Source organism: Telopea speciosissima, chromosome 9, assembly GCF_018873765.1.
Source record: "Telopea speciosissima isolate NSW1024214 ecotype Mountain lineage chromosome 9, Tspe_v1, whole genome shotgun sequence".
Taxonomy (NCBI): Eukaryota; Viridiplantae; Streptophyta; class Magnoliopsida; order Proteales; family Proteaceae; genus Telopea; species Telopea speciosissima.
In genome coordinates, this window is record NC_057924.1 from 14308047 (window position 1) to 14371088 (window position 63042).

At 38.4% G+C, this 63042-nt stretch overlaps 2 protein-coding genes, 6 non-coding genes and 1 pseudogene across 9 annotated transcripts; 8 read left to right on the forward strand and 1 right to left on the reverse strand.

Moving 5' to 3' along the window:
* Positions 1–5916: 5916 nt before the first annotated feature.
* On the forward strand, positions 5917–27271 carry LOC122639687 (probable serine/threonine-protein kinase At1g54610). The gene is made up of 8 exons (XM_043832581.1): positions 5917–6447; positions 7230–7514; positions 7675–7992; positions 10551–10778; positions 15852–15952; positions 19780–19894; positions 24783–25256; positions 26706–27271. The coding sequence occupies exons 1-8, from the start codon at positions 6037–6039 to the stop codon at positions 26916–26918; spliced, it is 2145 nt and encodes a 714-aa protein (XP_043688516.1). The 5' UTR covers positions 5917–6036; the 3' UTR covers positions 26919–27271.
* Positions 27272–31348: 4077 nt separating this feature from the next.
* Positions 31349–32199, reverse strand: LOC122639689 (annotated as a pseudogene).
* Positions 32200–32839: 640 nt separating this feature from the next.
* Positions 32840–35070, forward strand: LOC122639688 (L-type lectin-domain containing receptor kinase VII.1-like). Of its 2 annotated transcripts, XM_043832583.1 has the most exons (2): positions 33236–33378; positions 33417–35070. In XM_043832583.1, exons 1-2 carry the CDS (start codon positions 33237–33239, stop codon positions 34937–34939), a joined length of 1665 nt encoding a protein of 554 aa, XP_043688518.1. In that variant the 5' UTR covers position 33236; the 3' UTR covers positions 34940–35070. The 2 variants fall into 2 exon arrangements, with proteins under 2 accessions (XP_043688517.1, XP_043688518.1); XM_043832582.1 differs by having other exon boundaries at positions 32840–35070.
* A 726-nt stretch (positions 35071–35796) lies between these two features.
* Positions 35797–35867, forward strand: TRNAG-GCC. Its single transcript has one exon. It is a non-coding gene; the product is annotated as a tRNA-Gly (tRNA).
* A 6-nt stretch (positions 35868–35873) lies between these two features.
* Positions 35874–35946, forward strand: TRNAF-GAA. The gene has a single exon. It is a non-coding gene; the product is annotated as a tRNA-Phe (tRNA).
* Positions 35947–41423: 5477 nt separating this feature from the next.
* On the forward strand, positions 41424–41494 carry TRNAG-GCC. Its single transcript has one exon. It is a non-coding gene; the product is annotated as a tRNA-Gly (tRNA).
* A 6-nt stretch (positions 41495–41500) lies between these two features.
* TRNAF-GAA lies at positions 41501–41573 on the forward strand. The gene has a single exon. It is a non-coding gene; the product is annotated as a tRNA-Phe (tRNA).
* A 9274-nt stretch (positions 41574–50847) lies between these two features.
* Positions 50848–50918, forward strand: TRNAG-GCC. The gene has a single exon. It is a non-coding gene; the product is annotated as a tRNA-Gly (tRNA).
* A 6-nt stretch (positions 50919–50924) lies between these two features.
* On the forward strand, positions 50925–50997 carry TRNAF-GAA. Its single transcript has one exon. It is a non-coding gene; the product is annotated as a tRNA-Phe (tRNA).
* Positions 50998–63042: the final 12045 nt, after the last annotated feature.

Consider the following 63042-nt stretch of genomic DNA (forward strand, 5'->3'; position numbering starts at 1 on the left):
TTAACATAATATACAATCTAATAGTGTTTCCCCCACCCCTCTCTCTCTCTCTCTTTCTTGGGTGATTAACACTCAAATAGTTGCTATAGGATCAAGTTTCCCTCCACTCATAGAGGACAGTTCACCCACCATCCTAGGATTCACAAACCCCTCCTAGGATTTTAGTATGTTCCAAAATACCATCCCAATACCTTTACTGTCCTCTCCCACCCCGTGGTGAATGGGACCCTATTCACCTGGGGAGAGAAACTAGGCCCTTTATTTTATGACTAGGAGAGGATTTCTAAGAGGCAGCTTGGCTCCTGCGTTAGCGTGGATGCCAATGGAAGTGCTGTGGAAGCATCAATAACGGTGGAATTTTCACATTTCATAGGGATAAAATGGTCATTTCACCCTCCCATTATGTTTGGACGCAAGGGTCATATTGCCTTTCAAGGTTCTTTTTCTCTTTACAATTATACTCTTTTTTTATTTTTCTTGTATTAGACGGACCTTTTTAGGAGGGGACCATTATCACCTCCAATTCTGACACATGCCAATTCCCTCCAATTCCTCACATGGGAGTTCCCAAGGCAATGGGTAAGTGGTCATTTCACTCCCATGTGAGGAATTGGTGGGAATTGGGAACTTCCATGTGAGGAATTGGAGGGCATTGACAGGTGTCAGAATTAGAGAAGATAAAAATTCTTTTAGGAGGCTTGCACTCAATAACATTACGTAAAAGCCTTACTAATTATTTTTTGAATTGAAATTTAAAACCTATTTTAATGTAAAATTAAGAATAGAAAAAAGGTTATACAAAAGTGATTACATTTTCACACGTCTACCAAACGTGACACATAGAAGTAATGTCAAACCTATCATTAGCTTCACAAAGAAAAAAACAAAACGAGAGGAGATAAAGGTATTCAAACCACGTCGTTGCCTTGCAACATTATCAAATTCATGCTTTGAAATAAAGAAACTATAATTTGAATCAAACTTATCCTAATTTAAATATCTGATTAAATACAAAAATAAGGGTAAATTACACGTCACCCTCTAGTTTACAAATAAACCTTAGATCATCCCTTGGGTTTTGAAAAAACTCAAATCACCCCCTAGTTTAGACCCCAATATGATAACTTCGTCCTTACCGTTAGTTTTATGCTGTTAAGTGATGATGTCAACCAGCTAAATAAATTTAAATCCTTAAACTACCCTTGACCAATGTTGAAGATGAAGGAAGGGTAGTATTGTAAATTTAATTCTAATGTTTTAGTATAAGAGTAAAATAGTCCTTTCACACCAATAACTAACGACAGACTAACACCGTTACTGTAGAGGGGGTAATTTAAGTTTTTTCAAAAACTAGGGGCGATCTAAATTTTGTTTGAAAATCAGAGGGTGACGTGTAATTTACCCCAAAAAAATTAACCCACCATTCTAATTAACCAAAAATTAAACTGAAAATTAATAACCTTCTTTTAACAATAATGAATTAGGTGTGGGTTTTAAGACACTTGATTAGTGGTTAATGTGGTGGGACAAAACTAGCTGTTGGCTTCATGGGTCCCCCCCCCCTCTCCCTTTCCATTATGAGAGATCTTCATTGAGAAAGAACCATATATAATTATATATCTATCATAATGCATGATTTTTATGTGGATAACTGTTTCACTGTTTGTGCAGTTATAGGAACTATGAAGGGATGCAATAAACTGGTTATGTTGGATTACTGGTTTTGCATAAAATTAGGGCATTGCAGTGATGTATGGAAGGTAAGAGTACTGTTGGTTTGATTGTGTAGAACAATAAATGGACAATAAATGGGTGATGAGTCCTCTTCATGGTTTTAAATATCGGTATTGGTATTAGTATTGATCTCGGTTGATATCAATATCAATATGAATCGGTCAATATTGGATGATTTTGGTTTTTACTTTCTTATAAAAGAAAATGTTTTTAGACGATTTATCCTTACCATGGATCGTTATGCCAATACGGTATCAGTGAAGTATCAGTATCGGCCTCAACGATATACTGATACAACAGATCTAGTATCAATAATAAAAACCATGTTCCTACAACAAGTACTCTCCCAATTTACGTAAGGATGTTAATTTAGATACGGGTGTCAAAGTTGGGACCGAACTAGATAAACCGGTTCAACTCAATCCAATTTCTTATTGGGCTAGTTTCAGTTTGGGGGATTACGATTCAAAACCGAATCGAACTAAACCAAAACCGACTCAAAACTTTGACTGAAATCGAAACCAAACCAATCTATCCCGATAAAAAACCAATAACAGCATGGAACCCATTAAAAAACATAATTGTTCTATAGTTTTTATATAAATATGTATGGTAAACCAAACCAATACAAGAAACCGATGTAAACCCAAAACCAAATTGAGCCGAAAACCGAACTTTCTTATTGGTTTGGTTTCGATTTCACCATTCCCACACCAAAATTGACCTGAACTGACCGATTGACACCCCTACTTTAGAATCAAAAACTGAAACTGACCGTTTAAAATGAATCGAACCAAACCAAATCAAATCGATTTGATTTGGGTTTCAAAATATGGAAACTAGCTTCTTATTCAGTTTCGATTTTACACATATTATATCTTGAACTGAACCAAAACCGAACGAATTGACACCCTGAAATTTATGAGGTTAGGTATTTCAATATCTATGACTAATTAACTTAACCATGTGAGAGACTCAAATCTTTTCATGACAAAAGTAAGGACTTGAATGAATCAGCTGCCAACTATTTTGCCATTAAAAGTAAGTGTACTATCTTACAGTTTGTATTGCCAACCCACCCACCCTTTTTTCCTTATGTGTGTGGCACAAGATTTTTTTTTTTTTAGGGTAATGTGTGACAGAAGAATCACAAGACATATTAGAGTGGGCCGGAAATTCTATTATTGCTTAAAGTTGGTTTGGGTATCTTTCTTTCATGGGTCAAAACTGAAAAGGGGTAAAAAGGGTTGCAGTTGATTCTACACATTAGTAAGCAATCCAATGTTTAAGCTTTATGGCATCACTAACGGAATTAGTCAATTGGGTGGGCTGTTTTAAGAATATTAATTAGATTAAAGAGAGCCTTTGCATTCAGAGTGGAAATTTCGCCTTTTCATGGAGACGCGACAATCATTTCTCTTGTCCTCGTGTCTTGGCGGAGGGGTGGCGCACTGCATGCAACCATGTAACATTCTTTCTTATTTTTTTATTTATTTATTTAAAAGTAGGGAGAATATTTTCTGTGCTGATGGCGCAGGCTGCGCCCAAACACATGGGGGTGGGTGAAATGACATATGTCTGAGCGCAGGCTGCGCTGCGGCACAGAGAACATCAACCCTTTAAAGTATTGCAGATTAGAGGTGAATTTCATTGTTTTCTTTTGTTTTACTTACCAAAAAAGAATAAACAAAGTGATCAAAAGGTTTAAGAACTAAGTGCATTCATAAGTCATAACCGTTTCAAAATAGAGGTTTGAGAATCGGTATAATTGGAATCAAGTCGGACAATTCCGATTTGAATCAGCAAAAATCAACCAATTCCAATCGAATTTAAACCTTGATTATAACTCAAATAGATATTTTCAGGCAAAGCGATTGTATAGTATATATAAGGTGAGATTTGATACTTGGAGAATATGAGTGAGCTCATTAATTATAGTTTTGATCTCCCTTAATGAATTTTGTTAAAAAACATCTGACTTGGTACACTAGTTTATGTTTAAGATATAAGACTACAAATAAAAATCTAATACGTATAAATATTGATAAAACTAAGAAAAAAGAACGTCCCTTGATTCCATGGCCCCTGTGCACAAACATAGATGCACGCAAAATTACCGTTCCACTTTCCATGAAATAAAAAATTCTATCCATATTGATGCCCCTACGCGTGTTCTCATTGACCCCCACGTTGGTGCGGATCAGGATCGTCTCCAGGGAGCCTAGCACCCAGGGCATGCCCAGGGGGCATCCAGTGGCTGAGCTGTGCCGCACACATCTCGATGCACACCTAGGGATGTGTGCAGCACAACCCAACGGCTAGCAACACCCTGAGCATGTTGGGCTCCCTGGAGATGAGCTAAATTCCGTTGGTGCCGGGGTTGTGCAACCAGGCATCAATCTATTTCCCAACAAATTATTAGGTGAGGGTCTCCCATGTTGCTAGCGTGGGAAAATCTTTCATGTCACACCAATTGTGATTTAGGAATCTGTTTGTTTATAAGGATCATGTTTGGTTAAAGAATAGAGAGAATGTCAATGTGAGAATCACATGGTCAGAAAATGAAAGGGCATAGGGAAGCATCTCTAGTTCTCCACACTATTGGCACAATGATTTTTTCCTAAAATTAAGTTTGGATATATAATAATTCAATGGTTGGATTGGTCACACATAAGTCAATCGATAATTGGTCTCATAAAGTCTCAACAAGATGATCCATGCTCTTTATTTTTCTATTATGTTTATTCATTATTGTTCATTATTTCATATATAAAAAATATAATATTGATGGATCACTACTTTTATGATTTTATCCAAATAAATATCTAAAGAATAGGATATATATAATAATAATAATCAAAATGAGGGAAATAATTTACTTTTGAAGTTACTAGTTAAAGACTAAAGTTGTATTTGATATGCATTATCTTTCTACCATTTGAGAATGCGAAATCGATTTAGAAATTTGCATTCTAAGGCAGTGTTTGGTATGTATTATTGGATTGCATTCTAAGTCGATTTTGCATTCTCGGATGATAAAAATAGTTGTTTTTATCGTTAGAGAATGCTAGTCAACATAGAGTACATATCAAACGCAGCATAAGAATACAACTGTTTTAATCACCAAGAGAATGCCAAATCAACCTAGAATATATTACAAAAATTCATATCAAACATTATCACCGGTATGCATTATCTTTTTATCATCTAAGAATGTGAAATCGACCTAGGCAGTGTTTGGTATGCATTATGGATTGTATTCTAAGTCGAATTCGTATTTTTGGATGATAAAAATAGTTATTTTTATCGTTCAAAAATGCGAAATCAACATAAAATACATATCAAACATAACATAAGAATACAACTGTTTTAATCACCGGGAATACGAAATCGACCTAGAATGTATCACAAAAATACATACCAAACACCGGATCTAGGGGGAAAAAGAAAAAAAAAAGAGAATATATTCTTGTACCTAACCCCTCTAACGGTAACAAATGAGGAGTTAGATAAGGCACATATGTTCCTTACAGGAGACCAAAAGACACTAAGCAGAATCAGAAAAAAAAAAAAGATTTGTAAAAATGGAAAATCAAGTAGTAAATCATGACTCAGACAACTTTCCTCTTCAACGATTCTACTGATTCGAGTTAAAAGCAAGGAGAGAGAGAGAGAGAGAGAGAGAGAGAGAGAGAGAGACATGGATAGGGGTTCTTCGCTTGTCTCATGATTCATGATTGAGAGAGACTGATAAAATATATACGTGTAGAGAGTAGCGGAGATAGAAGGAATTCTTTTGTTTCTTCTTTATTTGGTAAAATTCCTTGTTTAATTTAACAATGCCCTAGATTCATGGCTAAGAATAAGTTCAACTGCAGCATAACCTAGCCCTAGATCAGTCGCTAGGGTTTCAGCTGATTCTTATCACATTTATGCTCAACTGCTTCAAGGTAATCTGTATTGTCTCTGAAAAATTTGCAGTTTTTTTTCGGCTTCGACTTCTGGGGTTGAAAAGTAAGTGAAAAGTTTCAGGCTCTTCTTGGAGATTTTTTTTTTTAAGAAAAAAAAATTTGTTGACTTCTCTGTGTAAGAGTATTTCGGTTCATTCATGGTGTAGAGGCGGTTGAAGTTGAAAAAGCCTGTAAATTTTATACTGGGTTTTCATATTTTTCGCTGCTTCATCTCCTTTTGTTTTGGATTTTGATGGAAGTCGAAGAAGAGGACTTTACAGAAACCCAAGCTTCTGGTAGTGGTGATCTTTCTTTGTGAAGGAGGGTTGTTTTGGGGGTAAGTTGGTGCATCATGGGCTGCCTTTGTTTTAAGTCGTCTGCCATCGAAGATAGCAGAGAAAGTCCAAGAGACAGGTTGTCGAGTAAATCGTCGACCGATTTGTTGCGTGTGCCACGGGCGGCTTCTTCAAGGAGAGAGGAAATATTCCGTGCGAAAGATAGACCGGATGGGAGAGATGGGAGAGTTGTGTTGGTTGAGAAGCAAGGGAATGGGTCGATTCGGTTGCACAGTGAGAATTTCGAGAGGAAGAGAGAGAAGACTGAATATGGGGTCACTCAACATCCTACAATGGGCAGCATTCCGAAGGCTACAGAAGGTGAGCAGGTTGCTGCTGGTTGGCCGGCCTGGCTTGCGGCAGTTGCTGGAGAAGCTATCAAGGGATGGGTACCACGCCGTGCAGATTCTTTTGAGAAACTGGATAAAGTATGCTCCTTAATTCATTTAGTAGTCACTTGAATTTCTTCATATCATGGGTATTTTTTTCAACGAATCGGTGATTTGATCTCAACTTTGATAAATCCAAGTTTTGAAAGCATAGTATTTGTAATCTATTTTGGAAATTTTACAGTTAGTGGGTCAATTGTGGAAACGTGCACTGTCATGTGCATCCATCCTACTGACCATGCCAGTCACAGTATGGCTTATTCTTTTGACATTCTGCAATCCCTCTTATATGATGACAAATTGTTTCTCTGGACCAGTACATTTACTCATGATGAACAATGTCCTATAGTTGCCATGGTGATGAAGTCAAAGTGGGCATTTCCTGTTGACTTCAGCTGTTGAGTTCACAAATTCAATGGCCCAGTGCTAGTTCAGGGGAGTGGAAGTCAAACTGAATTTCATGTCCAATATAGATCATTGCATTAGTTGGAGTTGAAACTGTTAGTTTACATAGTGTCCAGGAAACAGATAAATGCCTATTGCTTGCTTGTTTGTACAGTCTGCTTTTCCATTTTTTTTTTGCTCCGAGTAGTTTGGAGCCATAACTGTTAATTTTTCTCCTTTAGATGTTTAAGAAAGATGATGTCCTATCATTAATAAGGGATTAGGTTCTTGCTTTCTGTTCCTCCAAGTGGTGAATATAGTTATTGTTACCCCACCCTCCTCATTTTGCTTTCACTTTCACCTATTGCTTTCATTGTTTGTGGGATTTCCTTTTTGAAGGCTTTCGTTCTTCTTCTAATGGTTTGTCATTTTTGCAGATTGGTCAAGGAACTTACAGTAATGTATACCGGGCTCGGGATCTTGATCAGGGAAAGATTGTTGCTTTGAAGAAAGTACGATTTGATAACCTGGAGCCCGAAAGTGTTCGGTTTATGGCAAGGGAAATTCATATTCTGCGTAGGCTTGATCATCCAAATATTATTAAGCTGGAAGGATTGGTTACTTCACGGATGTCTTGCAGCTTGTACCTTGTTTTTGAATATATGGAGCATGATCTTGCTGGTCTTGCTTCATACCCAGGGCTTAAGTTCACAGAACAACAGGTACTCATTGTTTAGTTCTGACTTATCCTCCTGTTTTCCAATGCTATGAGGTAACCAAATTGTCATTGCCTCCAGCTTTTATGCTTATTCTTTACATACTGACTCACTAATCAAACCTGTGGGAGCAACAAGCATTATGGATTTAATTTGTTTTTGGCAGGTTAAATGTTACATGCAGCAACTTCTACGTGGACTTGATCATTGTCACAGTCGTGGTATTCTACATCGTGACATAAAGGGTTCAAATCTCCTAATTGACAATGCCGGCATCTTGAAGATTGCGGACTTTGGCTTGGCAAGTTTCTTTGATCCTCATCAAACTCAGCCATTAACAAGCCGTGTTATTACGCTTTGGTATCGACCGCCAGAACTTTTACTTGGTGCTAGTCACTATGGAGTTGCTGTAGATTTGTGGAGTACTGGATGCATACTTGCAGAATTATATGCTGGAAAGCCCATCATGCCTGGAAGAACTGAGGTTAGTCTCTGTGCTTCACCAAACACCTAGGAATCTAGGATTAGTTCACTTTAATGCATTTTATTCATTGCAGCAGGCAAAATGCAATGTCCAGTTCTTTCTCCTCCTAGTTTGTAGTGTCTGATTTTATGGTTGTAGTGCCAGATTCCTGATCACCGTGAACTATAGTCTTGGGAGAGGTTTTGAGCTGCTTATGGGAAATAAGTTAGAATACATAAATATCTCCATTATTTGGATATTCTTTTGCTCTTGTACAACTTACCTCACAAGCCAAATGAAATGAAAGCAAGGGACTTGGTTAAGCCCTTGTCGTGAGGTCAACATAAAATGATCCATGGATTATAGTTCCTAATTTGATTTTCTACAATACAAAGTTGCTTTGTATACCATACTCTTTGATGTAGGATGGGTATATAGAGATACAAACCTACGGATATTGGGTGCAGCAACAACAGGCCAAATAGTAATCAAAGTAGGAATGTTGGATAAAATCAGTATTCATGGGTTTAGAAATGCAAGAAACCATTCAAACCTTCCCTATGAATAGCTAACATTTTCCTAAACTCAAAAAATTTTCATGGTCAACTAGATTCAATATAAATAAAATAAGCTATCACTCAGTTAAATCGATAGGTATTCCAAAAAAATGTCATCTTCCCTGTTGGAACTCTCATTTCCAGATAAACAACTAACATAAGAATTTCAGAATTTGCATGAAATATGTCCTTTCAGCCTAAAATTTTTAGGGTGTGGCAATGGTCTGATAGAACTGCGTTCCACTTGTTCTCAGTCCAAATGGATAACCTTAGTAGGTCTTAAAGGCCCCAGGTTCTGACTAAATTTCTGGGCCCAAACCTTGTGCAATTGTCATCTGTTAAGGCTCCTCTAACAGAAGGTGGGAAAAAAAAAACTCAAAAGAAAGGATGGTGTTGTATTGATTCAGATTTCCCATCCCGTTATTCAAACAGAGAAAGAAAATGATTAGATAGGAATTCAGAGCTATGGGTTCTGCTTGTAGAAGTAACTGAAATCAACAAAACTGAAAGTAGATGTAGCATCACCTAAAAAGTTTAAAACCAAACTAGAAAATTCACGCTTTATTTCCATTAAGTAACCGAAGTTCAGGACTTAAAACACCAACACAACACTACCTCTAACTCAAAAGAAGGTTAAAAAAACCCCTACCTCTAGGCTTCAACTCTCTAGTACGAAACGCCAGGACTTTCTACTATACCTAAATCGACATATGATAAAACAAAGTTGCTTCCAACATTTGAATTAGTAAACCTAGACTAGTAAGAAAATTGATTCATGATCGACCCCACATGACTAAAGACCACTCTCTCCTAATGGATGTAACCCATAAAATTTAGAAATTACGGATAATTCATCTTAGTACTCCCGAATAGAGAAAGAATAAAATGTCCGGAACTCTTAGTTTAAAATCTGATCAGTTGACTTGAAAGAGTTGAATAAAATTCTCCGGCCCCACTATGCAACCAAATTATTAATGTATAAAATAAGTAAAAAAAAATTACTAATCAGCCCTAAATTTTATCCCCACACTTCACATGAACAATACCCAGGTGCTTACTCAATCTACTTCAGCCACTTCTTTGGTGGAAAGATAATTTCTTCTGAATAAACTTACCACTAGGTAGGACATTCCTTCCATGCTTTTGTGGTGTCACATGTGGGGTTATAATGGTTAATCCTCTGCATCACTCATTACTAGGTCTGTGTAGATTTAGAAATATAGATAAGCTTTCTACTCCAGGTATTTTTTTCTGATATACGCAGGTAATCTTGGCTTTTGCTGTGAAACGATGGGTTGCAATTTATAAATAATAGTTTCATTGCACTACTTTTACTCATTTCTTATCTTAACGCAAACCTAGATGCCAAAAATGCTTAGAATTTCTCTTCCTTATATCTCACTTTTTCTGGCAGACATATTGGTAATGACTTGACTGGAAGTGGGGAAGCTGAATGCACAAAGATTAGTGTGTGTGATAAGATTGTGGTGTTTCACAGCTTAATAATCTAGGTCTACTTATTCAAATGTTGGAAGCAACTTTGTTTTATCATATGTCCAATTTAGGTAGTTATGGTGTTACTCATCCATATGGATGCAGTGGCTGCAGGCTAGATTTTAAATTTTTTTTTTTTTTGGGGGGTGGGGGTTGGTTGTGTTTCTGCTGGCTAGTATGACAGTTTCAGGCTGTTCACCTGTTTGGAATATGAATAGGAAGATCTGTTATTCTTTGCTTGCCCATAAGCTTTGCTAGCAAGATCTGCTATTCTTTATGTTGGGGGTGATGCTGCAACCGGTATCCCATAACATCTACATGTTTTTGTATGCATCTTGTAAGCTTCCTATATCCAGTGCCACATAACATCAGTTTTGCACACTATCTGTAAGTAGGGAGGCTGTATATTTGTGAGGTCGGCAGGCTGTCTATATATGTTTGATTGTTTGCTGTTGTATTAGTTAATTTCCTATTTCCAACTGGATCTTAACCACTGATGTTTATTGATTCCGATCTTATATGTCATAGGTGGAGCAGCTGCATAAAATTTTCAAGCTTTGTGGTTCTCCGTCTGAGGAGTATTGGAGAAAATCAAAACTACCACATGCAACCATTTTCAAACCCCAACAACCATATAGAAGATGTGTTGCAGAATTGTTCAAGGATTTCCCTGCACCAGCATTAGGGCTTATGGAAACTTTGCTTTCTATAGATCCTGTAGATCGTGGAACTGCAGCTTCTGCTCTGAAGAGTGAGGTATGCAATTTCTATTGGGAAAAAGATTCTATGGAGGGTATGATGAAGTTGAAGTATGAATGTGAATCAATAAATGGCCCTTTCTTTTGTCCCCCCCCCTCTCTCTTTCTTCTGGCTGAACATTATGAATGACATTTGTTTTAATGAGATTGCGCTATTGTCGTCTCCCCTGAAGTGTTCTGAATTTGGTTGGAATGCTGGAATTTCTTTTGTGAGCTTTTATGTCTGACCTGTAAGCCCTTTCAAATTTGTCATGCTTTAAGCTTATTTGCACCATGTTTTGACTTATTAACTAATAAACCTACTTTAATTGGATCTAGCTGGCTCTCATGAGGGCAACAACAACTTATACTTTTACTTCTCTTTATTGGTCATTTGACTTTGACATCTACTTCCGTTGCCCCCAAAATGTTTTATTGTGTTGTTTGCATAGTAGTCAAGGTGCCACCTAGGTTTCTGCTGCGTAGGGAATGAGGCGATTGGTTATCTTGAGTCTCAACTCTCAAGGTGTCAAACCAGGCCCAGGGGGAAAAAAGCGATGAAGAACAAGCAATAGAAGTCAAGCTTATTAGTTCTCCTGGATTTTCTCCCGTCAATTTCATGTCTGTCTGGATCTCTCTCAGTGGTGATGAAATTGAGAGGCTTAACCTGGTGAACTGATAAAGTGACTTGCTTTGTAAGGATAATGAGACTAGTACCCACTAAGATCAGAAACAAACCTAAGTGGATAGCTAGATTGCTGGAAGTTAGACTCATTCATATTGCAAAGAGATGTATCAAACACTTTCCCTCAACCCCCACCTCCACAGAAGGAAAAAGGGGAAATAAAAAAAGCCACTGGGAAGGGTGAAACAAGAATTTTGGAGATGGATGATTCAATAGGTTTTGGGAAGCATATATTTTGTGATGACAGAAACTATTTACCTTTTGAGGAGGCTCATGGAAAGATGTAGAGCTAGCAAGAAGGATCTCCATTTGGTCTTTATTGACCTGGAAAAAGCCTATGACAAAGTCCCTAGAGACTTAATTTGGCAAGTCCTTGTGAAGAGAGGGCTGTCCTATAAATATATAGATGTTATTAAAGATATGTATGAGGGCGTGGTGACTAATGTGAGATCTGTCAGAGGCCAGGGCAAAGAATTCTCAATTACGATTGGATTACATCAGGGATCAGCCCTAAGCCCTTATCTGTTTGCGCTTATCATGGATTAATTAACCAAGAGCATCCAAGATGAGGTCCCGTGGTGTATGCTCTTTGCAGATGATATCGTTTTGGTGGATGAGACAAAAGCAGGGATAAATGATAAGTTAGAGTTGTGGAGATCAACCCTGGAAACATGAGGCTTCAAGATTAGTAGATCAAAGACGGAGTATATGAGGTGTAACTTTAGTCACACTACGATGGAAAATGACATGGTGAAAATTCTGGAGAGAGAGAGATTGCAAAGTGACTATTTTAAATATCTGGGGTCAATCGTAAATAAGGAAGGTGACATAGATGATGATGTTTCACTGAGAATTAAAGTGGGATGGTTGAAGTGGAGAAGCGCGACCGGAGTACTGTGTGATTGACGTATTCCTTTAAAGCGTAAAGGAAAGTTCTATAGGACTGCTATTCGACCGGCTATGGTGTATGGGGCAGAGTGTTGGGCAATTAAAAAGTGTCACATAGAGAAGCTATGTGTAGCAGAGATGAGGCTGTTAAGATGGATGTGCAAAAAAACTAGGAAGGATAAAGCAAGGAATGATCGTATAAGAGCTGATTTGGGAGTTGCTCCGATCAATGACAAGCTTCGAGAATGTCGTTTGAGATGGTATGGCCATGTTCAACGGCGGTTTGAGGATGCCTCAGTGCGGAGGAGTGATCTGATCCAGATTGAAGGAGCTAGAAGAGCTAGGGGTAGGCCAAAAATGGCCATAGGAGAGGTTGTGAGGAATGCCATGAGTCTAGGCCTTGTACCAAGTATGACTTCGGATAGAGCCTATTGGAGCAAGGATCCATGTTGCCGACCCGATTTAGCTGATATTTTCCTGACTTCTTGGGCTGTTCCTCTTTCGCCATACTTTCTTTTCTTTTCTTCTCTCATTTCGCTCTTTTCTAACAACTCTCTTTTGAAAAGGATCCATGTAGCCGACCCCATTCAATTGGGATAAGGCTGAGTTTGTTGTTGTTGTATATTTTGTGACGACATTTTCAGCAATCTTGTGATACCTCTTTTTTGGGATGGGTTGGGGACCAGAGTGATCACTGGCTGAGGGACAGCCCAAGCCTTTCTGGCTATTTTGCTTTTTTTGCTGTGTGGTCATTTGATTTTAAGTCTCTGTTTGTTGGGTGGATGGGGAATTCCCTAGATATGGCCCATCTTAGCTTTATGGCTTATAATGTAACAGGCTTCCCCCCTTTTTTTCTTCCTGTTTTTCAATTGTCCATGTTCTTCAAATTAGAATTGACAATTTCAAAGTTTTATTTTGAATTGTGGCAATGGAACGTACGGACAATGAAAAACAGCCTATGTGATGCAGATAAGTCACCTAAAGGGCGATTTTATTGAAAATTAGCTTTGGGTTGGGTTATGTAGGTGTTGGGCTTTTGATCCCATGGGTTTACTTTGTAATTGGCTAATTTAATGAGCCTAAAATATGGGTCGAGAGTAATAAAACGGGATTTACTTCATTAGTTTAGTTAGAGTCCTGTTTTGAGTCTATTTCCTTTATTATTTCACTTTCCAAGTCAATTTTGGTTACTTTATTAGTTAAGAATTGTGTCAGGCCTTTCCTTTTTAGTGTCCATGGTTCAAGGTCTCGGTTTTGGACTTGATTTCTGCTAGGCAGAAAACGAGTTGGTGCATTTTTATTGGTTGAACTCGTTGCTTGGTTTCTGTGGGTTTTTTACCTAGTTAGGTGATGAAACTTGGTATACAAACTATTTTGAGCCATTTAAACACAATGACACTATCAGATTTTGAAAAATCAAAGTCCAAATAGGAGTTTGATTTCAGACCCTAGGTTGGTAGGCTACAACGAACATGGTCTCTAATAGGCCCTATTTTGTTGGAAGTCTATAGCTTTTCCCACTAAGATGACCGAGACCTATAGAAATCTCGATTGGTCTTGGTCGAGATAAGGGCCTTTTATAACTGGGTTTGGTCTGGTTCGATCGAATCGAGATCTCGACCGTGACACGAAATCTCGGTCGAGTTGATGTCTTTTTTTTTTTTTTAATTTATTTGTATAAGGTCTCGTCTCGGACCTTCAAAAAACCGAGATATTTCTGAGATCTCGGCGAGACCTCATTCCCTGTTAGTGTCTAAGTCTATTTTCTAGTCTTCTATATAAGTTTGTAAGGGAGGCCAACATTGACAGAAATTTGAATGAATAGAAAAGTTGCTTATGCAATGTTGAAATCCTGTGTGCATAGTTGTCACGGCGTGTAGGCGACCCTAGGCGCTGGAGAGGGTAAAAAAGCAAGGCGACACCATGTAGGCGGCCAAGGCACCCAAGGTAACCAAGGTGCTTGGATGCCTAGGCGTTGCCTTGACAACTATGGTTGTGTGACCGATGTATTCTTTTAAAGTTTGAAAGAAAATTTTATAAGACAGTTATATGACTGGCTGTGATGTATGGTGCAGAAAGTTGGGCTGTTAAGAAGCGTCATATAGATAAACTAAGTGTCGCGGAGTTGAGGATGTTAAGATGGATGTGTGGTAAAACCTTGAAGGATAAAGTAAGGAATGACCATATTAGAGCTGATTTGGGAGTAGCTCCAATTCAGGGCAAGCTACGAGAAAGTCGATTGAGGTGGCACGGCCATGTTCAACGGAGGCTGTTGGATGCCCCAGTACGGAGAAGTCATTTAATTCAGATTGAGGGAGAGCTAAAAGAGTCAGGGACAGGCCTAAATTAACCCTAGGAGAAGTGGTGAGGAAAGGCATGCTTAGCCTAGGCCTTATATCAAGTATGGCGTCGAATAGAGCTGATTGGAGGGCAAGGATCTATGTAGCCGACCCCATTTAGTTGGGATAAGGCTGTTGTTGTTGTGCAGAAAATTGGAATGTAAAAGAAACCTGGACAAACTAACCTGGTTGATTGATTGATGTGTGTGCTGTGTATGTGTAGCAGAACTGGAAATCAGAAATATATTCATTGGAGAAGAGAAGGGGAGCTCTAGAAATCCAAATGGATTGTTAGGAATTTCATCCTCAATCTGTTAACCTGCATGGATTGAACTGTTGCTTCAGTTTGTCTATATTCTACAAACTTCAATTTCATCCAATGTGGGCACTGCATGGTGGAACCATTGCTCAACTAGGACTGATCCATAATAACAAAAAGAAGAAAACAAAGTGTAAAAGCTTGGGACAGACCTGCCTAAGGGGTAGACAGGGTGCTGTGACTGCTGTCAAGCTCTTCTCTTGGCCTTTTAGGTCCACGGCCTGTGTGGTCTGTGGGAGCCACTGAGCTCACCTATATTGACTTGTAGTTCGAATAATGGGTCTATGACTCTTAGAACTCACTGCCAATATATTAAAATTTGTAGCCTACTGCTTCGTTGAAGGTCCAAAGATGAGTTTCGAGGAATCATCTACAATTACTTGGCCTTGGACTTTGGATGTTAAGAAGAGATCAAATGCCTAGAAAAAGGATTTTTGGTGTAATAGGAATGTGTACTAATGTACTGCAGTTTTGAGTGTTGTACCATGGTTTGATCATGTTTGTGTCGAAATCCTTTCCATTTGATTGGCTAAACATTGCATATTTGACCTGATTCTTTTGCTGATAGGTGTGTAACTATGAAGCATGATGATACTTGTACACTTCCATATTTAGAAACTGCTTGTTGAAATATTTTAAGGGGATCACTGTCCTATTTATTAATCCAATGCATGATCGTAAGCTATTTACTCAAGTTACTGTATAGGACTTCTTACTTTATGTTCAACCATCTCTCATTGCATTGAAGTTGTTTTTATATTCACTTATTTTTTGTATGGTAACATTAACTTATTGATTTTTCTATGTATGTGGATGATTTTGTCATAACTGCGTAGACTTATTTATGTATTTTTTGGTCAGTTTTTTACTATGAAACCTCTTGCTTGTGATCCATCAAGCTTACCCAAGTATCCTCCAAGCAAGGAGTTTGATGCAAAAATAAGGGATGAAGAAGCTAGAAGGTGCATATTCTAGTCTACTTTCTGTTTACACTTTACATTCTGGTGCATGTTATGATGAACTTCCAGTTACACAATTTACTAATTTGCTGTTGAAATCCAAATTTATTATCATCCTAGTGATTAACTTGTGTGTGTGTGTGTGTGTAGATGCATATTCTAGTTTGCTTTCTGTTATACTTTACATTGTTATAATGAACTACCAGTTACACAATTTACTAATTTGCTGTTGAAATCCAAATTTAGAGAATAGAAATGGGCTTTATTTTATTGGAAACAAGCTATGGGTTGGGTTATGTATGTGTTGGGCCTTTGATCATAGCTGGTTGTATGACTGTCCTATGAAAATTTCCTTCAAGTTTCGTAGTTAGTTTATGTTACCTAATTAGTTACGGGGGATTGGGTTAGGCCTTTCCTTGTAAGTGTTTAAGTCTGTTTTTGAGTCTTCTATACTATAAAATTTTCCTTTAAGTTTCGTAGTCAGTTTATGTTACCTAATTAGTTAGGGGGATTGGGTTTGGCCTTTCCTTTTAAGTGGTTTAGTCTGTTTTTGAGTCTTCTATAAAAGTTTGTAAAGGGGTCCAGCATTGTACACGAAGTGTATGCTCTTCCTTGTGCGTGATCAAGGTTCGGCTTGTGTTTGATACAACCAAACACCTTGCGATGAGAAGCCCTGCTGTCCTTACCCTTACGCTTTCTGTTTCTTCTTCTTAAGGTACTGTTTCAGCTTCTGCTATTCTGACCATTAAAGTTCTATGCAGTTTCTAATCCTGTCATCAGTAGGATTATTGCTTTGGACGAGAGTTATATACCTGATCTCAATTCTGATTGCAGAACTTTTCATGCGATACTGTTACCTTTCATATTTTGTTTTCAGACCTAGCAAATTCTGTTGGCTGATTAATGGAGTTCTACTTCAAGTAGGATTACTTCTTGGCCTTGAATACTGAAATCAGTAGTCACTCTCTAATGATCTGTTTCATCTGGTTTTTTCAGTATGACTTCAGATTTTAATTGAGTTCATATTTCTGTAGTCTGATCATTAACTGACTATTGGTTTGCCAGATTTGCCCTTCTCCTGGTCACACTAGGATTCCCTGTTATCTTCTGATCTAAACATTAGATCGTGCTGGAATTTTCAGCAAGGTGTACACTTGTTAAAAGAAGAACTTGCACTGCTTTTCAGGTCCATCTGATTATCTGATTTTGTTATATGAGGTTTCTCCCATTGCTGGAATTTTATTCTCTGTGTCCGATTCTGTTTTGGTATTGTTTTAATCTTACAAAATCAGTATTACATTAGAGAGAGTAGGATTTCAGCACTGAGATTCAATTTTTAGGCGGGTTTGTTCTAAATAATTGAATTTTTTTTCGAAATGGTAACTGTTGAATAGATAGTCTGAAGGTGCAGTTGAGGAAATTGGATTCCTCACTCATAGGCTGGATGTTTTTAAGGCAAAACTGCAATTGTTTGAGAACTGGAGGAGGTTACAGCAACCAGTTATCGAGAAATTAGTATCGCTTGAGGAGGTCTGGTTTAGGGGGAAAAATGGCAGATATGGAAGATTAAAGTGGTATGTAATTAGAGATTTAGTGGCTTCACTTAATTAGATTGAGAAACCCGTTATTTTTTTGTTGGTTAAAACCCAAGTTAATTTCTTGAACAGAAGAGCAATTATGCTCAGATATTGGAGCCAACGAGAAAGAAGATAATTCATTCCTCAATAAAGAGATTGCTTGAAGAATAAGAGCAGAATATAACACAGTGATCAACATAAACTAGAACCAACATTAACAGAAGTTCAGAATAATTAAAACAAAGAGAACTTTCTGTATGAAGCAGTGTCCACATTTTCTATTTAATTCTGATAGTCAAGTCAACAATTAGGAATTATTTAGTATGACCGTACAGCCATTTTATAAATTGAGACAAATCCAGCTCTTGGTTGGAACACAGAATTGCGCATTGAGTAGAACTAGTTGGACTTGGTCGGAACCAGCACTAAAAGTGAAACCTTGAGTATATTAATGAACAAAAATAGCTCCACATGTAGAACATTTCGCGCTCAAATAAAATAAATAAAATCATACTTGATTCCTACATTTCTCAGATGGATCGATCACCAATCCTCTTGCCAACCAGCAGTCGCTTTGTTTGGATTGTCCAACAGGAACTTTCAATCTTTAGAAGTGGTAGATGGACTTTCTTCTTTCTTTTTAGGGTGACTATGATGAAAGCCAAGACTAGAAACCGACAAGAAACCAGTATCGCAGTGAGCTAGAAAACTCAAAATATGAGCAGAAATTGAACATGGATATAACTCTCAATCCATACGACTGATGGGGCTGAAACTAATATTGAATGGAGGCCCTAATGGGGTGTGTCTATGGTTAAAATGTCAAAGCAAGTGATTGTTAGATTAGAAACAACAAATATGGACAGAAAATTGAAATTAAAAAAAAATCAGAATTGGTAATTTAAAGGAAAACAACTATGCTCACAATTGGTTGCTTGGATGAACACTAATCCTGGATTAATTGTAGATAAGGAAGATGGGAGTAACATTCTAAAATTTGAGAACCATCCAACCACTGGTTAGAAAGATACACACGTCTGAAGTTCTGCAACTCAGAATAGACATAACGGTAATTGTATGACAGTAAACTTAGATAAAACCTGCAGAACATTATGTGAGGAACAAAAGCAAAGGTAGACAAAACAGTGAATCACAAAATAGAGATCAGAAGTAACCCAAAATAGGTCTCAGTTGGGTAAGGAAGCTTGCTGGAAAACTCTGCAGAATAGTTAAGAAGAAGAAGAAGAAGAAAAGGGAAAAAGAAGAAGGGAAGAAGGGGATATGACCATAGGCTTCACCACCAGTCCCAAACCAAGGATTCACCAGTAACTGATTCACCGCAGCGCACACACTCATATAGAGCTAGTTTTTCAAAACATCACAGCTGTGGCCTAGTGTGCCCTTATTCTTTATTTATAAGCTTTGATCATTACAACCAAATAGGAAACTCTCTAATATCTTGAAAGATCCTTTACTACAATCTAAGAAACAATTGAATTTATGAACTCTCTACAAAATAGAAAGTCCCATAATAACAACTACTAAGTAGCATACTTGCTTACCAACAAAGGAACTACTAACGTTGAAATAAACAACTACTAAACAAAATAGTAACTTGCTATTTTGAACTCAACTGAATATTCCAGTAGCAAACAAAGATCTTTCAACAGGATCCTCCATCAAAGTTGTCCATTGAGAGGCCCACACAATTTTTGTGAAGAACGGTACCACGTGAACAGTACCACCGAACCTTTTTCCTTGGACTGCATCAGAATATAAATACTCTGCACCCCTTCGGCCTCTGATGAATGGATTACTTTTGATGCTTCTGATGCTCTCACATCATAAAGTTTTTGTGTTAATTAAAAATCAACATTTATGTATAAATAACCTTCCAAATTTATTGTGACGGGATTACTTTTGATACTTCTGATACTGTCACATCATAAAGCTTTCAGTGTTAATTAAAAACAACATATTATGTATAGATAACCTTCCAAATTTATTTTACTACTACATTCATCAAACGGGATGTTGCTTATTCGCTATGGTGGTTCAGATTGAGTAAATGTTATCATGGTGTTACTCTATAATGTTTTTTTTTTTTTGGTAAATATTCTATAATGTGTTTACAATAGAATTTGTAATCCTACCTCCCCCGCCCTTCCCATCCTCCTAATAGTTCTAATAGGTATATAAATTTACTTCCTTGGAGTGGATCTACTGATGTTACCCCATTATTGAATCTCGCAGACAAGGAGTGGTAGGAAGCAAGGCCCAGAGGTCTGACCTAGAAAGGAAAGGACCGAGAGAATCTAGGGCAGTTCCAGCACCTGATGCCAATGCAGAATTGGTCTTGTCAATGCAGGTAATGATGGATGTTATAATCTGTTTATAAGAAGGTTTACTTTTGCCTATTTGCCTTTCTCCTGTGCTCTTTAAGTTTATTGGCATGCAAAATTAATGGATACTGCTTTGGAAGTCAATTCCTTGTCCTGGGACTTCACTTCCTAGGTTCTAACCATGTCCATTGTTTCTTTGCCTGGAAAGGGAGGGCAGGGAGGGCCCCCAGGCCCATGGTTCTTAGCATGCCATGTCTGTTGCTGACTGTTACGCTACGTTTGGTAACGTTCTTTGTCAAGAACAGGTTTATTTTACCAGAAACGTCTTTTGATGTTCTTGGCCTGGAACAATGTTCTTTGTCTGTAATTGGCCGTTTGGCAAATCTGTTCCAGAACTGTTCTGGAACAACTATGGTGTTTGGTAAATAGAAGAACATATCTTCTTCTTTCTCACGGTAGAATAAGGAACCAGTGGAGATCTATACTGGTTTCTAGTGAGAGATCTCACTCAACTAAACCTTGTTCTTCCTGAAATTTCAGGCACCAGTCTTGAGATGTAAGGCTCTTACAAACACCCAATAGCATGCCTGTGAACCAAGTAGGTTGATGATAATAACTGGCTAAAATAGATCTGGGCAGTGCCTGAGAAACCAGATCTGAGTATGGTTTTGATTCTCAAAGTGGGAGAAGCATGAAAGGACAAGGTTCTAGGGTTTGAATCGCCTAAGGGTAGGCTGTCTTCAACCCAAATTACAGGCTAATCGATTGGGAATAATGGTTCAGTAAAGTTTTCTCTTAAATTTGATAGTACCGCCTGAACGGTATCAATGGCATACACAAAGGAAGAGGAATAGTAAGAGAAGAAAAATAAGAAATAGAAGAATTAGAATATAGATCAAACCTAGAGGGAAGGAATAAGACTGGCTCGAACAAGAAGAGGAAAGAGAAAGAGAGCGAGAGAGCACCCAGTTACACAGCTGGTATTCATAAGCCAACTTCTTCATTCAAGGAAGACCTCTGCTGTCGAATCCTAAAAGTAAATCGCAGGCCGGAGTGAATCACCAAGTTTCAGTGTGAAGATTTCATTTTTGCATCCGCTGCGTGAGGCCTCTCTCCCTGGGTTCTAGGGCTCTTTGCTGGTTTTATTTTTTCTGGTTTCTTCTCTTCCTTGATTAAAAAAAAAGTTTCAGTGGGGCTGACTCGATGTTGAAAATGACACAGTTTTGCCCTAAATCAACCTCCAGTGGATGACCAACTCGAGGTTGAAGATGACACAGCTCAAGCTATTCTCTAAGCTCTGTGCTTTGCCATCTCCAACCGCTGCTGGAGGAAATCAGGATTTTTGGGGTGGGTTTTGATTTTCCTTTTCGTTTTTTTCCCCTCTTAATTTGATTGATTTTGTGACCTTCAGTCGTTCTGTGGAACCGTCAAACTCGTTCTAGAGACCAAAAAGGTATCTGGTTCGTTTTTTGGGAACAAAAAAACAAACCATTTTGCCAAACGCGTATTGCCTATTTTTCCGTTCTTGCACAACAAAAGAATAGAGAAACACGTTCCGCAGAACGTTACCAAACACAGTCTTAATGATTATACCAAACCCTGACAGATACGGGCACAGTGTGGGTGGTCGTAATTTCCTCTGACCAATTGCTATGCTAGGTTTTTTATTTTATTTTATTTTTTTAGTATTTGCTTCATTCACTTGTAAGAAACTGCATTTTGTCCTACGAGTTAAGGGAGAAACTCATTTGTGCCCCCCCCCTCTTCTGATAAGCTTAGTGGCCCATATTCATTGTGCCACGTGGAAGTGTGGAACAATGATGTGGCATATCTAACTGTGGGATAGATTGTACATGGTTTGGAATTATGTCAAATTACAAAGCCCAATTCAATCAAATTCCATCCTGTTTTTCGGCATGCATCCCCATATATGTCCATGGATGCCTATAGTACTTTGTGCACTACTTTGTACTCTCCCATAATCCTGAATTTTCAGACCTATATTTTGCCACTTTGTGAAGTCTGTTCGGGCTGAAATTTTACATGTAAGCAGGGGACCCAAACCATGATGAATTGACAAATTGATGCACAGGTTTAGGGCTTAAAGCAGACTCAGATAAGGAGCTAATTGTTGGATCCGGATGCAGGAAACGTGTACGCCTTGTGGTGGTGCGCGGGGGGGGGGGGGCGCAAAGGGAGCTCCGCTCCTTCCTCGCTCTTTGCACAAGAGGGGGCAAATTTTTTTATGATGGAATGATGCTATCCTAAAAGTTTCGGGCAATTTTGATGAGATTTGGACACCCAATTCACCCTAGGGGAAAATGGTCATTTTCTGCCTGGAAACTTCCTGGGGGAATTTTATTTTTTTTAATCACTGCCAGAGGGTCTTTGGGGTGACAAAATTCAGTGTCTACACAAATATTAGTGATTAAATAGCAACGACAGTCAGAACCATAGAAATAATGTTTTGGCTTCAGAAAACCAGATTTTTAAGAGTTTGAATAACACTAGGAGACTGAAAATCGAATAGGACTGGGAGTTCTAAACAGGAAATTAACTAGAAAACAGGAAAGTCAAACTGAAATCAATTTATGGCTGAACTTTATTCAGTCTTCAAACTTTTGGTCAACAACCAGTCGTTGAATTGAACAAGGTAAAACAGTTAATCATTGGTGATTATTTAGAGATAATCTGACCTGAATTCAATGGAGGAATAGAAGTGAGTTCAGGAAATTTACCTAAACTGAAGGTTTGGAATCCACCAAATTCTATTCTGGAATACACCAGATTCAGCTGCTGAATCCACAGCAACTCAGAATCCACTGGGCACCACGCTTGAATCCACTGATGTTCAAGCCTGAAATCTACAGGACTTGAACAGCCAAAGAGCTTTCTTTATTTCTGAATTTGATTGAGGGTCTGTAGCCCTTTTCATGTGTGTGTGTGTGTGTGTGTATATATATATAAATATAAACTGAATCAAAGCGACTCTAAAAACTCCCCATCGACCAACTGTTGTGGAGAATCCTAATCTGTCCAGGCAATTTTAAAATAATAAATAAAAGACAACCCAACTGGATTGGAATTAAATAACCTAGTTCAAGCCTAACTAATGATTACAGTAGGGAATTAAAAAAAAAAGAGACCGAAATAAGGCTGCTAGGAAGCCTCCACATTCTGGACTGAGGGATTCCTGATGCGATTAGGAATCTAAGATTAGAAACTAGACATTCAATGAATCTGGACGTTAAAGTGTCGATTGGACCACTGCATCAACCTCGGAGTCTACCTGTCCACAAAATTTGGGCCTTATCTAATCTACCATGTGGCAGATATTTGTGCTGCCTTGAGTGCAGGTCATTTTGAAAAGTTTTACCCACTAACACAATATAGTAATTGGTTGGTTGGTTGGTTTCTTCATCAGAGTTGCCTATAATGTAGCAATTCCAGGGAATCCTTTCCAGTTAATGGGGGAAAACAAATCTTTGAAAAATAAAAATACAAACACTCGATGTACATTGTAATGTAATACTGATTTAAGAAGTAAAACAGTACCAAAACTAAATCGAGAAACATAGAACAAAAGTCCAGTAATAGGAGAAAATTCATGTAGTAAAATCAGACAACCAGATGGACCCAAAATTCAGGTAGAGTTCTCTTCTTAGAAAGAGGAACCTTTGCTGAAAATCTCAGTCTGATCCAATGGATAGATCTAGAAATATGAAGGAATCCTAGTGGTACTAGGAGAAGGGTATATCAGTTAATTCACAAACCGGAATGTTAATCAAACAGAAGAATTGTAATACCCAAACAGAACAGATGTTATGAAATCAATTTCTGAAATATTGGACCAACAGAACAGGTAATTCGACTTCAGCAATTAAAGGGTAATAAGCAGCCCTACTCCCTTAACCAACCAGCCAATCTGAAGTTTGAAAAAACAATATAGATAGATTAATGAGAGTAGTATTGAAGAAAATGACGAGAACAAATCTGGACAGAGCTACAGTCAATAGTAATGGCAGAGTAGCAGTGAAAATTCAACAGAAAACAGTAGATATAATGGAAGAAAGAATAAGAGAATGAGAGAGTAGCACCCGGGCTTCCCACCGCAAGGTGGTTGGTTGGATCAGACATCAGCTAAACCTTGATCACACACAAGGGAGAGCATACCATGATAGGCAGCAAAGACAGCTTCTTATAATCAAAATTCATGTACAATGCTGGACCCCCTTACAATCTTATATAGAAGGCTCAAAAACAGACTCAAACACTAAAAAGAAAAGGATTAACCCAATTCTTAACTAATTAGGTAACATAGATTGACCAGGAAACTACCGAAAAACAGGATTGGACTTGTAGAATCCTAATCCAGCCTAACTATAACACTTAATAACAATTAAAACAGAGTCAGTTAACTAATTCCGTATGCCTAGCCTCTAGATATTATAGGCCTATTAAAGTGGCCCATCACAATGAAAACACATGGGATTAAAGGCCCAATACATACATAACCCAACCCAGAGCTTATTTCCACTAAAATATGCCATTTAGGTGATTTATTTGTCACATTGGTTCATTCGACACACTAATTGGAAGGAATGGCATATTTACTTCTCCATTAGTTCCGTATCAATCTCATTGTGGATTCTCAATATCACGTACGTATGCAAACAATCTATAGCATGAAAATGAAAGACATCTTTATTTATCCATTATTTCTTTATCACTATGTCTTTGTGGTTTCTCAGTGTTATGTGTGGCAAACAATCCATGGCATGGCAGTGTTTTGGTTTATTCTGAGTTCTTCATTATTCACACAAATTACTTGGCTATCTTTAAAAATTAGTTTCCCTTTCCCTTTTGATTCTGTATTTCTGTGTCTGTTTTATTAATCTTGCTTCATAATTTCAGAAGAGACAAGGTCAGCCCAATTCAAAGAGTCGAAGTGAGAAGTTCAACCCGCATCAGGAGGAAGTTGCTTCTGGCTTTCCAATTGAACCACCTAGACAATCACAAGCAGAAGAAGCAATTAAAGATCCCCAGGGAAATTTGCACAAAAGAGCTTCACATTCAGGGCCGCTGGTTCACCGGTCTGCATGGGCTAAAGCTGGGAGAAACCTGGATGATGCTCCGAAGGTTTCAACTGGGTCTGACTTATCAGCTTTGTCTAGTTTAGTAGCGGCTAGGAATTTGTTTCCACCTGATCGAAAAGATAAGTCTGGTCCATCACAACCAGATGTAGCAAGCCTAATGGGAAGGCTTCCTGGATCATTGAATGATCCAAAGGAATCCAACAGAAGGCAGGATAGAAAGCATCATGCTCAGGTTCTTGTGGGTTCTTATCAGGAAGAAGAAGAAAAAACCAGCAACAAGGGCCCGATTCTGGTAAAATCTCGTACCCACTATCCTTTCTGTGAAATCTAGTTCTCTAAATAATTGATATAATGTTTTGAAGAATCAGATGTCTTTAAATCCCAATGTTTATAACATTAGGCCATTAATAACACTTATATTTGACCATATATGTAGGGGTGTAAATGAATAGCCAAAATCTGTTTCCGTTTCCGTGTCCGTATCCATTTTAGCATTATCCGAATCCGTCCGAAAGCTAAACGGATACGGATAGGCTATAGCTATCCGAAAAGCTATATTTACATGTAAACGGATAAAATATCCGATCCGTATCCGTGTCTGTATCCGTTTAGTACTATCCGAATCCGTCCGATAGCTAATCGGATGCGGATGTGGATATAGCACTATCCGAGCCGAATCCGATCCGTTTACAGCCCTGCATATATGTAGACCCTACCATGTCCCTTAATAACTTGCCATGTGTGTTGTGATGAGAGAGGATGAGGAGCTGCTGTTGGATGGGCCCTGTCGCTGTAATAGTGCATAGGGTTGCTAGTGAAGTTGATTGTTAGGCTGAAAACTGCATGTGTGGATTGAGTTCATGCTTAATAAGCACACTGTTTTTTGAACACCACCACCCCCCCCCCCCCCCTCTCACCAAAAAAAAAAAAGAACAGAAAAAGTATAGTTAACTATGCATTTACATGGTGTATTGAGCATACTTTTTTTTAAAGAAGAAAAATAACTTAAGAAAATAAAAAGGTTTCAACATCTGTCTTGACAGCATTCGAGAGCCTATTAACTCTCGCCTTCACTGCCCATTTATGGGCAATAGATACTTAATCCCTTGTCTTCTTTACAAAACAAACAGTACTAAAGCCTTCCATAAGATTGCATACATCATTATAGTAAATTAAATCATTCCCAAGGCCAGCCTTTGTCATTCCTTTGCATGAGTATTAACAACCTCTTGACCGTTCATCTGAACCATAACATGTGCCCACCCCTGTTCTTTTGCTCCTTACAGCCCCTGATATACTCCTTGTAGCTCTGATTCTTGCGATTCCCTACAAAACCATTATTTACATATGCTGCCACAAAGTGAGAGTGAAACAGCAAAACAGATGCCAATCCAACAGCTCCATTAGATCTGTCATAGCTGTCATCAAAGATAACATGGCATTAAACCCTCTGTGATAACCTGCGGTAATCATTTATGTCCCACACATCCACAAGCTGGTTATTATGGCTCAGTTGGACCAATTTAGATGGAAAGATTTTCAGATCATATACCCACAAAATGAGATGGTTCGAACCCACACCGATGGATTCGGTTTAGTAGGATTGACAAGAACACTACGACACATCCATAGGTGGTAAAATGAGATGGGTAGCACACACAACATGAAGTCTTTTTGTGAATTCATCTGTGCAATTGTTTAGCCAATAATTAATGCTTGTCAAATTAATTGTTCTTGACAGGGTTATGGGTCAAGGGGCAACAAGAGTCACTACTCTGGCCCACTATTGGTTCCTTCAGGCAATGTGGATCAGATGCTGAAGGAACATGATCGCCAGATCCAAGAAGTAGTTCGTCGAGCACGGCTTGACAAGGCAAAAATTAGGAAAGATCAGCCTGATGGAAACCAGGTATCAGGTAATCCAGTGTTTGCAACTGGTCGTGGAGTTGTGTAATCAAGGCACCTACATGGGTTATGGATCCAAAAATCTATGCCGGGGCAAGGTGAAAGGGTTCAGAGAAATGTTTATGGCGAGTGATTCTCTTGTGGCAAGGTACAAGCAGGTGTTGTACAGGGACGTAAAATGTTGATTAATCGAGGGTGACTGTACCCTCTGATCTGAATAGGGCTTTCTGGAGACAAAATCTCCGAGCTCAAATAGTTCTGTTCAACTGATCATCTCTTCTCCACTTCTACATCCTCAATTTAAGTTGTCGGGTAATCTTGTGGCTAGCTCATACCCAATACTTTCTAGAATAGTATTACAAATTAATGTTGTAATAATGCAGCATGATACTCGTTTTCTGTGATTGGTGGCTGATGGTATTCATGAATTGGGTTTGTACATATTAAACTGCAAGCATTCTGTGGGAGCATTACACTCTAGGTTGTGAACGAGGAAGAACATGGCAGTAGCTGTTGAGCCCTACATCGGTTTGATTGGGATCAAGAGGCAATTATGTCAAATATATGGACCGAGGAATTGAGTTTGTGTCCTCTTCTTAGTTTCAGAAATCGATAGCAACATAATCTTCGTAGTATTATGCATTCGGGTTTTGGTATTGATTATATGTGGATTGGATTGCACAGGCTGGGTAGAGGGGGGGGGGTGTTTAAATCTGGTTGAACATAACCTGTTCGATTCTTTTCCCCAGAGTGTTGACAATGGAATAGAGAGGATGGACAAGATTGTCAAGTTAACAGTTTTGACTTTGGGAAAGTGAAGAATAAGCGAAACAAAGAGTTCTCATGTACACAGATTGGGATATTCAACGGGTATTAAATGTTATCTCTTGTCTTCCTTCCTGGGGTTTTGAAGATTTCTCTAAATTCTTCAAGCAAAGGGGGTTTGAATTTGGTGTCAAGCTCATCAACAAGTCTTCTGTCGTCACTTATTACTAATAACATAATCCATGGAACTGCCATTTCCAGTTTCTTTTTTTGTCCACACCTCACCTTGTATTAGCTGGACTCCCTAATTTTTTTTTTGGTCTTGGAATAAGAAAGCAACACTCGTGGTGCCAAGTTGCTGATTTTAGTTACCCACCACACAAAAAAGTGGCATAATAATGTCGAGAAATATTCGCAGAAAAATGGATTTATTGAGAAAGTGATTGGTCATTCATGAAAGATATATAATTTATGTCGAGGGGACAAAATTTTGCTGTTGATGGGGCTCTTTAATTAGGATGTATACTGGTTAGTAACCCTGGCTGGACCGATACTGATGCCAATACTGTGATTTGAATCCTTCCACCCTCCCCTTTTTCTTTTAGGTGGAACCCTACCTTGAATTCTAGAAGCTAAAAATCTGAATGAGATTTGTCAATATCAAGGTCATGATTTTGGTTGAGTCTGGTTTCGATCGGGAAATGTTTTGTGAAATTGCAAATTTTCGGTCGAAAATTGAAAGGTTTTGGTTGCTGTTTTCAATGGATGGTTTTGAGGCACAAATGGTCAAATTAGTTCCTAAAACTTCTAGAAACTCTATTTTGAACTATTTAAGTATTCTTAAATTACAAAAAACAATAAAAAAAAGGATAGTTTGGTTTTGGACCTTAGGTTATACGATGTTGTATACACAAAGGAAAAAGAACGTTGGTTGATTGCTTGACCCCTACAGCCAAAGTATCTAAGCAACACCCCTACACTTCTCTCATTGACCTCGTTGGTATAGGGACTATGCAACTTAGCTACATTCTTCTTTCCTTTCATAATTATCACATGTTATATATGATTTATTACAAAGATATAGAAGTTATTTGGTCAAAAATTATCAAAACTAAGATTTCTTGGAAGTTTCCTTTTTTTTTTTTGAGTCAAAATTAACGAAACGATACAAAAACTTGAAACATGATCAAAATTACATCAAAATCGAGAAATTTCGATAGAAACTATACATTTTATACAAAGGGTTTGATCGAAATAATACCGAAATCCAAGATTGAAACTTCGTCAAAAACTTTGAAATTTCAACCGAAACATGACAAAACCCATGTGTAGCATCTGATTTCATTTTTTTGTTTCGAAACCAAAATATTTTGTAAAATTTCAATTATTCCAAATATTGGTCAAATATATGAGATATTACTAGGTCGGTTTTCTTTACTTCTTTCTTGTGTCAACTTCACGTGGGACACGTTCCTCTTTAGAGTTTAGTCCTCCACCCCCTCTCTCCCCTTGTGTAACTCTTTTTAGAGACCCTTCTTAAAAATAGCTAGTGAAAGAAAAACCTTTTTTTACTATGAGGGGAAAAATAACAATACAGATCTTCTACAACGCCCTGCTCATAGTGGCCTATGCGGTCCAGACAAAGTACCATGCATAATGTCTATCTTATCCCCCCTGCTCGGGTAAGGTGTTTAGGTACAAATATGACGGATATTGCACGTGGGGCTCAGTCTGGATCACATAGGCCGCTACAGACAAGACGCCATAGAGGATCACGATCCAAAAAATAATGAAAAACCAAGGAAGAGAAGGAAAAGTCAAAGTCAAAATAAACGAGCAATGGGAAAAAGATGGATATCTACTTCTCAACAACTCTTAAACTCTTAATTAAAAGATTGGTTTGTCGCCTCAGTTAAAGGGTGTAGGTAGACTTTCCACGAAACAAAAAAATCAAAGAATATAAAAACTCTTTCTGGATCAGAGGATGAGGATGGATTTCATGGAAGGAAAGGGTACAGCCGTACTGGTCTAACATTTGACGTCTCTAAACCATTTCTCTCTCTCTCTCTCGTAATTCATGTAAAAACAATAATTAATAATTCCAAGCTAGTTCAAAAGTCCTTCTGATCTTTTCCATCTCCCCATTCACGTGGGACTTATTAAGATATTTTTTTTCGATTTTATGGAGATACATCGTGTTCCAATGGCATGACTCTTTTTGAATCTTGGCCTTTGTCATGGTTCTAACTCATCTTTAAAAGCTAGCTGTTAACGGGAGGATGTCAACTATCAAGTATCTGTAAGTCTTGGATTATTTGCATTGGATGAGAAATTATTATTTCTGCCTCCTATATGGAACCCAACACTTACTAATCCATGAGATGAATCAAGAGATGAGTATTAGATGGTACGTTATAGATTACAAGTCCCTTCAATGTGGTTGTGCTATTTTGCTTCAGCATTAGGGTTGCAATAGGATCAGATTGGGCCAAGTTTTTTAAAACCCCAACCTAATCTTGAGCTTCCTTAACTGGTCAGGGCCAAGAAAAATCCAACCTTGACCCGCCTTTAGGATCAGGCCGGGCTGACCATGGTGGGAAGGGAGATGCATGGTCTGGCCAGGCTAGGAAGAAGAAGAAAAAGAAAAAGACATAAAAAAGAAGAAAGACCAGGAAAAATAAGACAAGGTCGGGTTGTGTAGGGCTGGGCTCAGCCCGAGACCTCAACCCTAACTCGGCCCGACCGTGACTCAGGGACAGAAATTCTCAACCCTAACCTACCCTCAAGGCCATCTCAACCCATGCCCTGTTTGGGATCAGGATAGGCTCGGGCTATCAAGGCCAAACTTACACATTAGTAAAACCATATTCAGAACGGATCTGGATCCCTCTCCAGCGCACACTAGGACGTGTGCGTGTACACTCCAGGTGATTTTTTAGAAAGTTTTTTCCTTTTTAATCTAATAAGGGGGCTTAAGTGTTTGTCCAAGAACAGTAAACACAAGTCCTTTTCCAATGGACTGAAATGGGTCATTCTTTTCTACGTCATGTTACGAATGAAGAACAAATCCCAATTTGAATTGAACAACCCTTCTTATATATTGCTTCCACGAAGGTACCACAAATGGCCCACACATGAAAAAAAAAATAATAATCATATTAATTAAAAAGGGTCAATCTACAAGTTTTTATTACTGGAATGCCCATGATAAGAGGAAACTCGAATTATTAGTTTTTGGATTTGGAATTTTTGAAGAATTATTGCCGACAGGAAAAATTAGTTTCACAGCAACAGTGAAAATCTTTAGGGTAAAATACACGCACCCCTCTAGAATGCACTTAATATTCCTCGTACCTCCTAAACAGTTTAACATTTTACGTACTGCCCCTGTTTTACACCTCTAAATGTCATTTAAGTCCACACTAGATATTAAATGCTATAAAATGACCAAACTATTCTAAAATTTGAAAAGACCGAATTGCCCTGACTTGTTTGTTAAAATTTGAAAAGATTAAAATGCCTTCATCTTCCCCAAATCATCATCTTGTTTTACATAACCACCACCACCACCACCACCACCACCATTAACACCATCACCATCCCACCGTGAAGCCCCACGTCACTCTCTCCCCTCCCCTCCTCTCCTAAAAGCAAAATACATTGCTACCCATTGCCTCAGATAACTATAATATCAAACTAGCCCCAGAAAACATATGAAAGAAACCAAAAAACAGCTTCAATCTTTGTAACAGCCCAAGAACTTTGCTAAGTCAAAATTTACAGAAAAGTGCAAAAAAAAAAAACAAAATAAAGCAGGGCGGGGACAAAGCATCACCTCCTCCTATCCCCTGGATACTGCGACAACGGCATGAGCTCCGACAGTGGGGTCGATAACGGAGTGGGTAACGGAGAATTGCGACAAACAGGGCAAGAAGCATTAAGCCTCAACCAAGCATCTATGCAACAGAGATGAAAGAATGTCGACAATCGGGCATCATCCTCAGCATCTCCCCGTCCTTGTAATCACAAAGACATATCAAACACATGGAATCTCCACTCCCACGATCCCTCGGCTTGCAGAACGGGAACTTTGGGTACGAATTGATGACCATTTGATCGAGCCCAACACCATTCTCCTCGTCTCCGCCGCCGTCGTCGTCTTCGGCAACGAAGATAATGCGAGGGAGGATAACACCGTTAACAATTGAGGAGTCAGAGTTAGAGTCGGAGCTACTTGGGTTTGAAGAACGAGAACGGGAACGGGCGCGGCAGCAGACGTAGGAGGCAAGGAGGACAGTGGAGAGGAGGACAAGAAACCCTAAAGCGATGGCAATAGTGTAGCCAAGACCCAGGCTTGTGAGGTTCCTAAGGAAGTAACTGGAACTTCCACTACCGCCACCGTTACCGCTGCCGGTGGTGGCACCGGCAGAAGCGCTGCTGGACATTTTGCCGCAGGGTGTGAGATGCAGAGTTTCATCTCTGTGAGAAGAGTGAGACACATTAGCGGAGCCGGAGAGGTTTTTTTTTTTTTTTTTTTCCTTGGGAGGTGGGTGGGTATCCACAGCGGTTGCATTTAATACAAAGTTTAATGATGGGGGGTGGTGGTGGCGATGGTTGTGGTGGTGGGTATGTAAAACAAGATGATGATTTGGGGAAGATAAAGGTATTTTAGTTTTTTTAAATTTTAGTAATTAGAACAGGGTAATTAGGTCTTTTCAAATTTTAAAAGAGATAAAAGAATGGTAGTTTGATATTTTATAGCATTTAATACCTTGTGTGGATTTAAATGACATTTGTGATGTAAAACAGGAGTGGTACGTGGAATATTGAAAGATGGTATTTAGAATATTAAATCGCTTAGAGGTACGAGGAATATTGGGTGTATTCTAAGGGGGTACGTGTACTTTACCCAAATCTTTATGACGGAGCTCTGCCGCCATGGATTATTATTGAGCTTCTTTTTTTCTTTTTTGATAAAGGATTATTGAGCTTCTGTAGTCTGCTCTGTTTCGACTTTGATTGAGTATTTAGCATCACAAAATCGTGAAAAAAAATCAAATTCTTAAAATTTTTTGCTCTCTTATTAGAGACTGTCGATCTAGAACTTTTCGTGGGTTGTCGTTTCTTCCATTTTTTGTAGGTAAAAGGAAATTGGGTTTGAGAGAGGTTTAAGGCCATGATTTCCTGAGATCTACTGGAAGGAGCTTGCAGTGCCTGAAAATGGCGATTTGGTTTCACCTCCTACATGGGTTAGTAGTAACCCTTTTCATCACATCGGTGTCCGCCGTCGAATTCATCTTTAACGGCTTCAATTCTTCGGATCTGTTAATTTACGGCAACGCAACCCTAGAATCTCACATCCTTACTCTCACCAAAGACACCAATCTCTCCATTGGCAGAGCTCTCTACCCTTCCAAGATCCCCACCAGAACATACCCCAACTCCTCTCTCCTTCGTCCCTTTTTCACATCTTTTATCTTCTCCATCGCTCCAGTCCCCAACTTCCAACCTGGCCATGGCTTCGTCTTCATCTTCTCCCCACGCACAGGTATCGACGGTGTTAGCTCTTCTCAACATCTCGGCCTCTTTAACTGGACCAACGATGGCGATGCCAACAACCACGTTTTGGGAATCGAATTTGATGTCTTCCAGAACCAAGAGTTCAGTGATATCGACAACAACCATGTCGGCGTCGATCTCAACTCCCTCAGATCCTCCACCGCTCAAACCGCCGGTTACTGGGAAGACATCCATGGCACCTCCTCCTTCAAAGGTCTCACCTTGAACAATGGTGTAAATTATCAAGTCTGGATTGATTACTCCGATTCTCAGCTCAATGTCACCATGGCCCGCGCTGGAACAAAAAGGCCTCGAAAGCCTCTGATTTCTACTCCCCTCAATCTCTCCGATGTTCTTCTCGATGAAATGTATGTTGGGTTCACGGCAGCTACTGGAGTTCTAGTCGAATCACATAGAATTCTAGCGTGGAGCTTCAGTAATTCAAATTTCTCCATTGGCGATGCCTTGAACACTCGGAATTTGCCGTCTTTTGTTCCCCCGAAAAGCTGTATTTTTAGGTCCAAATGGTTCATCGCTGCGATTACCGTGGTGTCCATTGCTGTACTAGCTTCTATTGCAGGAATCGCTCTGTTTTTGGTTAGGAGGAATCGAAAGAAACAGAGGGACAGAGAAGCCATGGAAGATTGGGAATTGGAGTATTGGCCACACCGGATTAGTCACCAGGAGATCTACACTGCGACAAAGGGGTTCTCAGATGAGAATCTAATTGGGATCGGAGGGAACGGCAAGGTCTACAAAGGGGTTCTCTCAGGAGGAACAGAGGTCGCTGTGAAGCGAATTTCCCATGAAACAGAACACGGAGTTAGAGAGTTTTTAGCAGAGGTTTCAAGCTTGGGGCGATTGAAGCACAGGAATCTGGTTGGATTGCGAGGTTGGTGCAAGAAAGATAAGTGTAGCTTAATCCTCATCTACGATTACATGGAAAATGGAAGCTTAGACAAATGGGTTTTCGAATGTGATGAGAATTTGATGTTGGGTTGGGATGATAGATTAAGAGTTCTGAAAGATGTAGCTTCAGGTGTGTTATACCTACACGAAGGTTGGGAAGCTAGAGTTCTTCACAGAGACATTAAAGCAAGCAATGTATTGCTAGACAGAGACATGAATGGAAAGATAGGTGATTTCGGTCTTGCTCGAATGCACAGCCATGGCGAAGCTGCGAACACTACTCGTGTTGTTGGCACTGTGGGTTACTTGGCACCTGAAGTGGTTCGCACAGGCAAAGCTTCTGCAGAGACAGATGTGTTTGGTTTTGGAATTTTGATTCTGGAAGTGATGTGCGGTAGAAGACCTGTAGAGGAAGGGAAGCCAGTTTTGGTAGATTGGTTGTGGGAGTTGCTTGAGCGTGGAGAGCTCTTGTGTGCGGTGGATGAGCGGTTAAGGGCTAAGGGTGGGCTTGATGATGATTTGGTAGAGCAAGTGTTTCATTTGGGCTTGCTTTGTGCTTACCCTGATCCACAAGCCCGGCCCACTATGAGACAAGTAGTGAAGGTGTTGGAGGGAAAGAGTGAGGTGAATCTTGATCTTAATTCTCTTGAAGTTGAAGAAAGGGAAGGACCTGATGTGTATATGCTTGAGAAGATGAAGTCTAAATCCATGTCTTCTAAGTATAGGAGTCATGGTTCTAGCCTTGGGAGACACCCTACCTTTGAAGAGATTCGACAATTGCTCTCGTCGTCGACGGCATCTCTTTCTGACTCCGATGTGATTGTGGAAGGTAGATGATTGTGTTAATCAAGTATTAATACAGATTTAAGAAAAAGAAAGATATTAGGATAGTTTTAAATGTACATACACAAATCAAATGAGAGATGTAACTAATTGCAATGAGAAGGGGGTGTAGTGATACATGTGTATTTGATTTCTTATTCTTTTCAATATTTGTTCTCAAATTTTTTTTTCCCCATCAAATTGGATTTGTGTGTTCTTATTCTTCTAATATTTCTTCTCTTTCTTTTCATTAAATTGTCTGGTTGGAAGGGAATGAAGGGAAGGACATAAAATTATAATGTTTGTATAATTAATTTCAAAATATTTCAAAAAATAAAAAAATAAAAATGTATAAAGTAAAACGCTTTACACATTACTATTGTATACAACAACCCTTTAATATTGTCTCTCCTTCTTGACATGTAGACTCTCTTATTTACGTGTACCGTGCAACATCCCTCCTATGCTCCCATTAGCATGGTGTGGGAGATTTCATCCCACAACGTGTAGCCTACCCAGAGTATAATTATCAAATGAGAAATTTTTTTCCATGCTATCAATGTACTCGTACATCCTCTTAAATGGTTTTTCTTTTATAATTACTTTAAGAGATCTAACTAGCTCACATAACCAATGGTTACAAAAAGTTTTCTTTTTTAAAACAAAATCTCATTTTCCTTCCCTTTCTTTTACTTGCAACCAAAGGGAGCCATCAATAACTACCCTCACTTGTGAATTATGTCCATTTAGGTGACAACATCCTTGCTTTCGTAGGCCACCACTAATGGAATATGTTTCTGGTTAGGTAAAGATTAAACATAGTTTTAACAGATTTAATTAATATTGTGTGCAAACAATAATAATAAGAACAAGTACTAGTGGTCTAGTGGTAGAATAGTACCCTGCCACGGTACAGACCCGGGTTCGATTCCCGGCTGGTGCAAGTTCTGCGGGGATAGCTCAGTTGGGAGAGCGTCAGACTGAAGATCTGAAGGTCGCGTGTTCGATCCACGCTCACCGCACATTTTCTTTTTATATATTTAATAAGTCTACTCATTTTTAACGTGTGCATTGTTTCTCTTTTTATATTATTAACTCATATTGGTGTGTGTACTCACCAAACGTATTCCCTAGGATTTTGTTTTTTTGGTAAGACACCTATGCTTCTTTCATCCCATAGCTTAACGGAACTATTTTGATTTTGATGCAACTAACCCTATCTAGTATATCTAAAGGCTAGATTTGGTATGATTTCTATTTCAATTTTGAAATAAAATAAAATAACCAACAAATAGATTTTTGGTCAAGAAATTGAAATTGTTTGAATTGCATCAATTTAAAATATTTCAAGAATAAGAAATCCATTTGGTAGTTCAATTTCTGAGAATAAATTCTCTATATTTCTTTGAAAGAGGGTGAAAATGGCAGTGCAAAGGCAGGGTGGATGATGGGGCCAGAAAGGGGGTGGTGGTGGAGATGGTGATAGTGGTGGTGGTGGCGATGGTGAAGTGGGTGGTGGTGGGTGGGGTGATGGGGGCGACGATGGTGGTGACGGTGGTGGCAATGGGCCAATGGTGACGTGGTGGCAAGGAGATGGTGGTGGTGGTGAGATGATAAGGAGAAGAAAAAGGGTGATGTTTTATTTTTATCATGAAATTACTATTTTTTTTAATTAATAAAATCAAATAGATAGACTAAGAGTTCATAATTACATCATTTCCATGGAAAACAGACAACCGCGAGGGGCCCCGGGGCCCCCCACCGCCCCCCCCCCCCCCCCCCCCCCCCCCCCCCCCCCCCCCCCCCCCCCCCCCCCCCCCCCCCCCCCCCCCCCCCCCCCCCCCCCCCCCCCCCCCCCCCCCCCCCCCCCCCCCCCCCCCCCCCCCCCCCGGCCATTGTTTCCACATGGCAGTATTAGCAAAATAATGTAAGAAGGGTAAAATGTTAGAATCAGCCAGAGCTTTGAACTCCGTTGGAATGAGAAGATATATGTATAAGAGTAGGAATAAGAATCCACGACCAAGGTGTCGTATCAAGCAAGGGAAGCAAACGGACACCTCATTGCTATCAAAATATGAAATTACTACTTTGCACATCAAATTAACCATGTGCTCATTAAAGAGCAAGAGTAAAATCAATTTCAATTTCAAAATTGAAACATCTCCTCACCTATTTCAGAATTCTATACCATTTGATTTCTATTTCATTGAAATCAGATGCAAAGATCAAACCAAACAATTTCCGAAATAGAAATCACCCCATGAAATTGAAATAAAAACCATACTAAATCAGGAAATGCCTCAATTGTTACTAATCTGTCTTCGAAAAATAGAAAACAAGCACCAATCATATGTATTCATTAATTTATGCATAAACTCATAGGTGTATCCAATTCTCTATACAAAAAACAATGATTCAAGAGACAACAATCATGTTAACATACTTAACATGGAATGAATTAACTAATGGGGGAAACTTTTCTAACTCTTTGTGAGAGGAGACACGACCGTGCATGCTTACATGGCCATGTATGAAAACTTCTCCCATAACTTTCCCCTTAACTAATTCTCAAGATTTCTAAATTTCTACTCAATCTTTAATGTTAGAGAAGTCAAAAAACAGCTCAAGTGGCTTTTGGGCTTTGATCCTAATCAATCATCTGATTCTGGGCCAACACAGACCAGGTTCATTATGCAAACATGTATTGGTATCTTGGTCTCTTTGAATTTGACAGCTTAGGGATTGTTGACTCAGGTTCACATCATTCAAGGTATCCAAAAAAAAACAAAAAAAAAAAAAACATTTAAAATAAAAAGTTTTGTTTTTTACTTGGACCTAATAATGTTTACCAAACAATCTGAAATTGGACATAAAAATGTTTATCAAAGAATCTGAAACAACATTCAGGTTTTTATACAGCCTGATAAAGCATTTAAAGGATATTGAAAAAGTTAATATATTTAGGGAAAATTACAAGATTAGCAACAATTGGGTTTCACATTACAAAAGTAACCGGTCAAACTTTCCTTTAACCATATTAACCATTATAAAGATCGACATTACAAAACTAACCAAAATAGCGTTTTCCTTTCACTTCACTGTGGTTGATGACATTTTTACCCTCATTTTTTTCTTCCCTTTCTTTGCAATCGTTACCTTTACCTCCTAATTGAACACCAACGTTAAATTTTCCGACTCATCGTTGCAAATCCTCGATGATAGGAAACCCAGGAAACCCAACAACCATGATATTCAGAAACCGTTTAGCTTCAGCCCACCAACAACGTTCATAAAGGATTTCTCTTTGGCGAGAGAGAGAGAGAGAGAGAGAGAGAAAAGAACAGAGGAAAGAGAATTGATCTAAGTCATCTCTAACCCTAGGGAAGTCATAGAAGTCAAAATAGTTCTTTTCACAAGGTCCTACTAAACCAGTAGGTTCTAGCATTAAATGTAAGGGTATTTATATAATATTCTTTTATATGTTCTAATATAATCCTACTTGTATTAATACTCAGGCTATGAGGGACAATCTAATAATTAACCCATATGACCTAAACCCTAGTTTTCCTATAAATACCAGCTGAAGGCAGCAGTCTAGGTATTCCAAACTAGATATTCAGGGTGTAATACTTTAAGCAATCTTGTGCTTAAACCCTAAACCCTGACGTTAAATATTGTGACAACCAAATTACTAATCCACGACGTCTCTCTTTGACGACATTTGCTTCCCTTCTTACGATAAATGCTTAACATTTCCCTTTCAATCCATTTGCCCAAGTCACTAAAGCTATCTCTTTTCTGCATCCGTCATCGGAGTTTCGATCTCTTCAGAACTTTTCCGCTAGCTAGAAAGTAGAAAATTGATTTCTGTTTAGTTTTTCCGGCTATTCGAATGCAAAGCAACAGATTGAGTAGGGACGATACGTCGATACCAGTGAAATCGAGACAAGCGGAGTTCACGTTTAAGGGAAAATAAAAAATGAAAAGAAATTTGGATTCTAACATTAAGATCTGAGATCGCATGGTATCTCTAAATATGCCTTGATTTTAACCGTCGCCTCCTCACCTTGTCTTCTTATCTTAATATACTCAGAAAGTAATTGTAGAAGTAAAACCCATTATCAGAGAAATGGATTATCACTTGTTTGAAAATCCTTACTTCGATTCCACCTTCTAGATGTTCAGTATCATATCACCCATAACCCAGAAACCCTATAATGTTGGAGGTGCAGGAGAAGACTTGAAGTCCGGTGTAGGACAGTGTGAGCGATGCAAACCAGTTTCAGGGGAAGGGATTGCCCACGGAGAGAGAGAGAGAGAGAGAGAGAGAGAGAGATCGGTGCAATTTTAGGGACAAAATTGTCCAATTCGTAGCAGGTTATGTATAAAGGTTACTGTTTTGGCTATTTTTGTAATACCAATCTTTGCTGTTGATATATTAGTTAAATGAAAGATTAGATAGATAGTTTTGTAAAGTGAAACTCAATTGTAGTTAATCTTGTAATTTTCCCATATATTAAAAGGGTGAGACTTTTTCCGACCTGAGTGAGAAAAAGAAGGTTGTTTGATCGTGCCCCCTACGCCCAGTCACATGGGTGGCAAAATGACCATCCTACCCCTTGTATTGAATGCTTGGCCATGTGCTCCCATTGGCCCTTGTGCTGGTACAGGGGCCACATGATCAAGCAGCATTCTCTCTCCTAAAAAAAACCCATATAAGAGGCCGAATCTTGTAAGCTTGAATCTCACATTTCGGTGGTTCGGAGGATTGCTCATCTTGCTAGGGAAGCTAAGTTATCTTGTTGTATTGAAGAAAAACGTATTAGTTGTTCTATTTTAATTTTCTATTTTTTTTCTTTTTGTTTTAAAAAAAAATCTTCTCCGAGTATGAAGATAGAATCTCTTTCACTAATGGTAATGTATCACATAATTGGACTCTGGGTTCATCATCAATTCCCACCCTTATTGCTCATGGCCGAAATATCCTTCACTAGTCAATAGAAGGATAATGAGCGGGGAGAAATTAGAACCCTTTTCATTTGTATCTTATAAGATAAAAAGGTGTGGATTACAAATTTTTTTTAAAGCAAAACGGTGCTTTGTGTCACCCTTAAAAAAGACTTTGCAACAGTTGAGAAAAGAGTTATACGAGAAAAGGCCTTTCTGAGCCAATGGCATACACTGTGCTTCCTCATATGCCATTTTTCATTGTTTTTTTCTCTTTCCTTCAATAAATGAATAAATAATATTTATGTTAGATAATGGAGATTACCTGCTAACTTGCTTGTTCAAAAAACTATTTCCCCCCCCCAAAAAAAAATGGGAGAGGGTTTGCTACACGGGTAGTGTACAATTTCATGCCTTGGAGGAGGGGCATTATGGAAAAACAAAAAAAATAGAGGTGTATATGAGACATCTTATAGGGGATAGTCCTACAATAATCTGAGTCTTATGAGGGGTGCCTGGATGCAATTTTGAAATTAAATTGACATTGTACAAACATGAATGAATGTGTGCATGTGTGTGTGGATACATGTGTATTTGACTTATTATTCTTTCCAATATTTGTTCTCAAATTTTTTTTTACATCAATTGGATTTGTGTGTGTTCTTCCAAAATTTATTCTCTTCTTTTCATCAAATTGTATTGAGGTGTCTGGTTGGAAGGGAATGAAGGAGGGACATAAAACTATAATGTTTGTATAAATAATTTCAAAACATTTCAAATCTAGTTATAAATTACTTTACAAAAATAAAATAAAGTATAGAGGAATTTTTTTTTTTGCTAGAAATGGAAAAGGCTTTACACACTACTAGTGGTCTAGTGTATACAACAACCCTTTCATACGGTCTCATACCCTTTCATATTTTGATGAAGTCACTTTTCGTTTTATTTCAAGGGAGGCCAATGCTTTGGCGGATACCTTGGCTAAGAGGGCACAGTCTGTGGTGGGAAGGACTATTTGGCCTACTTATGATCCCTGTTTCTCTGTGTCACGTCACATTGATGATAGGCGTGTATCCTGTTTCTATCAATAGATGTTCTTTCTATAAAAAAAAAAAAAACGACATGTAAGCTCTCTTATTTACATACAGTGCAACATCCCCTCCCCTGCTCCCATTGGCATAACGTGGGAGATTCCATCCCGACAACGTGTAACCTGTCCAAAGTATAATTATCAAATGGGAAAAATATTTTCATGTAACCAATGTACTGTAAATTCTCTTAGATGGTTTTTTTTTAATAATTATTTTAAGAGATCTAAGTAGATCACTAAGTCAATGGTTACAAAAAGTCTTCTTTTTTGAAACAAATGTCATTTTCCTTCCCTTCCTTTTACTTGCAACCAAAGGGAGCCCACTCTTACGTCCATTTAGGTGACAACATCCTTGCTTTCGTAGGCCATCACTAATGGAGTATGTTTCCGGTTAGGTAAAGATTAAATACAGTTTTAGCAGCTTGAATTAATATAATGTGCAAACATTAAACAGAGGAACAAGCACTAGTGGTCTAGTGGTAGAATAGTACCCTGCCACGGTACAGACCCGGGTTCGATTCCCGGCTGGTGCAAGTTTTGCGGGGATAGCTCAGTTGGGAGAGCGTCAGACTGAAGATCTGAAGGTCGCGTGTTCGATCCACGCTCACCGCATAGAATTATTATATATTTAATAAATCCAACTATGTTTATAACATGTTTCTCTTTTTATATTATTAATTCATCAACCCCTTTGTTTTTTTAAGTCAATTATACTCACCAAACCTATTCCCTATGCTTCTAATCCTAAAATTTTATCTAATATATTATGGGAAAAAGATCCCTATGATGTTAGACTGGGGATTCCTTTGACACCCTCATACATAATGAGTCGTGAGATTCATATTGGTATGATGTTAGACTGGGGATTCCTTTGACACCCTCATACATAATGAGTCGTGAGATTCATATTGGTCGACAAAATGTGGGTCCTCTATTGAAGGGATCTGAGTCTCACTTTCTTGTTGGTGTGATTTTTCATCTTGACATCGTGAGAAACCATATGCCCATTTATTATATAGGTTACGGGGAAGTTTTATGTAGATGGACTCTTTCCATGTATGATTGTGTTTTTTCTATTACATGGCAACTTAATAGCACCAATTGCAAAAATATTGGGTAGGTCAGTCTCCACTCATGTAGCAAACTTAACCTAAACACATCTTGAAAGAAATAGGATGTTGAGTCAAGTTCAATTAGGCTCCATTTGTTTGAAAGAAAAAATTAAAAGGAAAGAAAGTGAAAATTTTCAAACTTATAAAGGAAACTTTGGTCAATTAGGCTCTGTTTGATTCAAAGGAAAAATTAAAAGGAAGAGAAGTGAAAAAATTTCAAACCTAAAAAGAGAACTTTGATAATTATTACTCGACACGATTATATAAACACTTAATTTTCTTACTACATCTAGTAACAATACCTTGTAAATGTAATTTTTATTTTACTTCCCTAATCCAATGAATTAATGCAAACTAAAGTGGATTTTGATAACCAAATATGGAATGATTTGGAATGGTAAAATAATCGTGTAGAGTAATTATTACAAACGTTCCTTTTTATGTGTGAAATTTTCACTTCACTTTCCTTTAATTTTTTTGCAACCAAGCGAAAACCTTAGGGCTACGTGTCCTATGGAAATAGCTCAATAAGGGCTAATTTGTTTAAAAGAAATAGGCTTGATTAGAACTGAGCATCCTAAGGAAATGCCTTACTTATAACTAGGGAAAATTACACTACCATCCCCTGACGTTTGTACTAAATACAGAGCGATCTCCTGTGTTTCTAAATTATACAGCCACACCCCCTGAGTTCCTACTCAGTTAGTTAGGCATTACGGTGTTGGTTAAGTTTGTCCTTAAATGACTAATATACCCCCTTTCAGGGTGTGAGCTTACCATTTTGCCCATAGGACATCCCTAACTTCACACCCTCTTCCCCTATTACTCGAATCTTAAAAAGGGTTTAGGGTTCGAAGGAAGAGAATCGTTGCAGAGAAAGAGATTCTTCATGCGGCATATCAGATTAAACAAATCTCAGATCTCCATAATCTCTAAATGGGTTTCTCTCCAAGACTCGGAACATAAAAATTTCATGGGGCATAGCAGATTAAACAAAACCCAGATCTCCACAATCTCCAAATTGATTTCTCTCCAGCACTTGGAAGTCAGAACAAAAAAATTGGCATAAAATAAAGCAAAAAATAAAGAGATCCTCTCATTCACCATTCAAAACTCTCACAACCTTAACTGGGAAATTTTTCAGTGCCCACCAATATATAATAGATGAGAACAAAAGAATGGAAAAAATTAATAAATACAAAGACTGAAACCCTAGAATCGATCTTTCCTTTTACTTCTCAAATACGTGATTACAAAGAAAATAAAACATCTTGGGCTCTTGGCACAGACGAAGGAAGTGAAACTCGCTATGACTATTCTCTGATTCTTTCTACTCTACAGAGACGAAAAGACACAGCTTTCCTTCCACAATCTGTTTTCTCCTCAATCATGAACGAATCTATGAATCTTATTCATGATAAAAAAAAAATAAAAAATGAGGGTTTAGGGTTCAAAGGAAGAGAACCTGTTGCTTCCCTGATGTGATTTATATGCCATGAATTAACGAAGGAGCCATGAAGAATCTCTTCCTCTGCAATGATTCTCTTAAACCTTCGAACCCTAAACACTCTTTCTGATTCGAGTAACAGGGGAAGGGGGGTGTGACGTTTGGGATGCCTTATGGGCAAAAATGGGAAGCTCACACCCTGAAAGGGGTACATTAGTCATTTGAGGGTAAACTTAACCAACACCGTAACATCTAACTAACGGAATGGGAGCTCAGGGGGTGCAACTGTATAATTTAGAAACATAACGAATCGCTCTGTATTTAATACAAACATCAGGGGGTGACAGTATAATTTTCCTTTATAACTAATATATCCTGAAAAATAGAAAATAAACACCAATCATATATAATCATTAATTCATGCATAAAATCATAGGTGTCTCCAATTCTCTATGCAAAAAACAGTGTTTCGAGAGACAACAATCTTGTTATCACATACTTTAACATGGAATGAATTAACTAATTCTCAAGAATTTTAAGGTTGTGTTTGATATGTATTCTTGGAATGCATTCTTGGTTGATTTCACATTTTTAGATGAAAAAAAACAATTATTTTTATCATTTGAGAATGCAAAATCAATCTAGAATACAAAACAAACAAAACTTAAATTTCTACTCAATCTTTAAGGTTAGAGAAGTCACAAAACAGGTGAAGTGACTTTTGGGCTTTGATACTAGTCAATCATCTGATTCCTAGGCCAACACAGACCAGGTACATTATGCAAACATGTATTGGTGTCTATGTGAATTTGACACCTTAGTGGATGTTGAGTGAGGTTCACATCATTCAGGGTATCAAAAATATAAAATTAAACCTTTAAAATAAAAAGATTTTTTTTTTGGGACCTAATAATGCTTACCAAAAAATCTGAATTTTGGACATAGAAATGTTTATCAAACAATCTGAAACAACATTCTTATTTTTATTTTTATGTCATAAAAATAAAAAAATTCATATTTTTATACACCCTGATAAAGCATTTAAAGGAGATTAAAAAGTCAATATAATTAAAGAGAGAGGGTTTTACCCATGATTTTAGTGTATGGTATCGGATCGGGTATCGGTCACTTGCAAAACAGATATGATTCCGATATGGTATCGATATGGATTGATCGTATCGGATAAAACTGCCCTTGATTTCCCTTAAAAGCAGAGGATTTTTTTTACTATTTTACCCCTTCTCTGTACTGTGTCACCGATATAGTATCTACACAGTATCTGCAGTTTATCAAGATCCATCATTGCCAAAACCGTTATATATTGTCTGATATGGGCGGTACAATACCGATACCTCAAACCATGGTTTTCCCCAACCGAGTGAGAGAAAGAAAAAAAAAAAAAAAAAAAAGGGAAAATTACAGTACCACCCCCTGAGGTTTGTATCAATTACAGCGCCACCCCCTGTATTTTCAAATCATACAGCTACATCCCTTCAGTTTTGATGATTTGTTATAGCCAGCCCCATTCCGTTATGTCATTCATGTTATGTTGCAAGGAGATGGTAATTCATGACCTAAAATGACTCATTTACCCCTAATAGTTATTTGAGTTTTCCACACCCATCCCTGCCCTGTTATTCGAACTAAGGATCTTCCCTCCCGTTTTGGTTCTCTGCAACTTCAGAAGAGGGAGATGTATACAGGGAGGGTTCATCGCCATCCCATCCCTGCTACATGATTTGAGAAGTGTGTGACCACAACCTGCGACAACAACCTGCGACCAGAACCTGAGAACTGCAACGTTGGAAAGCCATCACCGAGATTTGCAACCTGCGACCATAAGGAGGTAATCCCTTCCCTTTTTTCATTTCTGATGCTTCATGGCAGCAAGAAACTTTTAAGGTTCTTATTTGTTGCATCCAAGTATGTCGATTTAGTGTTTTGAATCCAAACATTTAGGGTTTTTTCACAGAACAGAGGAATCGCATAGCACTTCTCCCCCCCTTCCAATCCTCTCCTTACTCCATCTCCGTGGTTGAACAAAGAATTCCTCTGCATCAAGTTTTTATACCAATGACTGATATATGCTTGGTGGTACCATTGCAATTTTTGAATTTAAATTCATTATATTATTTGATGAATCCGACAAAAAATCTTACCCTTATATGGCTCTACTACTGAGATTGTTTGTTTCCCCAGCCAGCTACATACAAACACAAATAGTTGGTCCATTGCAATTAAGAATGTAGCTATGTGTAACCCAGATGCAAACTATGATGAATGATTAATGGTGGACCACATCAAATTCTCTCTTTCTTATTCACATTATAGGCTTGCACTGGACCCCTCTTGGAGTTTGATCCAATTTTTAGCAATTTGTTTTGTTTAATACACATTGTCTTTCTAGATTATGGATTCCAACTAAGTGGTCCACACCTTTCCACATGGGGGAACCAAATTAGACTTTTTTAGTCAGTCCTATTTCATTCTTTTTGCTCAAACTTATTAAATCTGAACTCATTGACCACTAATTTTGTTAAACTTATTAAATCTGACCTCCCTGAACACTTTATGACAAGAAGGATGAAAGATTTAGGATTTTGATGTTCTAAAGAGCTGAAGCAAGCAGCCTGTACCTCCTTATGCTCTTCCCAAGGAAATCAATGCAGCCTGTACCACCTTCACTTCATTGGTTTCATCGAACTCAGCTTCATATACCTCCTGGGCTTTCTTTTCTTGCTGTAATGGTTGGATCTCTTCCTGCCTTGGAGGCTCAAAGGGTTCAACACCACAAGCACCCCAAATGAGATTCTCATCTAAAAACCCCCGAACCCAGATGGAATTATTTTAGCTGATGAGCCACATGCTTGATGGGTGATGACATAAGGAGAAAAAGCCATATAAATGGCAAGTCTATTCAATTTGAGCAAGATTTTATCTAACAACCGAAAAAAAGAAATAGCTGAGGCTCATCAGCTAAAATAATTCCATCTGGGTTGGTTGGATGCTGTTCTCTTGATGCTTGTTTGACCTGCACTTAATCAATAAATTGTGTCAGATATCTCATTTTTTTTCATGCTAATGTGATTAACCAAATATCACTGTTCGATATCTGAAGTACTGGTCAATCGCTTGAACAATCTCAAATATGATCATTGTTCGATACCTTGGTAGCATGGAGGAAACTCACATATTAATGGTTGCCTGTACTGTTATTTGTTTTCCTCTCATGCACAGCAACGAATCTGTAAATAATGTAGTATATCTTCTCGTATCTAACTTATGCATTTTGAGATATCTCAAGGGACAATTCCTTCTCTGTAAATGTCTTTCACTTCAATATATTTTGCATGGTAATATAACTTTCCACTTTCAATAAAATATTGGAAGGGATGTTAGTGGAATTTCTTCTTTACCCTCACAAGTCAGCATTTTCATGGATTGGTTCCATCGAACTCAGCTTCATATACCAATCCTTGTGCAATCAGTTTTGTCTTAATGCATGAGTTCCAGAAATTATTCACCTCATTATCTGTTCTTTCTGGTAGATGCTTAGCTATCTAGGCCCATCTGTGAAAAATAAATAAATTAAGGAACTTCATCTGATGAGAAATCGGAAATGCTGAGAAATTTGATGGGTTGGGATTTTAAAGAATTTGATCACACAAACAAACCTGTTGCCTATTACAAATGAAGTCATCTAGTTAATTAATAATTTTCTTCAAGCTAGCTGTAATAAATTAAGGGGTTTAATTGGTTTGAGGTTGCAGGGCTGCAACGTGTGGAAAGAGTTGCAGACTGAGATGGATTAACTACCTAAGATCAGAGCTGAAAAGGGGTTCTTTTTCTGAACAAGAAGTAAGAACCATCATTGATGTTCATAGAATTCTAGGCAATAGGTTTGTTTGTGTGATCAAATTCTTTAAAACCCCAACCCATCAAATTTCTCAGCATTTCCGATTTCTCATCACATGGAGTTCCTTCCCTTAATTTATTTATTTTTCACAGATGGGCCCAGATAGCTAAGCATCTACCAGAAAGAACAGATAATGAATGAGGTGAAGAATTTCTGGAACTCAAGCATTAAGACAAAACTGAGTGCACAAGGATTGGATCCAAAAACTCAGAGTCTCCTCCCTTCTCATCAGTTTACCAGCAATTAAAATATCCCTAAAAATAACAATGGATGCAATAATCTTCATATCTACCAAGAACCCATTTCAATTTTCTCAATAAATTCACATATGAGAGATGGACCAATGAACACAAGTTCACTTTTTATCAAATTTTGAAATTCGCCGATTTTAGGGTTAATAGCAAATGAGAAAGGAAAAAAAATCCGAGATGGAGTTGCAGTTGCAGGTCAGAGATGGAGTTGCAGTTGTAGGGAAAATAGATGAGGGAGAGAAATAGATGTATGCCTGTGCGATGGAGTTGTAGTTCACCAATGGAGTCGCAGGTCAGTGATGGCGTTGCAGTTGCAAGTCGGATTGCAGGCCAGCGATGGAGGCAACTTCACATTTGGGAAGAAAATGGTAAAAAGGGTTTTGGGTTATAATCTTATATCAGGGCAAATATGGAATTTCCACTAAGTTTAAACAACATATTAGACAAGGGCAAAGTTGGTATATAAAATGTATAAATTAACACCATCCACTTACCATCAGCTGAGGGGGTGTAGCTGTATGATTTGAAAACATAGGGGGTGGCGCTGTAATTGATACAAACCTCAGCGGGTGGCGCTGTAATTTACCCTAAAAAAAACCCTATAAGAGGTCGAATCTTGTAAGCCTGAATCTTATTTTGTTGTATTGAAGAAGCTTTTTTTGAGCTCTTCTATTTTTTTTCTTATAAAAAAATTTTCTTCACCAATGATTGGACTCTAGGTTCATCATCAATTCCCACCGCTATTGTTCATGGTCGAAATATCCTTCTCTAGTCCAATAAAAGGGTAATGGGCATAGAGAAATTGGATGCCTTTTCGGTTGTATCCTATAAGATAACAAAAAAAATGTGTGGATTACAATTTTTTTTTAAAAATCAAAATGTGCCTTGTGTCACCCTTAGAAAAGATTTTGCATCAGTTGAGAAAAAAAAATACAAGAAAAGGCCTCTCTGAGCCTAAGGCGACTGTGCATCCTCACATACCATTTTTTATTGTTTTTTTCTCTTTCCTTCAATAAATGAATAAATAATATTTATGTGAGACAATGGAGAGTACCCTGCTAGCCTACTTGTTCAGAAATGAAGCTTTGGAGGAAGATCATAATAAGAAAACAATAAAAATAGAGGAACGTGTGAGACACTTTATAGGTGGTGTGCTAGACTAATCTCAGTCTTATGAGGGGTGCCTGCATACAATTTTGAAATTAAGCTGGCGTTGCACAAATCTTTTACCCTATAGTCCTATATTATACAACTGTTTCCTTGAGAAGATGAAGTCCAAATCCGTGTCCTCTAAGTATAGGAGTCATGGCTCTAGTCTTCGGAGACATCTTACTTTTGAAGAGATCCGGCAATCGCTCTTGTCGACAACGTCTCTTTTTGACTGCGATGTGATTGTGGCCAGTAGATGACTATGTGTTAATCAAGTTTTATGGATTTAAGGAGACCAAAAACAAGTATTAGGATGGTTTTAAATGTACATCACAAATCAAATTAGAGATGTAACTAATTGCAATGAGAAGGGGATGTGGTGATACATGTGTATTTGACTTCTTAGTTTTTTACAATATTTGTTCTCATTTTTTTTCTTAAAATTGGATTTGTGTCTCTTCTTATTCTTCCAATATTTCTTCTCTTATTTTCATCAAGTTGGATTGATGTATCTGGTTGGAAGGGAATGAAGGGAAGGACATAAAACTGAATGTTCATGGGGGAGTGTGGCTCCTACGCACACACGGGATCAATGAGAGGGGACACATAGGCATCTTGGGGTGGGATTTCTGCCTTTCATAGGGGGACAAGGCGGTCATTTTGCCCTCTAGTGTGTCTGGAGTGGATGGTAGACTCCCTCATAGAGAACTTGTCTCCAATGTTTATATAATTAATTTCAAAAACATTTCAAATCTAGCTATGAAATTTTATTTTACTTTACAAAAGGAAAATAAAATATAAAAGAAAAGGCTTTACACACTACTAGTATATACAACAACCCTCTCATAGTGTCTCCCCTCCTTGACATGTAGGCTCTCTTATTTACATACCGTGCAACATCCCCTCGTCTGCTCCCATTGGCATGGCGTGGGAGATTCCATCCCACATCGACAACATGTAGCCTGTTTAAAGTATAATTATTGTTTACATCTTATTTTTGGTCTATTTCGGTCAATAGAGAAATAGATTGAAATCTATTTTAGTGAAAACTGACTTGTTAGTCAATGACTGAAAACAGTTAGAAAACGGTCAATGATCGAAAACGATGTCAATGATCGAAAACGGTCATTGACCAATGAACGATCAGAGACTGACGGATTGGTAGTGACCGATAAACGGTCAATGATCGACGAACGGTCAACATGGTGGTTATAACCAATTCTCAAAGAATTGGATAGTTTTTAAAACTACTTGGTAACTATAGAAACCATCAAAACTGCCAATGATGCTTATAAAAAGAGAAATTCAAAACAAAGAAGAGACCCAAAAAATCAATACAACAAGTCTTTTATCTTTTATCTTAGGAATAATGTAATGTAGATTTTGGTTTGTAATATATCTTTTGGCTTGCTTCAAACGACATTCATTATCAGCAAGTTGTAAGTTTCATTAGTTTTGGATTTGGCAAGTTGTAATGATTTCAACAAATACGTTCTGCAAAAGAAGGAATTTGATTTCTTTTTCTTCTTCTTGACATTGCAAATTTCACATTTTAAAAGTTATTGGATTACCAAGACACTGGTAGAACCATCATCGCCTAGAGCAAATCAAAATAATTTTCTCAACCAACAACAGTCTTCAGACCGAAGAAATTAGGGAAAACAATTATCAAATGGGAAAGTTTTTTCCATGCAACCAATGTACTGTACATACTCTTAGATGTTTTTTTTTTTAATAATTATTTTAAGAGGTTTAACTACCTCACATAGTCAATGGTTCCAAAAAGTTTTCTTTTTTAAAACAAAATGTCATTTTCCTTCTCTTTCTTTTACTAGCAACCAAAGGGAGCCATCAATAACTACCCTCACTTGTGAATTATGCCCATTTAGGTGACAACATCCTTGCTTTCGTAGGCCACCACTAATGGAATATGTTTCCAGTTAGGTAAAGATTAAACACAGTTTTAGAAGATTTAGTTAATATTATGTGCAAACAACACTAGAAGTAACAAGCACCAGTGGTCTAGTGGTAGAATAGTACCCTGCCACGGTACAGACCCGGGTTCGATTCCCGGCTGGTGCAAGTTCTGCGGGGATAGCTCAGTTGGGAGAGCGTCAGACTGAAGATCTGAAGGTCGCGTGTTCGATCCACGCTCACCGCACAGTTTCCTTTTATATATTTAATAAATCTACTCATTTTTAACATGTGCATTGTTTTTCTTTTTATATTATTAATTCATATAGGTACTCACCAAACCTTTGTTTTTTAGCCAATGGTACTCATCAAACCTATTCTCTAGGCTTCTGATCCTAAAATTTTATCTAATATATTATGAAAAAAGCATCTCTATGATGTTTGAGTGGGGATTCCTTTTTACATCTTCTTCCATGATGGGTCGTGAGCAAGGTTTAAAATTCAGGTGTTGAACTCAGTATCGGTCATTGTCAAAATCTTTTCGGATTGGGATTGGATCGATACAAATCGGTCAGATTGGTCAAAACATCCCCAAAATCGTCTTTTATAGATCGGGTAATGTATTGGCCAAAGTTGGTGGATGTTTTGATGTCGGGATCGGATTGACCGATATTATCCGGATCAGATCGGTCAATATCGATTGGTATCAGTCAGTATCGGTCAAGATAATATAAAAAATAAAATAAAAACTTTGAAAAAATAAAAAAATATTCTGTCAGATCGGTCAAGGATCGCATTGGATCGATCGATGCAATCGAGTTGGCCGATCCAAGGAACGATCCAGTCAAACCTTGTTGTATCGGTCTAATCTCAGGATTGACTTCAATCGATACCGATCTGATCCAGCCAATATCGGCCAATCCGATCCAAGATTCAGAACCATGGTCGTGAGGTCCACACATATCGACAAAATGTCGGTCCTCTATTGAACGGATCTGTGTCTCACTTTCTTGTTGGTGTGATTTTTCATTTTGATATCGTGAGAAACCTATGCCCATATATTGGCTACAAGGAGGTTTTATGTAGATGTATTCTGTCCATGCATGGTTGTGTTTTTTCTGCCATATGACAACTTAATAGCATCAGTTGTGAAACATTATGACTCTTCCTAGACCCATCAATGGCAGGAGCCTCATGCATTGAGTACGACCGTTGTCAGTCTCTACCCATGTGGTTATATTACCAATTTCAAATAATTCCATATTTGGTTATCAAATTTCACTTTACTTTGCATCCAAATTCATTGGATTAGCAAAGTAAAATAAAAACTACAAGTACAAGGTATTAAAAATTTAAGTAATTTATATAATCATGTTAGAGTAATAATTATCAAATTTTTTTTTTAGGTTTGAAATTTTCACTTCTCTTTCCTTTAATTTCCCTTGCAACCAAACAAAGCTCTAGGGCCACTTTTCCTATGGAAATAGCTCAATCATGGTTAATTTGTCCAAAAGAAATTGGCTGGATGAGGATTAATCATCCTAAGGAAATGCCTCAATTAAACCTAATATGTCCTGAAAAAATAGAAAACAAGAACCGATCATATATAATCATTAATTCATACATAAAAATCTTAAGTGTATCCAATTCTCTATGGAAAAAAACAATGATTCAAGAGACAACAATCATATTAGAACATACTTAACATGAAATGAATTAACTAATTCTCAAGAATTCTAAGGCTGTGTTTGGTATGCATTCTTGGAATGCATTCTTGGATGATAAAAAAATAGTAGTTTTTATCGTCCAAGAATGCCAAATTTGCTTAGAATGCATACCAAACACAGCCTAAATTTCTACTCAATCTTTAATGTTAGAGAAGTCACAAAAAGGTCAAGTGACTTTTGGGGTTTGATACTAGTCAATCATCTGGTTCCTAGGCCAACACAAACCAGATACATTATGCAAACATGTATTGGTATTATGGTCTATGTGAATTTGGCAACTTAGTGGATGTTGAGTCCAGTTCACATCATTCAGGGTATCAAAAATATAAAATTAAACATTTAAAATAAAAAGATTTTTTTTTGGGGACCTAATATTAGGGGTGTTGTTCTCTGTGCCGCAGTGCAAGCTCCACCCAGGCACATGGGGGTGGGTGCAATGACCACCCTCCCCCCGCACAGGCTGCGCTACGACACAGAGAACATTCTCCCTAATGTTTAGCGAATGAATTTTGGTCATTAAAATGTTATCAAACAATCTGAAACAGCATTCATATTATCATACAGCCTGATAAAGCATTCAAAGGAGATTGAAAAAGTCAATATATTTAAAGGAAAAGGGTTTTCCCCCATGGTTTTAGTGTACGGTACCGGATAGGGTATCGATCACTTGCAAAACCAATACGATACTGATATAATATTGGTATGGATCGACCGTATCGGATAAAAATTGCCCCTAATCTCCTTAAAAATGGAGGATTATTTTTTTACTATTTTACCCTTTGTTCGTATCATGTCATCGATGCAGTATCGACATAGTATCTGATATAGGTGATACGATACCAATACCTCAAACCATGGTTTTCCTTGACCCGAGTGAGAAAAAGGGGGGGGGGGGACATATCAGAGGTCGAATCTTATAAGACTAAATCTTATTTTGTTGTATTGAAGAAGACGTATTAGCTGTTCTATTTTAATTTTTTATTATTTTTTTCTTATAAAAAAAGTTTTCATCACCGAAGATGAAGATGAAGAGAGAATCTCTTCACTAATAATAATATACCGCCATGATTGGACTCTAGGGTCATCATCAATTCCCACCCCATTGTTCATGGTCGAAATATCCTTCTCTAGTAAACAAATGGGTAATGATCAGGGAGAAATTAGATGCCTTTTCATTTGTATGCTATAAGATTAAAAAGGTGTGGATTATGAATTTTTTTAAATCAGCACAGTGCCTTGTGTCACTCTTAGAAAAGATTTTGCATTAGTTGAGAAAAAAAAAACCTAGAAAAGGCCTGTTTGAGCCTAAGACGTACAATGTGCCTCTTCGCTCACCATTTTTTATTGTTTTTTTCTCTTTCCTTCAATAAATGAATAAATAATTTGGGAAAAAGATCTCTACTTGGTGGTGCTTCCTACGCCTTCTCACAGGTCACAATAAGATAACGCCTCTGCCCCCTGGGTAGATACCCAGGCGGGCTCACCCATTTGCCTAGACTCTTGGGTAGAGACCATGCGACTGAGTAAAGATCTCTTACCCAAATAATATTTATGTGAGATAATGGAGAGTACCTGCTAACCTGCTTGTTTAGAAAACCTTCCCCGCCCCTCCCCCCCCCCCCCAAATAAAATGGGACAGTATTTGCCACATAGGCAATGTACAATTTCATGCCTTGGAGGAGGGACACTATGGAAAAACAATAAAAATAGATTGTACATGCCTTGGAGGAGGGATATTATGGAAAAACAATAAACATAGAGGGGCATATGAGATATTTTATAGGGGGTTATGCTATAGTAATATGAGTTTTATGAGGGGTGCCTGGATGCAATTTTGAAATTAAGCTGGTGTTGTACATAACATGAATGAATGTGTGTGTGTGTGTGTGTGTCAATGCATAGATGTGGTGAATAGCATGGCCCTTGCGAGTTGCACCCAGACACGTGCAAAATGACCGTCCCGCCCCATGAAAGGAGAAAATGTCCACCCTATTGACACCGGCCACACTCCCATAGAGAACTCTTCCCCATTAAATGCATTAATTATTTATCTTTTGTTTAACATGCATGGGTCCCATAAACCAACCGCACTAAAGGGAAGTGGTTGATAACTTGATTAGCCATAAATTCTTACCCGGCCCTATCTACAATGCGATGGATACCAAATTACCACCCCTTGTCAATACTACAGAGTACAGTGGGTTATAAAAAATAGGGGTGATGTTCTCTGTATCGCAACACAGCTTGCTGTTACGAACTTAGACCTCTCTAAACAACCGTGCTGGCACTTAGCACTCATGCTAGCACTAAGTCAGCCTTTCCACAACTCTAGCAAAGGACTTGGGAAGAGAACTTAGAGAACACAAGAGAGTTTGAGTGAATGAACTTGAATTGAACTTAGAAAGCTTGAGTACAAAGCTTGATAACTCACTTGGTTAGTTGGTTGGGTGGTTGGTTGGTTGGTGCCTTGGCCAAATGAGGCCACCTCTATTTATAGGCAACCAAGAACCCAAAGAATACCTAAGATATTTACAAGTGTCCTCCATCCAATGGTGAAGAACTTTCTAGCCTAAGAGACTAGAACCTTCCCATCTCCTTTGTGGAGGACTCTAGCTACTTGGAGAACTCTAGAAGTCTCCTCTTTCCTTAGCTATTTACAAGGCTTCTCTAGAGGGTTCTCTAGAAACTTCCTTGACCATCCTTGCTTCTAGAGATTCTAGAATATATCTAGACTCCCTTCTAGTGTAGAGAGTTCTAGGTCATGGACTTGGTCTCAGCCCAATGTTCAAGTCCATGGGCTTGCAAGTTAGGCCCGTGGGCCTTTGTTGGGTGGGCTGTGACACTCTCCCCCGCCTAAGTTGGCGAAGCCCTTGTCGCAACATTCTTTGAGAACTTTTATATATGGCCTGCATGAACGCTTGTATAGCCTCCTTTCGTGCGAAGTAACAACGTCCATTAAGCCACAACTTGAGTCTTTCATGTCTCTTCCTTTTGACCTCGTATGAGCCAGTGTATTGGCGAGCCTTCTCCTTAGATACCTCCTTTAGGAACTTGTCGAGCACTAAGTGTCCGCTTTTAAAGCTTGTCGGTCGCCTTCTTTTGCTAGCCCTTCTCTTTCTCTTCTTCTTGGTCTTATCTTTGCAAGACCCGGCCAAATCCACCTTCCCCTTAGGTGGTGATTGTTTGTGCATCCCTGATGGCCTGATGTCCTTGCATCCATCAAGGGCCTTCTTAGTAGGCCTTGTTTCCGCATCTACAAGGCTGTCTTCTTTATCTCCAACAGATACGCCAAGAGTAGAGTCTTTGAGCTTCTTTCCCTCTTCCTCGAGTCGCATCGCTGTCAAGAGCTTAGCACTCTCCTTAGTCTCTGACACCATTGGGACCATACATGGAGCACCTTCCTCCATGATGCAAACCGTGTTGATGAATGGCATGGGTATAGCCTTAACCCTTCTAAGAAAATCCATGCCAAACACCACTTGATAGTCATCCATGGGCACCATCGACAGATCCATAGTGCCTCTCCACGTCCCCATTCGCATCTCAACCCCTTGAGCTATGCCTTGTATGGGACAAGCTTGGGAGTTGACAACCTTGAGCCAACCTCCCTCCTTGGATACCTTAAGTCCAAGCTTCTTTGCCTCCTCCATTGAGACAAAGTTATGGGTAACACCTATGTCGACCATGACACGTCTGGGCTTCCCATTCATGTGCGCCTCCACGTACATCAACCCCTTCTGTGGAGTAGTGGCCTTGACCTCCGTCTTGGCCTTGATGGCACCAAGTTGCATTAGGGAACCCATAAGAATCGGCTCTTCTTCCTTACTCTTCTCCTCGAGTAGGGCACTTAAGGCCTTCCTCTTTGGGCAATCCCTGGCCCAGTGTGGCCCATCACACAAGAAACATTTGTCCTTAGGCTTGAACTTATTCTTTTTGTCAAGTCGAGGCTTGCCCTCCTTGCCTGAAGAAGGTTTGTTGCTGCCTTCCTTGGGGTGATGAGCATCAGAACCTTGGTCTCCCCACCGTTCTCACCATTGCTCTTTCTTGACTTTTCTTCTCTTTGGAACTCCATCAATGATTCTGCTGCTGCTATGGCTGAAGCAAGGTCTTGCACACCGCGGCGTTGCAGCTCTTGTGCAACCCAGTTTTGGAGATCATCCATGAAGCTGAACAATAATTCATCATCGATCATACTCGGGACATCGAGCGTAAGTGGAATGAACTCTTTGACATAGTCCCGAATAGACCCAGTATGCTTGAGCCTTTTGATGTTCCTTCTTGCCAAGAAGGTAGCATTCTAGGGATAGAATTGCCTTTTAAGTTCCTTCTTAAAACTATCCCAGGTATCTATGGTGCACATACCTTTTTCGATATCCGCATGCCTTCTGTGCCACCATAGAGTCGCTATATCGGTGAGGTAGAGTGTAGCCATTCGTACCTTCGTAGGTTCATCGTCGAGTGCCATTGCCTCGAAGTACCTCTCCATGTGCCACAAGAAGTTGTCAACTTCCAGCGCGTTTCTCTTTCCGTCGAACGCCTTAGGCCTTGGTACCTCCACCCTAGGCACCTCACGTGAGGTAGTGGCTCCCCCGACCGCTGCCTTCCTACACATGGCCCAATCCGCTTGCACTTCATCGATGCGAGCATCCATGCATCCTTGTCAATGCTTCCCATACTTGAGCTTTGAAGGTGACAAACTCCTCCTTTTGGTTATGCACTATGGTGTTGAGAATGCTTAGGAGGGACTCCTTGAGCTCCCCCATTTGGCCCATAAGCTCCTCCTTGAGCTCCATCACGTGGCCTTCGAGCTCCTCCCTGTTGGAAAACACATTTCTCCATAAACTAATTTTGATGATAACAAACATTAAGATTAATACTAATATTCCAATCTTTAAGCAAACTTCATAGTCAGACGTTGGGAGCATCAAGCATCCAGGAAAGACTTGATCAACGGAGCTCACAACAGAAGAGTTAAGGAAAAGAAGAAATTTGAAGATTAAGGAACATCTTCTAAAGGAAGCCAAGACAAAGACTCTCCAAGAAGATTCAAGTGCATTAGAACACATTTCATTACATGTACATATCACATTACACACACATTGCATTCACATGCAAGAGACCCTAGGAGGAACTCATTCCCATGCCCTAGACTCAAGAAACATGGCCATTAAAGTGTTAGACAAAAACCTATGAAGTCCCCAAGCAAGCTGGACCAAAAATCCCCTTGACAGACAATCAAAAACTAGGATAACTATCCGTCGGCCGACCTAGACTGCGTCGGTCGACCTACGATAATATAAAAATACAGCCTGTTTCCGTGCTTCGGCTGCAACCGACAGATCTATCGTCGACCGACACCGTAGGTCGATCCATAGGTCGACCGACAATCGACCTACAGCCCCAAACTTGGGCTCAACGGCTAGTTTTCAACGGCTAGATTTTTGATGGTCGACCGACAACTTTTATAGGTCGCAACGAGTCTAAAAATATGACAGTTTTATATCCGTTGGAGAACAAACAAACTCCAACTTTTGGCTTTATAAAACACATCCAAACAAGGAACAAAACACATCTTTTGATAGAAAAAGTGCATTGTACATTTGAGAAGGTACAAAAGTGAGAATTTGTCATTGAGCTAAATTATTCAATTCAAGCTCTTCAAAGAGATATTACCAAGCTCTTAACTCTCCACTCTCTCCAACTCATGCCATCAAGGAGAGTCATCTAGGAGACTCAAGGTGCATCACTCTCATTCATATCATTGAGCACCATCACTCAAAGGGTAAAAGTGTCACTACTCTTTGATAGGTATTTATACCAAACTTCTATTGTATTTACTTGTTTATGCTTTTGATTTGATAAAGCATTGTTGTATTAATCTAGACGCGTACTTAGATTAGTACAAGGACCCTCTCATCCTTAAGAGATTGAAAGGATACTCTTGTCTGGAACTAAGATTGTAAGGATCCTCTTATCCTGTTAAAAAGAGTTGTAAAGGTGTCATTTCCCACCTATTGTATTGAAAGGGAAATACTAGTGGAATTCTCTCAAGGTTGAGAGGAGTGGATGTAGGCTAAGTTAGCCGAACCACTATAAATCTTGTGCCTCATTTACTTCTCGCTTTTTGTATTTAATATAAGTGTGCAACCAATCGAAAAAGAGGCAAAATCCACTAGTGGTAACCTATTCACCCCCTCTAGGTTACCCAACAATTGGTATCGAGCGGGAGCTCAAAACTAAGACCATATTGTCTTTATATTGTGCTAAAAACGATCCATGGCATCATCATCATCTACACACCAAATTGAGGGGCTCAACACTTCTAGGCCACCATACTTTGATGGTGAAGGATTTGCTCTTGGAAGTGTAGGTTCAAAAATTATGTGTGTGCTCACGATATTGATGTATAGATCGTGATTGAGGAAGGTCCCTTCCAAATCACAAAAGAAGTTGGAGGAAGAAGTGTACCTAAGGAGAAATCCGAATGGACACCATCGGATAAAACACACATACAACAAAACTACAAAGCTATTGCATTCCTACAATGTGCTCTTAGTGAAAAAGAATTCAATAGAACTAGTATGTGTAATACAATGCTAAGGAGATGTTTGATACTCTTGTGGTTACCTATGAAGGAACATCACAAGTTAAACAACTCAAGATTGACAAACTTGTTCATGAATATGAATTATTTAAAATGCTTGATGATGAAAGTATTTCTAACATGTTTACTAGGTTTACTAACATTATTAACAAGTTGAAAAGCTTAGGAAAGGAATACACCAAAGCGGAGAATGTAAGGAAGATCTTGAGATCACTACCCTCCAAGTGGAGACCAATGGTGACCGCCATCAAACAAGCAAAAGATCTAGAGGTTCTACACATGGATGAATTGATGGGTACTCTACAAACCCATGAAGTTGAACTCCTTGAAGATGATAAAGTCATAGAAGTAAAAGAACCAAGGAGAAAGTCCATCGCACTCAAGACCTCTTGCGAATCCGAAGAAGAAGAAAGCGATGAAGAGGATATAGAGAAAGAAATCTCTCTAATCACAAGGAAGTTCCAAAAATTCTTAAGAAAGAGAGGAGGAAGATTCTATAAAGGACAACCATCAAAAGAAAACAAAGATAAAACATACACAAAGGAAAAACCCTTCAATACTAACAAGGACATTGTGTGTTATGAATGTAGAAAGCCCAGACACTTCAAAACCGAGTGCCCCAAGCTAAAAGGAAAGGAAAGCAGAAAGAAAAAGGCTTGCACCGCCGAGATATCATGGGATTCAAGTGATAGTGGAGAAGAAAATAATGAATCCGATGAAGAGACCGTCAACTTGGCACTAATGGCTCACAACAATGATGATGACGAGGTAAACTCTCCCTATCATAGCTCAGTGTCAATTTGCAATGATGATTTAGAATATGAAGAACTTCAAGAGGCCTTTGAAGAACTTTATAATGTAAGTCTCAAGAGGAAGCCTCTAAAAGGCCTTAGAAAAAGAAGTAGCCAATCTTCGACACAAAATTGATGAGTTGACTTCACATGCACACAACCTAGAAGAAGAAAATAAGAATCTAACTTCCACATTGCACACCTTTACTAAGGGTCAAAAGACCTTAGATACATTATTAGGAAATCCACAAAAGGGACCTCAAAATAAGAAGGTCTAGGCTATGATGGTAAAAGACCACATCAAGCCAAAGGAAAGGGAAAGATGAGAACTCCAAGATGGAGAAAATCAAACCAAGGCCAAACCTCACATCCCATTATATGTGAAAAATGTCATTTACCCGGACATGAAACTTGCATCGGTGCTTATATTGATGGTAAGGTGATATATAAAGAACCGGATACAAAAGGAAGCATCATGCATTCTACTATACTTCTCAAAAGAGGACCAACAAACCTCAAAGAGAATTTGTGCCCCAACGGCCACAAAGACAATATCCCAAGCCTAAGCCATTTCAACCATATAGGCAAAATGCTTCATATATGCCATATGCACCCCAAAGACCTCAAAATCACTATAGACCAAACACATACACTAGGCCCTATGATCACCAAAGGGCCTACATCAACAATAAGTCTTACACATCACAAAATTACTATATTCCATATAGACACTATGAATTTCAAGGGCCAAGAAGAACCCAAAGATCATATGGACATCGAAAACCTACATCTATCACACCTACAATACAAAGTCAAAATTCAGTAAGAGCTTGGATACCTAAGGGTATGATCGATCCTAACCTCAATGGACCCATGTGATTATGGGGACCAACATATAATTGATTGCTTTTGTAGGTATGCTTGAAGAGCAGCGTGAAGCAATTGAATGGTATATTGATAGTGGATGCTCCAAGCATATGACGGCCAACCCCAATCTATTCACCAAGCTAAACAAGTACAATGGAGGAATGGTGACATTTGGGGACAATAGCAAAGGAAAAATCATTGGCATCGGTGAAATCACCATTGGAGGTACAATCATATCCAATGTATGCCTAGTTGACAATTTAAAGTATAATTTGCTTAGTGTGAGTCAACTGTGTAATATAGGATATAGTGTCATTTTCAAAACCTCTCATTGCTTAGTAAAAATTCAAATGATAAGACTATCCTGAAGGGAATTAGGAAAAATAATATCTATATCCGCTTATTGGATGAAGCAAATTCTAGTAATACATGTCTTGTGACAAATGATGTTGATCCCTACCTATGGCATAGGAAACTAGGACATGTTAATGTAAAAGTGATTAAAACCATTGCATCTAAGAATTTAGTTAGAAACTTACCCAAACTCAAATTTGGAAAAGACCATGTATGTGATGCTTGTCAAAGAGGAAAACAAACCAAGGTATCTCATAAATCAAAAAATGAAGTGTCTACCACTAGACCCTTAGAACTACTACACTTGGACTTATTTGGACCTATTACTACACCTAGCCTAGGCGGTTCAAGATACACCTTTGTAATAGTTGATGATTTCTCTCGCTTCACATGGACTCTATTTTTAAAACATAAAGATGAAGCCTTTGATGAATTTGCATCTCTATGTAAGAGAATACAAAACCAAAAGGGATATCTCATAACAACCATTAGAAGTGATCATGGAGGAGAATTTGACAATCTCAATCAATTTGGGAGTTATTGCAGTAAACAAGGCATAACCCACAACTTCTCCGCTCCTAGAACACCTCAATCCAATGGGGTGATTGAAAGAAAGAATAGATCACTCCAAGAGACCGCTAGAACAATGATAAATGAATACTCTCTTCCAAAATATTTTTAGGCCGAAGCGGTCAATACGGCTTGCTATGTGTTAAATCGTGTATTAATTAGACCTATATTACTCAAAACACCCTATGAACTCTATCATAATAAACTACCTAAAGTTGATTACTTTAAAGTGTTTGGGTGTATATGTTATATATTGAATACCAAGGATAACTTAGGAAAATTTGATGCTAAAGCCGATGATGGCATTTTCCTTGGATACTCTTCAAATAGTCGAGCCTATAGAGTCTTCAATAAGAAAAGCTTGATTATTGAAGAATCAATGAATATAAAATTTGATGAATCTCTTCCTAAAGATAGAAACAAGCCATTGGTTGATGATGATGATACACTTGTTGAGATTAGGGAGAACATAGAAAATCTCTCTCTAAGAGAACCCGAAAACCAACCAAAGGATCTACCCAAAGAGGTTAGACCTTGGAAAGACCATCCCTTGGATCATGTCATTGGAGACTTAGACAAAGGAGTCCAAACTAGATCTAAAACTCAAGACATTTGCAACAATGTTGCTTTCATATCCAAAATTGAACCTAAAAATATAAAAGAAGCATTGGAAGATAGTGATTGGATAGTAGCTATGCAAGAAGAGCTCCATCAATTTGAAAGAAACAATGTTTGGGAGCTTGTCCCAAAACCCAAGAATCATTCTATTATAGGAGCCAAATGGGTGTTTAGAAACAAACTTGATGAAGATGGATCAATCATTAGAAACAAGGCTAGATTAGTTGTCAAAGGATATAATCAACAAGAAGGGATAGATTTTGATGAAACCTATGCACCGGTAGCAAGACTGGAATCTATTAGAATGCTACTTGCTTTTGCATGTCATAAAAATTTTAAGCTATGTCAAATGGATGTCAAAAGTACTTTTTTAAATGGCTTTATCATGGAGGAAGTATATGTTGCACAACCTCCCGGATTTGAGGATACACAATATCCGGATCATGTCTTCAAACTTAACAAAGCTCTCTATGGACTCAAACAAGCTCCTAGAGCTTGGTATGAGAGATTGAGTGAATTCCTAATCCAAAGTGGATTTCAAATGGGTAAGGTTGATACAACCTTGTTTGTAAAACATAAAGGAAAAGACTCTATTATCGTGCAAATATATGTTGATGATATTATATTTGGATCCACCAATGAAAATCTTTGTGTTGAATTTAGCAAATGCATGAGTGATGAATTTGAAATGAGTTTGATGGGTGAACTTAATTTTTTCTTAGGACTTCAAATTAAGCAAACCAAAAATGGAATCTTTATAT

Excerpts from the sequence above, each read along its gene's own strand:
- LOC122639687 (XM_043832581.1), top strand. The coding sequence starts at position 6,037 with ATGGGCTGCCTTTGTTTTAAGTCGTCTGCCATCGAAGATAGCAGAGAA. Across the intron at positions 19,895-24,782 it reads AATTGGTCTTGTCAATGCAG|AAGAGACAAGGTCAGCCCAA; the intron begins GTAATGATGGAT and ends TCATAATTTCAG. Across the intron at positions 25,257-26,705 it reads GCAACAAGGGCCCGATTCTG|GGTTATGGGTCAAGGGGCAA; the intron begins GTAAAATCTCGT and ends TGTTCTTGACAG.
- LOC122639688 (XM_043832582.1), top strand. The coding sequence starts at position 32,855 with ATGGCGATTTGGTTTCACCTCCTACATGGGTTAGTAGTAACCCTTTTC.